At 47.3% G+C, this 71,915-nt stretch overlaps 1 protein-coding gene across 1 annotated transcript; it reads left to right on the top strand.

Annotated features, from left to right (window-relative positions):
• Positions 1-28,072: 28,072 nt before the first annotated feature.
• On the top strand, positions 28,073-45,240 carry Tmem114 (transmembrane protein 114). Its single transcript, XM_041676531.1, has 4 exons — positions 28,073-28,726; positions 29,031-29,111; positions 40,686-40,823; positions 44,701-45,240. Exons 1-4 carry the CDS (start codon positions 28,510-28,512, stop codon positions 44,931-44,933), a joined length of 669 nt encoding a protein of 222 aa, XP_041532465.1. The 5' UTR covers positions 28,073-28,509; the 3' UTR covers positions 44,934-45,240.
• The last annotated feature ends 26,675 nt before the right edge of the window (positions 45,241-71,915 follow it).

Here is a 71,915-nt window from a genome sequence, read left to right as displayed (position 1 = left end):
AAGATAAAAAACACTGATGACAACTTATGCTGGAGAGGTTGTGGGGAAAAGGGAACACTCCTCCATTGCTGGTGGGAGTGCAAACTGGTACAGTCACTTTGGATGTCAGTATGGCAATTTCTCAGAAAATTAGGAAACAACCTACCTCAAGACCCAGCAATACCACTCTTGGGTATATGTCCAAAGCTTGCTCAGTCGTACCACAAGGACATGTTCTCAGCTATGTTCATAGCAGCATTGTTTGCCATAGTCAGAACCTGGAAAGATCATAAATTCCCCTTGACTGAAGAATAGATAAGAAAAATGTGGTATATTCACACAATGGAATACTATACAACAGAAAAAATGACATCTTGAAATTTGTGGGCAAATGAATGGATCTAGAAAACATCATATTGAGTGAGGTAACCCAGACCAAGAAAGACAAATATCATGTGTAGTCACGCATGTGTGGCTTTTAGAAATAAATTAAGAAAAACCAGTCCACAATTCACAATCTCAGAGAACCTAGACAACAAATAGGACTCTAAGAGAGACATACATGGATCTAATGGGAAGTAGAAAAAGACAAGATCTCCTAAGTGAATTGGGAGCATGGGACCATGGGAGAGGGAAGAAGGGGAGGAGAGAGAGGAAGGGAGGGGAGTGAAGAAAAATATATAGCTTAATAAAACAATATGCTGAATGAAAGAAGCCAGGCACAATAGAAAGTGTCCAGAAGAGACAAAACTTCATAGAGATAATAAGCCAGCTAGTGGTTATGGGAGGCAGAGGAGAAAAAGAATGGGGACTGCGTAGTGGAGGCTGACCCTCCTTTGAGATATCAAGGTGGAAGGGACAGCTGCATTGTGTTTTGAATGTTTCAGCACCACACAGTGCCCACTTTCCAGTTCTGATGGGTATGCTGTGCAAGTTTTTCTTCAGTTAGAAGACATAACATACGGGTTCTTGGGATATAATAATGAAAAGGAAACTTGAAAACTGGAGGAAAGACGCAGTGAGTAGCTAGAAGAATGAGCAGAGACAGGGCTTTTTCACAGAGTGATGACAGGGGCTGGGGAGATGCTCAGTGGTGAAGTATTTGCATGAAGACCTGAGTTTCAACCCTAGAACCAACATAAAAAGCCAGACACTAGTGAGCCTGATTCCCATACTTGGGAGCTCATTGGCCAACCTGTACAGCTGAACAAGTGAGTTCCAGGTTCAGCGAGAGAGAGACCCTGTCTCAAAAAACAAGGGAGGAAGTAACTGGATGGCTCAGAAATTAAGAGCACTTGCTGATTTTTCAGAGGTCAGAGTTCAGTTCCCATCACCCATATTTTGTCTACGTACAACTGCTTGTAACTCTAGCTCTGGAGGAGTTGGCACCTTCTTCTTTCCTCTGTATACACCACTACCCACATGCCGTTGTGGTAACATACAGACGCACACACACACACACACACACACACACAGTGAAGAGTGATTGAGGACACCTAATGTAAACCTGTGCCTCCACATGCACATGCGTATGCACACACATGCTCTTCCTGTGTATGGTATGTGCTACATATACAAGTACCATGGTTTGCAGATTGAAAAGGACCTTGGAGGTACCACTGCATACCACTGGGGGCACTGATGCCTTGGAGGCCTCTGGGACAAGAGGGCTTCTGAGAACACTCTGGGACCAGCTTCCTGGGAAGGCAAAGTTTGAGGTTTTAGTCATTTATGGCCATCTGGATCAACTTGTTCCCTTGAGAAATGAGGAGAAGCCACCCTGTTCTTTCCAGAGTCTGACTTAGGGAGAATAATATTCAATTTCAACTGTTACCTGCCAGCTCCAATCACCTTCCTGGGTTACCCCAGGTCCCAGCGGGAACTTAAAAATGTTGGTGGAACATTGTGAGTAGTTTTGATCATTTTCAGCCATCTCTCTCTACCCTCCCCATTTCGTGTCAAAGCTCTGTGCAGTCTTGAGAGTTTCCAGGGCAGGGTTACATCACCGGTGGAGGCAGTGGTGGACTGGCAAATGCTCCAGCTTATCCAGCAGGCATTGCCAATAAAGATTAAGAGCGACTGTCCACTTGGTAGGATCTAGAATCGCCATGGAGACAAACCACTAGACATGTTGATTCTGGGTGTCGGATTCAGGTTCTCTGCTTCATGGCAAGAGCTTTACTCTAGGTTATTGAGCCGGTCTAATAAGCATCACTTTAAGGACAATTTTAGATTCATTGAGAAGCAGAAAAGATAGATATTCCCCTACTCCAGAGCTCCCACCTATCCCAGCAGTGATGCTCATACCAGCCTCGTTACAGTGAAGCTGCCTGACACACTGTTGTCACTCGAAGTCCATGGTTTACACTAGGATTCTCTCTTGGTGATGTGCATCTTAGGGTTTGGAACATGTGTGATGACTTGTGGCTACCATTATGGTGTCACATGGAATAGTGTCCCTGTTCTGAAAGTCCTCCTGGCTCTGCTTCACCCATGGACTTTTAACTCCAACGTTTTACTTTTTCCACATTACCCTTCTGTATTAGGATCCATACAGCATGCAGCCTTTGAAGGCTGTCTTCTTTCACTTAGCCGCATGTATTTTGAGTTTCTTCCATTTCTTCTCATGGCTTTGTAGCCCACCCTCTTCAGTACTGAATTATTTCCCATTATTTGGAAAACCATGCTTTTATTAATTTGCCACTGAAGAACATTTTGCTTTCTTTAAGTTTTCCAGTTAAGAAAAAGAGGATATAAGTATTACTGTGCTAACATTTGTGTAGAAATATTCAGATCTTTTGAGTGAAAATCAAGGAACACAACTGTAGGGTCACATGGAAAGGGTATGTTTAATTTTGTAAGAAATTAACTCATCTTCCAAAGTAACAATGATTGCCAGTTCCCAGTGTCTGTCATCCTTGTTTGTACCTGATGTTAACAGTGTTTTGGATTTTGACCACTCTAAAGGTAGGTAGCACTACTTCACTGATGTTTTAATTTGCAGTTACCCAATGATAGTCTGAACACATTTCTATCACGAAAGATAGAAAAGGTTCGTGAACCCCCAGGCCAGCCTAGCCTACACAGCAAATGCCAGGCCAGCCTGGGCTACACAAGATCCTGTCTCTGTAAAGCACAACACAACAACAACAACATTACAGACAACATTCATGTATGCTAGCTGTAAAATAAACACCCCTCTAATTGACAACACATTCAAGAGGCCTTTGTTTATTCCCAAGTCCTTTACAGAAGCCCAACAGCCTTCCTCCCGAGATCCTCAGTAGCTGACTGGTTTTTGTGGTATGATTGTGTATGTATTCACCTCACAGCATAGCTTAGCTTTGCTTATTTTTTTTAAATATTTATTTATTTATTAAGTATACAATATTCTGTCTGCATATATGCCTGCAGGCTAGAAGAGGGCACCAGATCTCATTACAGATGGTTGTGAGCCACCATGTGGTTGCTGGGAATTGAACTCAGGACCTTTGGAAGAGCAGGAAATGCTCTTAACCGCTGAGCCATCTCGCCAGCCCCAGCTTTGCTTATTTTAAACTTAAGAATTATACCTGGCATATTTTTTCATGTTTGGGGCTTTTTGTTTCACTTTTATGAAATTATCCTATCTCTGTGCTGTGCCCAGTGAATGTCATTCTTTTTTTTGTTACAGTATGGCATTTCATGGAAAGGTCATAGTGCAATTACTTACTCAGAAGAAATCTGATGGATGTTGGGCAGACTCCATGTGAGATGCTCTTTCTACTGACTCAGGCTGTGTTGACCTCTTGAAGAGCAAAAATAACGTAGATGTGTTCAAAGGACTGTAACTTCCTCCCTGTGAGCTATTGTTTTACAGACCTAGCAACATTGTAAACACTGTTCGGCTTATTCCAATGCAGCAGGGGTACAAAGCTGTTTCATTCCAAGAGTGTTGGGACACTCATGAGTCCAAGACTGGTTGACATTACAAAATTAGGCTAAGAGGCATGGTGTTCTTTGTGGTTTGGGCTGGTGCTAGTACCTGGAAAGTCCACACAACATTGCTGGGTAAGGTGCAGGCAGGAAATTCCACAGAGCAATGGGTCTAGTTAGTATGTAACTTATACAACCTGTCAGTCATCCTCCTCCCTCTGGACCTCAGCAGCAGTGAAGCTGGGTGTGTCCTTGCCCTGCATGCAGCCCTCTCCCTTTAGGGCTCTTCTACTTGCAAGACCTGTTTCTGGGAATTATAGACTCTCCATTTATATTACCTACAAAACAAATTTTATTTGTTTATTTTTCTGTTTACATTTATATGGTGGGCATTTGTGTATATGCATGTTTCATATGTGTGTGGGCCCATGTATGTGAGTGTGTTGAGACCTGAGTTTGATGCTGGCAATTTGCCTCCACCACCCTTCGACTTTATATACCGAGGCAGGATCTCTCAATCAAACCCAAAGACTTTGTGTGTGTCTAGTCTCATTACTTAGCTTGCTGTGGGGGTCTCCTGTCTTCTTCTGAGGTGTGGAATTCCAGGCAGGCCTCTATGCTCACCCAGCATTGATGTGCGCACTCTGGAGACTTGAACGTTGGTCCTGACACCTTTGGGGCAAGCACTGTAACTGTGGCACCATTGTCCCAGCACCATGAAGGTTTATTTAGTTTTGCTTGCCAGTTTCCAAGTCTACGATGCCATCTTTTGAGCCCCATGCTCGCTTTTTAGTGGCACTTTCAGATTCTGTGTGCAGCGTGCTCCTGTATCCAGTCAGATGGTGGCCAAGCAATGACCATTGTGTGGTGATGATAAGGGAGTTCCTAGAGATGCTTTCTCATTCCTTCTTTTTAATTTTTTTTAATTGTTTGAGAATTTCATATGTGCACACAATGGGCTTCATCAAATTTGTCTTCTGGTCCCTCCCTTCCAATTCTTCCTCTTGTCCTCCTCTTGTTTCCTTCACAACTTCATGGATACTCTTTGATATCTCTCTCTCTCCTTCTCTCTTCTCCAACCCTTCCAACCCACTGAACCTACTTCGTACTGACTGACACATGGGCTCAGCCATCCACCAGAATATGGATAGCCACTCAGTGTAGTATGGAGGGCTGCTTGTTGGTTCCCGGCCTCCCAGATATCTTAGCCCTGAAATAATCACACAGAAACTGTATTAATTAAATCACTGCTTGGCCCATTAGCTCTAGCTTCTTATTGGCTAACTCTTATATTAATTTAACCCATTTCTATTAATCTGTACACCACCATGAGGTTGTGGTCTACCAGCAGTTTCAGCATTTCTATCTCCAGCATTTCTAGCTCCACAGCATTTCTCTGACTCCGCCCTTCTTCTCCCAGCATTCAGCCTAGCTTTCCCTGACTACCTAAGTTCTGCCTTGCTGTAGGTCCAAAGCAGTTTCTTTACTCATTAATGGTAATCACAGCACACAGAGAGGACTCCCACATCATCTCAGGGGCTGAATCTTTGAAGAAACGGCAGCCCCTTCAGTTGCCAAGAGTACCTTAGATTCTACAGCTGCATATGTAGGCACAGGCTGGGGCAGGGGTAAAACTCTGACTGACTGGGTGTTTGGGAAGCAGACTTCAGGGTGGAGAAAGAAATGAAATACAGCCAGGAAAGACTCTGGGCAGCAGAAGGAAGCCGTGAGGAGGAGGTGTGAGATCTGAGACCTGGCTTTGGGCACACCTGGGAGTTATCCTTACCCTCACTGAGTGCCAGCTTCCCTGTGTGGGAGGGTTGAACAGGCTAATGTCATGCCTCCCCCTCCCCCATGTACAGCACTCAGAGAGTGGGAAGACGCTGTTGCTGAGGCTCACTCTGTTCTGCGGTCCTCTGTCGTTTCCTCCTCTCTCTCCACCTCTTATTTTCTCTTTTCTAGTCAGCCATAGGCTAGGAACTTCACGTCCCAAAAAAGCTTTGATTGTCTGTCTCCCTGACAGCTCCTTTCATCTCAGGAACATTTTGCAAGCCAAATCTAATCGGTGCAGGATGGCAGGCTTGCCAGGAGGGGCGCATCTTCCAGTGTTAGCTTCCAGAGCTCTCTCTGCTTAGGGAACCTGCTCTCACATCCCCTGGACACAAGGGCACCAGGCCCAAGGCTCAGACCTGCTGTGCTCTCCTCACTTCCTGAAGGCCTTTCCCCCCAAGATCAGGAATCCAAGGCTCACTTGGGGGTGGGGAAGCGGTTCTGGGGAGCTCCAATCCCCAGGTACCCAACCCTACCCCTTCTCATCCTTACTGTTCCTAGCCAGACCAAGGTCAGCTTCTGACCTTGCAGATTTGGTAAATGCTGAGCAGGGGAGGCCAAGCTCCTAGCTTGGTTTCTAAAGGCTTTGGATATTTTTGTTCTGTGTGAAGGTTTTAGCCATGGGTGAGAAGGGTAGCTAATGCAAAAACAAAATATTCGATTTTTTTCCTTTCTCATTTGGTAAAATGTGTTCCAGACAGCAGTGCTGAGTGCTATGGGGAAAGTAGAGGAGGCACTTGGGGGAAAGGGGGCAGACACGAAGACTTTGGAAAGTGGGGCTGTCAGGGAGCAGGACTCAGACAACCAGAACTCACGTTATAGACTCATCCTCACAGATAAAAGGGGCCAAATGAAGGAGGCTCGAGTGGCCGCATGGGAGCTGAGGTGCCATGAATGGACTTCTCACACACCTCGGAGACAGCGTGGTGGAAGCACAAAGTCCTGGGTTTTGCAGTCTGGGGTTCTTTTCTAAACACGGTTTGGGCAAGTTCCTAGTTCTCAGAGCCTCTGTTTCCTCATCCATAAAGCAAACAAACAGCACCCACCTGTGGAGGGCAGCAGTGGTGGTGGTGGTGGGGAGGCACTCTTTAGGAACTAAACAAAGTAGCAGAATGTATGATTTGTTCCCTTCAGGCCCTAAATCAACACTGCTGCTGAACTCAGGGGTCATCTTTGCTGCTCCAGGATCAGGGTGGAAAAGCGAGCCCCCCCCCCAGCCTGGGGTCTGTCTGAGGCTATGTGAATTATAGTCACATATTGGGTGTCACCCCAACTCTTAGCAGGCACCCTAGTCTTTAGAGTACAGATCATGTATTAACTTGGAGCCCACTTCCCATTTGGCACCGTCAAGGTCAGGAGTTTTCTTTGTCTGGCTGTTGGCTGGTTCCATTAAAGACTTTTTATCGAAATCCATCTCTGTATCTATCTCAAACAGGCTATCCATCCCAAACCCCAATCCCCACCCACTCCAGTACCTAACATTTTGCTATGGATACCTGGGCTCAAAACAGGGACCTTTAGATACCAAACAGGATTTGCTCAATCTGTGTATTTTCCTTTCTTTCCCTGGTATTCCCAAGCAGAATTCCCTGGGGAATTCACCATGCACAGGGTTGGAAAGGCAGAGAACCCGAGCCATCCTAAGTTTATGAATGAACGTCTCAAGGTGTCTTTGGAGCTCGACCAGACTTGTTTGTTTCTAGTTGCTGTGACACACATACGCTTATGTTAGTCACCTTTCCACTGCTGTGACAAAATGCCAGAGACAGATAACGTAAGGGGAGAAGAGGTTTATTTTGGCTTGTGGTTTTAGAGGTTTCATTTAAGTCCATTGCTTTGGGTCTCTGGCAGAGCAGACCATCATGGTGGGGAGTATGTGGTGATAGAGCCACTTCCCTTGTTGTGGCTGGGAGGAGGGAGGAAGAGAAAGAGAGAAGGGATGGACACATGCAGGCATGCATGGATGGAGGGAGGGAGAGAGAGGTTATAAAGATCACAATCTGGGGGCTGGAGAGATGACTCAGAGGTTAAGAGCACTGGCTGTTCTTCTAGAGGTCCTGAGTTCAATTCCCAGCAACCACATGGTGGCTCACAACCATCTGTAATGAGATCTGGTGCCCTCTTCTGGCGTGCAGGCAAACATGCAAGCAGAACACTGTGTGCATAATAAATAAATAAAATCCCAAAAAAAAAAAAAAAACCAAAACCAAACCAAACAACAACAACAAAAAATAAAGACCACAATCTCTACTCTTATCTCTATTAAAACTCTTCTTCTTTTACTAGGATCCACCATCTCCCGGTACTGCCACCTATAGGGGACCAAGTCCTGGGAGGCAGGTAACATCTCAATCTCAGTACAGCACTGCTAAGATGGACAAAGTCAGCTGTTAGGACAGAGATGCTGAAAAGTCTCATGTGTTTCCTGTCTGGCCCTTTAAGAAAAGTTGGATGGGGCTGGAGAGAAGGCTTAGCAGTTGGGAGCACTTGCTGCTCTTCCTGAGGACCTGATTCAATTGGCAGGACCCACAGGGCAGATTACAATGACCTGTAATTCCATTTCCAGGGGATATGATGCCCTCTCCTGGGCTGCAGGGCAATGCACACATGCAATGCACAGAAGTAAATGTAGGCAAAACACCCATACCCAAGCTAAAAATAAACACATCTTTAAAAAAAGAAAAAGGAAAAATTGGCAACTCCTTGATGGATAAGATATATCTTACTTGTGAGTTAGGGCTTCCAGTGTGATGCATCATTGGAGCCCTTCCTCTAATGCACACAGGGCCTGGCTAGTCTTGTTTATGCATGGTTTGCTGGCATCAACACTTTTGTAGATGCATATTCTGTCTGTCTGTCTCTCTGTATGTGTGTGTGTGTGTCTGTGTGTGTGCGTGCTGGAGGTTGGGTCTGGGGTTTGCATCTGCTAGGTAAGCATGTGCCTTGGGAGCTGTATCTTCACCTCTATTTATTTTGTTATTTATTTCGAGAGAGCCTCACTAAGTTCTCCTGGCTGCTCTTGACCTTGCCTCCTTCCTTAGTTGCTGGGACTACAAGCCCTGGTGTGCTATCAGGCTCAGCAGGACCCATTTCTCTGGAAACAAGACTTTCTATGCGTGATTGATATCTAGTAATTGATTTATTCACTGAACAAGCATTCACTGAATGTATTCTACTTGCAGTGGGAGCTACACTTAAATTTTAAAAATCACAATTAAGGTAACATTGAATATACAGTGTTGGGGGCTGTGGACCCCCAGACCCTGAATTTCCTGTAAACAACTTCTTATGCTTGCAGCTGCTCTGAGCAAAACAACTTGTTTTCTTGTGTTTGCAGCTGCTCCGAGCAAGAGACAGGGGAGTGGGTTCTGGTGGCTGCAGCTGAAACATCCCAAGACCTAGGGCATGGCTAGAGCATTATATAAGCTGCCCCTGCACACAATAAATTTGGCATTCTTGGCATTCTTGTTTCAAGGATGACCCGTGTCCCATGTCTCTGTCTCTGTGTGTATGTGTGCCAGTCTCCAGGCCCCTTTCCTGGCTCCTGTACCATCCAGTCTCATAGTAGCATGGATGCTACAATATAGAAGCCAGGCATGGTGGCATCTCACTTACTTTCGAGCTACTTAAGTCAGAGGACTTGTTTTGGCTCACAGTTCTGGGGGACAGAGTTCATCCTGGCAGGGGTCAATTGGTCACATTGTATCTACCCCAATAGGGTCCAGTTAGTTACATTGTATCTACCCCATTAGAGGCCAGTTGGTAACACTGTATCTAACCCCAGGAAGTACCCAGTAAAGAGGAAGTGGGACTGGGCTATAAAACCTCAATGCCCACTTTAGTGACCCAGTTCCTCTAGCAAAGCTCCACCTTCTAAAGGTCCATAGCCTTCAAAGATTGCCACTAGCTGGGGATCAAGTGTTCAGCACTGGGAGTCTTGGGGGGATAGTTTACAGTCAAACCACAGCAACAGCCCACTTAGGGAAACTGTCCACAAATGAGTGCAGGACAGGCATTTGTGTCTGGTTTTTTTTTTTTTTTTTGATTTTTCGAGACAGGGTTTCTCCGTAGCTTTTTGGTTCCTGTCCTGGAACTAGCTCTTGTAGACCAGGCTGGCCTCGAACTCACAGAGATCTGCCTGCCTCTGCCTCCCAAGTGCTGGGATTAAAGGCGTGTGCCACCACCGCCCGGCTACATTTGCGTCTGTTGTTCATGGTCCCGTTTCCCCTGCTCAGGGACCAACACACAACCTGGCACATGATGCTTTCTAAGCAATACTAATCATTATATACATGATGTGTCGTATGTGCCAAGCCCTGCCATCATAGTAGCTTATTCCATCCCCTTGGTAATCCTGTGGGATGAATTCATAGCAACAGCGCCTGTGAGCATAGGCATGTGGTTTTAATGAGAGCTTGCATGAAGGTGGTTGACCCAGTTCCTAGTACCAGGAAACAGTAGGTACCAAGAATATACAACCCAAGCTCATGATGTTTAAACTCAACGATCAACTCTACTGCATTAAAAAATACCTATCATATTTATGCATACTTCTGGCAGTGTCCATGAGTCTTACAGAAAGGATTAGACCACAAGGGCTCTGGAGGTGGGGTCAATCTGACTGAGACATTTGTTACCCCACTGATTACCAGGATCCATCTGTAGGTGTCCCCTTCCTCCCTCACCATCCTGCGTGCTCTACCAAGAGGTTGGCCTTTCTTGACAGAAGAGGACTAGGCTTAGTCATGGGCAGTTGAGAAGCTGCACTTCCCTTGTTGGAACTTCCAAATTAGCCTCCAAAGTCCATTTGTAGGAGGACAGAGTCAAGTCAGGCTTGCAAGACTCCAGACACACTAGATGAGGAGCTGCATGTGACTGTCAGAAAGAAAGAAAGAAAGAAAGAAAGAAAGACTCTGACCTGATCAATGAGTTCATCTCTTGCTGTCTCTATAATATGATGGCATTATTTGGAAGCAGAGAGAGGCAGGTGGGCCTGGTCAGATGAAGCAGATGACCAGGCGCATGTCCTTGGGGCCCATTTCCTGCCTTTAGTCTCCTTCTAGTTTCTGTTTGTTTCCAGTCAACTATGCTGTAAGCTGCTCTGCGCTGCCCTCCTCACTATAGTGAACTGATGGCCTCTATGTCACCGTGACCAGATCAGACCCAGCACTCACCTGGTGGAAGGGGGCTTGGCATGGGCATTGGGAGCATAGAATTCCTTCATAGAATTTCATCTCAATAGTACCCAGTCTGTGGGTTGGAGCTACAGTAAAACTCCAAAGGCTGCAACAGGCTGGTTTGTACTGGTTTCAGGACTCAGTCCCCTTGTCTCTAAGACAGGAAAGGGGCTGGAGAGATGGCAGAGTAAAAGTGATTGCCATACAAGCATGAGGATCTGAGTTCAAGTCTCAGAACCCATGTAAAAATCTAGGTGTGCAGTGGTGGCACACGCTTTTAATCCCGCCACTTGGGAGGCAGTGGCAGGCAGATCTCTGTGAGTTAGAGGCCAGTTTAGTCTACAAAGTAAATTCCAGGGCAACGAGAGCTGTAACACAGAAAAACCTTGTCTTAAAACAAAACAAAAGAAAAAATCTAGGTGTGGGTCAGTGAGATGGCTTAGTGGGTAAAGGCACTTGCTGCCAAGCTGAAATTACCTGAGTTTGATCCCAGGGACCCACACCAGGGAAGGAGAGAACTGATAATGCAAGTTGTTGTCTGATATCTACATACATGTGACATGCATGCGTATGTGTTCACACTCAAATAAACAAATAAATAAAACAAATAAATGAAATTATTAATTAAATTAAATAAAGGAAAGAATTAAAGTTTTGTTTTTATTGTATGTTCATGAGTGTTTTGCATGTATGTTTGTACATCATATGCACATGCCTGTCTGTTGAGACCAGAAGAGCCCATCAGATGCCCTGGATCTGGAGTTAGAGTTAGTTGTCAACCTCATGTGGATTCTGGGAACCAAACTGCGGTCCTCTATGAGAACAGCAAATGCTTTAAGCCCTGAGCCATCTCTCCAGGTCCCCAAGCCCCATCAAATTGTTTTTTGTTTTAAGCCAGGTATGGTGTTACTTTCCCCAGTGCTGGGGTGGCAGGGACAGGAAGATCCTTGGGGCTCACCTGCCAGCCCTCCTAACTTAATTGGTATTTCAGGTCAGTGAAAGACCATCACCAAAAAGCCTCCAGGTCAACAGCACCCCGAAGAATGATGCCTGAGGTGGTCTCTGACCTTTGTATGTATACAAACACATGATCCATCCCATCTCACAGAGGGCACTGCCATTGCGGTCTTCACGGGGTTAACGGAGTCAGCATGGCTGAAGAAGGGGCAGGACCTAGCAGGAAGAGCTCATTACTGGTCTCTTTGTCCTTTTAATAATCCTTACACTGTGCAGAGGAACGGGGAAGAAGATGCCACCCTCGGTTGCACAGCAACCTCCAGTTCTCAAGCACCAGTGCCCGAAGACATCAGGAAGACATGCTCTTGACAGGTTAATGGCATTCACCTGGTTGCGGGACACTAGCTTTTATTTCCCTTTTCTCCCAAGCTAAAAGAATGGCATACTGTTTTTATGATGCACCTCTCTGCTCATCCACAGCCCGGTGACCCAGGAGTCTCACTGCTAGTCCTCTGGGGGATTCTGTGTAGACTGCTTGTCTTGGCAGAGGACGGATGAGGCAGGCTTGTCTGGCCTGTGTCTAGACATTTTATTACCCTGGCCTGCTGTGGAAATTCTGAGAAATCGCTTCTCAACAAAACTTCAGGCTCTGGGCAATGGACATGAGTCAAGGGGGCTTACCAGTGTGACAAGTGAAGCCCTCCAATAGGCGATGTGGATAATGGGGGAGGTTAAACGTGGTGGCACAGGGCGTATGGGAAATGGTATGGTCCCCTCAGTTTTGCTATGACCCCTAAGTGCTGTAAAGAGATAGTCTAATAAGAAAACAAAACAAGTCCAGGGCTGGAGAGAAGCATGGAGGTGGATCGGGGAGAGGCTAGCTCAGTGTCACCAGTGGTCAGCCATTGTGTCCAATGGGGAGACCAGGGTTCACAGGGGCCTCAGACAGTCACATGACTGAGCTGGGGACAAGTGGCCTAGTTCTTGGAGCCTCGCTCACATGTGACTGTGTAAGGCCTGGAGTGCTTGGGGGACACTGACTGGCTGCTTAATCTTCTTCCTTGGCCTTGCATTCATAGACATACCTCTGGAAGATGGGAGTACAAAGAGGAGCCTGGCAAACTACAGCCCAGTCCCAGCATGCCTGATCCATCTTGCACAATTGGTCTTTCCTTAAAGCCTTCTTTCAATGACCTGCTTTTAGATTGTTCTGTCCTTGAGTCAGCACAGTGTTAGAGGAACAGCGTTGTGCTAGAGGAACAGAACCCACAAAACAAATGTATTTTCTCGAAGGGGGATTGGCTTACACAATAATAACTGAGTAGTCCAACAATGCTCTCTGCACATTGGAGAGGCTGAGAACCCAGTAATTGCTTAGTCCATGAGGCTGCATGCTTCAGCAACTCTAGTCTGGTACTGAAGGCCTGGAGGATTCCTGGAGATCTGCAGAGGTAGATGAACTTGCCAGCATGATTCAAAGGCAGACAGGCAAAAAACCAAACCTTTCTCTTATATATAGGCTTATATATAGGCTACCAGTGGAAGGTCCTACTCATATTCGGATGGGTCTCCCCATTTCAATTATCCTAAGAAATCCCTCACAAAGGTGTCCAGGGATGTGCCTTGTAGTTGATTCCTGATTGAGTCAAGCTGACAACAAAGGGTAGCCGTGCATACACGGAGATCAAACCATATGTATGGTTGAAGATCAGATAAACACGGTTAGAATCCCTGCTCTGCCTTTGAGATCGGATCTGGCCGTGCAGTCCAAGCCATCCTTGAACTTTCAATGTTCTTGACCCTGCCTCCCAAGTAGTTGTGATGGACAGGTCTGAGCTGCTATGTCTGGGAAGTCTCTGTTGTTTTGATGATTTTGTCTGAGTCACTCATCTCAGTGGAGGCTGCCTACTCTAGAGAGTAAGGCCATTTATTGAGCTAGCTGGTCTGGAGGGTATAGAGCATGCAGAAGATCAGTTCTGGAGAGGGCCCTTGGCTGCTCTGTATCACGGTGGGTGGTAGCAGCCAGAGCACTTGGGGAGAAAGCAGCCCCATCTCCAACAGGCATCTAGAATGGGGAGCATTCCTTGGCTTACTCCTGGTATGAAAACCCCTCTCAGAATTCTGGATTTGTGCTTTGATGCAGAAACACCTGCCTAGCTTTCATGAGGTCCTAGGTTCTATTTCTATCACCACAAAAGCAAAAGCATCAGAGGCTCCCAATTCCTGGGAGGGCACACCTTTGGGGACCTGAGACTTTCAACCTCTTAAAAGTTCACTTTCTGAACATTTCACATTGGAGATCAAACTTCCAACACAGAAACCCACCAAGACCCACCATCAAATCCCAAACCCTAGCACTTTCCAGAGTGTTCTTTATCTCTGAGACATGAGTCACTGTAAGTCCATACACAGGTTTTGTGGAGGACAGAACCATGACACAGAGGAGATGTCAGTAGATCAACCTCTAAAACTGCTAAAGTGAAGAAGACTTGGGAAGGAAAGCTAAATGAAGGCTTTTGAGATGGAGAGACTTATTGGATGATGTCGGGGGCCGAATGAGGTCGCAGAAACGTTAGAGTGAGGCCAGAAAATCAGGGAGATGTAGAGATGGACTAGATGTCAGAGAGGCAGTCTCAGAGTGAGGATGAGCTGCAGTTCAAAAGGAGGTGCTGGATGAGGTTGGTCCAGGGGTCAGAGAGGAGATACTGGGGAGAGTGAGCTGGAGGTCAGAGAGGAAGAGATGCTGGGTTATCTTTCTCTGCCCTTCCCCCGAACTTCTTAGAACTCTCCCATAGGAAGAAGGGCCAAATTCATTTCTTGACATCTGTCTTTGCAGAGCCTGGCTGAAGAAGGCAGGCAGTGTTCCTTGGGGCTGGCTGTGTCAAGGGAATGGGACCAGGCTGGGTTCTGATTCCAGTCCTCCACCAGCCGTCCCTGCAGTGTGCAGAATCTTGATCAGTGAATTTCTGGCATGGCCTTCTTTGTCCTGGCCTAAGAGGGCCTTGGGGATCTGGTGGGAGGCAGTGCTGGGTACTAATATAGCACTTCCGACATTAGCACTGTGCAGAGGAACAGGCTTCCTCTAGCATTGTAAAGGCTTCCAGCAGGGAATGGCTCTGGCTGGCTGCTGTCCAAGGTTCCCGGGTAGGAGCCAATGTCAGACCTAATCGACCTGGACTCTTGCAATGGCTTTGAGCTCTGAGCCAGCCCTGGGTTTGAATGTCAGCTTATATTTCAGTAGCTGTGTGAACTTGTTAGGTCACACTCCAAGCTCATAACTGGAGTTATTCATTGGTCATCTGCTCCCACGGGCCACCTGGGACTCAGTCAGCTCTTTAAAACTATTTCCAGGTCATGGCCTTGCAATCCTGAGGTCAGGAGCACCTTCATACTGATGGAGGAACTGAGGCTCCATGTGGTTCCTGACTTGCTGGAAACCCAAGGCCAAGGAAGACAGCAGGTCCCATGGACAGGCAATCAGCCTCCTGAGGCCACTGCTAAGTGTGGACACTGCAGACCTAACAGTGACCATAGCCGCTTCCTAGACTGTTGTGCTGACTACAATCGGTGCTGCAGTGGGTATCTGAGATAGAGCACGCATTTTCTTTTGCATCCTTTCTCCCGTCCCTTTTCTTATTCTTTTCCTCTTTCAGTAGGGTCTCCTGTAGTCCAGATTGTCCTCCAGTTCTGTGGATGACCTTGAACTCTTTCTTGCTCCTTCTGCCTTCACATCCTGAGTGTTGGGATCACAGGTGTGTCTCACCTGTGATTTTGGGGATGGAAGCCAGGCTTTGAGCATGCTAAGCAAGTCCTCTAGTCATGGAGCCCACATCTGCCATCTGGCATTTTCCCTGTATAGTGTGGGTCCTCCAGTCGCTTCTGTTGTCGTTACTTCAGCCACTGCTGTCTTCCCAGCTTCGGCATCTTTGCTGTTCCCAAACATCCCTCTCCTTCCTTCGCCTCACTTGGGCCCAGGTAAGGCAGCACTGAGGCTGAAATGTGCATATACTCAAGTGACTCAATGATTTATCCATATGACCATAATTTATTTAAATTAAATTCGTGCTGCTGGGTGGCAGTGGCACACACTTTTAATCCCAGGACCTGGGAGGCAGATCTCTGTGAGTCTGAGGTCAGTCTGGTCTACAAAGTGAGTTCCAGGACAGCCAGGACTGTTACACAGAGAAACCCTGTCTTGAAAAATTGAAAGAAAGAAAAAAAAACCCTCCAAAGAAAAAAAACAAAACCAAAGCATTGTGTCACTTCCCAGATGACCTTCAAGTTCACCTGCAGTCATTCTTCCTCTTCTCTTTGTCCCTGTGCAACTGTTAATTAGCCTGTCTCTTCTGGGCCATTTAAAAAACACAACTTATTTTAATTTTATGTGTATGGGTGTTTTGCCTGCATGCATGTCTGTGCACCTTGTGCAAGCCTGGTACCCGGGAAGTCAGAAGGCATCAGATATCCTGGAACTGGAGTGACAGACAGTTGTGATGTGGCTATTGGGAACTAAACCTGGGCCCTCTGCAAAGAGCGGCAACGGCTATTAACCATTGAGTCATCTCAATTGGCTTAGGATGTCTTTGGACATTGTCTTCTTCTTTTTTTTTTTTTTTTGGTTTTTCGAGACAGGGTTTCTCTGTAGCTTTGGTGCTTGTCCTGGAACTAGCTCTTGTAGACCAGGCTGGCCTCGAACTCCCATAAATCCGCCTGCCTCTGCCTCCCGAGTGCTGGGATTAAAGGCGTGCGCCACCACCGCCCGGCTGGACATTGTCTTCTTGCACTTGGAAAGACGGTGCTGTACCATGTGTCAGCATTTACTTTATTTCTCTTATTGTAGGCTGTTCCGTGGCTCAGGCAGACAACAGTTTCTTTTTGGATCACTCAGGTAAGGCTTTTGAGTTGCTTATACTTCACAATCCCCCAAGCATCATATCCACTGTATCCATATCTACTGACTGAAGAGGAAGCACCATGGTCGGGTGAGACCATTTTCTAGTGCCACTCAGCTACTATGTGATGGAGATGTCTGAACGAGGAAGGTTCTCTAGCATTCTTAAATCCTGCCCAATTTGTCTCTCATATTAAACTCCTGGCCAGTGAATGAATATTAATCTGTGTTGACTGATTGATCATCTCTGAGTCAGGCTTCATGCTTCTGCAATCCAAAGGCATGGAGTCAGCTGCACATCCAAGTGTGTCACTAGGTTTAAACAAATTCATGCTCGCATTCTGACCCCTTTACCTGAGAGCTGTGTGATGCTCATCCTCTTCTAAAAATTCATGGCAGCAACATCTGTATGTGTATATGTGCGTGCTTGTGTTTGTGTGTGTATGCCAGTGTTCATGAGTATAGGTGTACCTGTGTCACAGTACATGGGAGAAAAGCAGAAGACCACCCCAAACATCAGTCCACCTTGCACCTTATCTGAGATAGGGTCTCCTGCCGTCCGTCTTTGCATAGGCCAGACGAGCTGGCCCTGTAGATTCTGAGATTCTCATCTCTGCCCCGCATTTCTCCATGATAACACTGGAATTACAGATGGTGTTAGTACATCCGCTTTCCCTGGCTTCTGGGGAATCTGAACTCTGGTGCTTCTGTTTGTACATCGAGTAGCTTATCCATTGTGCTTATCCCAGCTCCACAGCAGCTGGTCAAGGTGCAGAAGCATTACAAATGGGATGAATCCTTCATGAATCCTTATGTCAATCTTCTGAAAAAAGTCACTAACACAGTACATCACAGATGAGAACACCGCGGCTCAGAGAGGTTGACAAGAGGATGAGCATCACACAGCTCTCAGGTAAAGGGGTCAGAATGCGAGCATGAATTTGTTTAAACCTAGTGACACACTTGGATGTGCAGCTGACACCATGCCTTTGGATTGCAGAAGCATGAAGCCTGACTCAGAGATGATCAATCAGTCAACACAGATTAATATTCACTCACTGGCCAGGAGTTTAATATGAGAGACAAATTGGGCAGGATTTAAGAATGCTAGAGAACCTTCCTCGTTCAGACATCTCCATCACATAGTAGCTGAGTGATTGCTCCGCCTCAGGTTCCCTGTGCTAGGATTTCAGGTGTGTGGCACCGTGCCTGCCTCTTCCTGGGAACGTGTAGGCTGCTGTGAATGGCTCTCTGTCCACTCTGTTCCTTGGCTTGAGAATTATTCTTATCATCCAAAGTTCCCACTCCAGTTTCTCTTACACATATTTTTTAAATAGTAAACATAAAATACATTGTTTATATTATATATTTATATGTTTGTATGTGTGTGTGTGTATTTGAAATAGTTAAATCCTGATAGTCTTCCATGGTTGCCCAGCTCGCCTTCTGTTCTTTCATCCTCCTTCCCTCCATCCCTCTCTTCCTCCCTCCCTTCCTTTCTCCCATCCTTCCTTTAGATTGGACCTAGAACCTTACCAGGCAAATGCTCTACCACTGAATTATATTCCAACACTCTCATTATCTTAAAATTTATTTATTTATTTATTTGTGTGCATCTTAATCTGATTTTTATTGCTGTGGTAAACACTGTGGCCAAAAGAAACTTGGGAGAATAGAAGGCTTATTTCAGTTCCCATTTCCACATCACAGTCCATCCCTGAGGAAAGTCAGGGCAGGAAGTCAAGGCAGGAACCTGGAGTTGGTGATGGACCCAGTCTGATGCCATTTTAATATTAAAAGCTTTCTTATTACAAGGTCAAAATAGGTTCATTCTTGTTGCCTGTAAAACTTAAATTTGACCAGGTCTTGACTTATTTTCTTGAATTTGCCATATTCCACACCCTGTACCCTCACCTACACCCTGATAAGATAATATGTTCTAAATAATTTTGAAATGTTCTTTGAAGTTTCTGTGTAACACTTGCAAAACCCCCAGTCATGGAGTTTGGGGGCTAATACAAACCTCACCTTCTCCTGTGTTCCAGACTATTTTCTCAAACCCCGTTTTAGGGAGAGAGCCCCGCTTGACAGAAAATAAAGCTGGATTCATTTGACCAAAGAGTTTGGGTAATGGCCTTTCCTCTCATTTGATGGGATTAACAGCAGGAATTGAAGTGGAAGCCAAGGAGGAGTGCTGCTTACTGACTGGCTCAGCCTACTTTCTGAAGCCACCGGGGACAGTGAGCTGAGCCTGCCCACATCAATCGTTAACCAAGAAACACACTACAGACCTGCCAATAGGCCAAACTTTTCTCCCTTGACAATCCCTCTTCTTAAATGGCTAGCTTGTTAGAAGTTTACAAAATACTAAACAGGACAGTGTGTGTGTGTGTGTGTGTGTGTGTGTGTGTGTGTGTGTGTGTGTGTGAGAGAGAGAGAGAGAGAGAGAGAGAGAGAGAGAGAGAGAGAGAGAGAGACGGACACAGACAGACACATAGAGAAACAGAGAGAGACAGAGAACATGCCTGTGGAGGTCAGGGGACAACTTTCAGGGTCTGTTCTCTCCTCCTTTTGTTTCTGATGGTTGAACTCAGTTTCTCAGTCCTGTGTACTAAGTATTCCTACTGGTCCTCGCTTTTCTTTTATTTTGAGATAGTCTCACTAAGTTGCCCAGGTTAGCCTTGAGTCTAAAGTCATGGCAGGCCTTGAACTCTCAGTGTTCCTGCTTCTGTCTTCTTAGCAGCTGTCATGATGGCAGCCGCTGTCACCAGACCAGGCTCTCCTGGTGTTCAATGCTGAGTAGGCTGCTGCTGTGGGCATAGGGCACTCACTTGACTCCCCCAAAGTTGGATTGGATCATAGCTTCAGAACCTCACCACCCGCTTGAGACGATGGGGCTGTTTATTCTCCAGTCCACTCCTGTGAGGCTGAGAGCTGTTTCTGCATTGTGACTCTGCACTGATCTCTGCCCTCCCACCTCAGCAGTGAGGAACCAGGTGTGTCCTAGGATGCTATTAGTACAAACAGAAAGAGGAGGCCTTCAGGAGGTTGGATGGGCATCGATGCCATTTTAACATCTTAGCAAGACTTGGTGAGACCATTGGCCTAGGTTTACAATTTCAGATTGATTGATTAATTGATTATGTTTTATGAGGCAGGATATCATTCAAACTAGGCCATCCTCAAGCTCACTGTAGCTGATGATGACCTTGAACTCCTGATCCAACGAACTAGTTAGCTGAACAACGAGAACCAAACCCTTACCCGCTCTGTGTCCCATAGAGAGCCAGAGCAAGCTTTTTCCCTCAGCTCCTTGGTCTTCCAGGGAAAAGCAGCTGCTCCTCTTCATTTGTCCTCTGGGGAAAGGTGCCTCAGTTTCCTAAGAATTAAAATCAGAATCAGCTGTTCCTGGAAAAACAAGCCCTAAAAATACAGGAGTCATGGTTTTCTAATTAATAACTTTCATCTTCTTTCCTTCCTTTTTATTTTTTATTTTTACAGTGTTAACTGTACTTTACAGTGTTAGTTGACCTAGGGTTCCACACAAGCTAGGTAAATGTTTACTTCACAACTTCCTGAAGCATTATTAATAAAAACTTAGAGACCGAAGTTGGGGTTCAACCTAAAGATCCAAAAAATGAAACAGCCAGCCACTGGTTCCTACCTCAAACTCTGACAGAATTGGAGATCCTGCCTCCAGGAATCTCAGAATGAGACTGTGTCTGAGAACTGTCCCCTTCTGCCTTATAATCCTCTCTAGGGCTGGAATTAAAGGTGTGCACCACTGGGTTTAAAGGCATGTACCGCCCAGTTTCTATAGCAACTAGTGTGTCTATTGGGATTAGAGGTGTGTGTGTGTGTTGCCACTGCCTGGTCTATAAGGCTGACCAGTGGGGCTGTTTTACTCTCTGATCTTCAAGCAAGCTTTATTTTTAAAATACAAATGAAATGCCACTACAACTACCTCTACTTTAAAAGAGAGAGAGAGAGAGAGAGAGAGAGAGAGAGAGAGAGAGAGAGAGAGACTGACTCTTGCTTAGTTACCCAGGCTGGCCTTAGACTTACTATCTTGGCTCAGCCTCCAGCACAACTTAGAAGACAGGCCTGCATCACCAGATTGGCATTAGTTACTTTTCTTTATATTTATAGGAGTCACGTCAGAGGAACAGACAATCCAGGATGAATAATCTCCCTGGCATGTGCCTATCTGGCCTACCCTGCCCCCCAAATGCCTATAAGGGCCTTACACCTGCAAACCCAAGACAAGTGGCTTTTTTTTTCATTTTATGTGCTTGCAGGTGTGTGTGTGAAGATGCATGTGCACCTATGTGTACTTATGTTTGGTGACTAGAGGACAATGTTGGGTGTCTTCTCAGGCACTATCTTCTCTTTGGACAGGGTCTCTCATTAGCCTGGAGCTGGCAGAATAGGCCACGGAGACCCAGGATCTACTTGTTTCTGTCTCCCCAGCACCGGGATTACAAGCATACACCTCCATTTTTGTTTGTTTTGGGTTTTTTCCTTGTTCGTTCTGGGCATTGAGGCAAGCACTTGCTCAGCCACACTGTATCTCCGTCTTTTTTAAAAAAGTTTTTATTTAAGGAAGAGCCTTATGTGGTCTCCTCCTTGCTATATAGCTGAGGATAACCTTGAACTCCTCATCCTTTTGCTTCCTCCTCTTTAATCTTGGGATTACAGGCATGCACTCTCATGCTTGGCTGTAAGATAAACAGAGATCTGAAGAGTCTCACTTCCCAACCCCCCACATTACACCACCTCCAGAATGTTTGGCTCCACCAGGTGATAATGGAGCCAGACATTTCAAGAACACTGCAGTCTAAGGAGCAGGTGATTGAAAGGCCCAGGAGAAAGAATTTCATACGTCCAGGAAACTGAAAGACCATGCATGTGATGCTGGAGGAACCAGCCGGGATTTGGAGCTGTCCAGCTGCACTAGTACTGTGCCCCACCCTTAGATGAGAGGCCATCCAAGGTTGTACTAGGAGACAGCACTGGGCAGGGAGACTTTGTCAATCACGCCCAAGAGTTTGGTTGTGGTTAGAGATGCATGCCTGTGTGCATCTCCTTACAAACATGCACACTTTCCAGATGGAGGAAACACAAAGCAGGCCTTCTTACTCTGGATGAGGACTCAGCAAGCTGTGGACTCACAGGGTGGGACAAAGGCACAGACAGCGGCCATTTCTGTCTCAGTGGCGCCGTGGATCCAGAGAAGAAGAAAGGGGATGGTGATGGCTATAGCTGGCTTAAGCCTCTGCAGATCCGATCTGGCATGTGTGTTTGGCGGACGAGTATTCTCCCCAGATTGATAGGCCCCAGAACCCCAGAATATGACCCTGAATAAACAACATTTTCTGCTCCAATGGGTTCAGGTGAGGTCACAAGGATCAAGGTGGCCAGTGACTAGCACCTGCATACAAAGGCTGGACACCAGGGAGAGGGCCCTGCGACCAGAAGGATGCTGCCAACCAGAGTGTTACAGATAGGTAAATCGAAGTCACAAGGAAGAGTGACCTACCCAAGTTCACATGCTGGTAAGCAAGGAGAAGAGCCAAGCCTGAGTCCCCTTGACTCAAACATGTATGCTGTTTCTGTGGTGCTCCAGGTTTCATGGTGAAAGACAAACTTCGCTGGGTGTTAGGGTTCTCTAGAGGGAAGAACCAACAGAAGGAATGCGTGAGAAGACTTATTAAACTGTTACTTGATACAGGCTGGGTAGATCAACAATCCCATCTTTCACCAGAAAGACTGAGAACCTAGTAGCAGCTGGGTCGCTGAAGCTGCATGTCTTCACAGCCCAGTCTAGCACTGAGGGGCTGGGAGATTCTTTGAAGCTGGCTTCTGACATCAGTGAAGAATGATAATAGCAGAAAAGGGGGGAGGCGGAGGAAAGTGAGCCAGGCAGGCAAGGGCACTGGTGTTTGCTCAGATCTCTTTTCCTCTTTACGTGGCTCTCACAGCTGGGCAGGGCTACCCGCTCCCCCACCTCCAGCTATGCCTCCCCTTATGTGCCCTCACAGACCCACTCAGAAGTGTTTCTTAGCCAAATCCAGACGTAACAAAGTAGATAATCATGATTAGCCACCACCAGTGTCTGTCCTGACATCCTCCCTTTGCTCCTTCCTTTTAAAACATTTCCCCGGTAGACTGGGAGTGGCACCCCATGTACTGTGATGGCACTGGTCAGAAGGGCTTTTGCCCACAGCAGTCCCCTTCATCCTTCTGGGGTTGGTAAGGAAACCAGGGCTCAGGGAAGCAAGTTCTCGGCACTCACACAACCTGTTGGATGCTGCTTTAAGACAGAGACCAACCTCTGGAATCCATGCTGGGCGCTGTTCTCCACTGCTCTGGATCTGCCCCTGGCTAGCAGGGTGCCTAATAACACTTTCTGCCTCCAGTGCGCTGGTGTTCGGTGCCTGTGTTAGGAGTCAGTGTGTTTGATCAGGGCTCTGTGGCTGACTGGCTGAGTCATGGTGCTATACAGGGTTTGACATGGCCCTCCTCCCCACACCCCGACACGCACCTCAGCTTTGCTAAGAACAGCACCGACTGTTCCTTTCAGGGTGACTGGGCACAGTGCGGCTAGACTATGTTAAATTCCTCAGGGGGAAAGGAACTTTTTTTTAAAGCCTACAAAGATCTAAGACTATCTTCTGCAGGTGAGGAATGCGAACGTCCACCAGGGGACATGTCCCTGCTAGACCTGCGGACCAGATCTAGTGGCTTGACCCATGACTGTCCGTGCTGCTGGTTCTGGTCTATGTATCTTGGTTTTCCTACGGAAGCCAACTATGTGTGTGTGTGTATGTGTGTGTGTGTGTATATACGTGTATATATACATATGTATATCAGAATAACTGATTAAATTTAAGCTTCAAACAACACAACATATTTTTAAAAGTATATTTCAAATATATCCCTTTGTGAATAATGGGGAGTTGAGATAGGGTTTCATACCATCAAGGCCAGCTTTGAACGCCCTTTATGCTGGAAGCTGCCTTGAATTCCTGATCCTCCTGCCTCAGTCTTCTAAGTGCTGGGACTATAAGCATGCACCGTCATGTCTGGCTTTGGAGATCCTTATGTGAATAAATGTTCACTATGAATCTGAAGTTCTAATTTAATTGGGCATCTCATCTTCTTATTGCCTATTCCTGCAACTGTGACCCCTCACCTCGATCAAATGGTTATAGTGGGACTCTGCAGGTGTCCCAAGTGTGGTCAGCTAGCTCTTCATATCTTTCAGAGCCATGGGGATGATTCGTGTAAACAGAGAAGATGCGCATTCTATCAAAAATGGGTAATGAGCTTTCTATTCTTGAAAATTCAGTTGGCACCATTTAAAAAGAGATTCCTTCTGTTGGGCTGCTGCCTGTGTTAAAGATTGTCTCCCAGGCCACAAGTAAGAGTCAAACTGAAGAATGGAGTCTGAAGTCAAGAGAAAGGGAGAGAAGGAAGAGGGTGAAGGAGAGGGAGAGGGGGAGGGGAGAGGGAGAGGGGAAGAGAGAGAGGGGGAGGAAGAGGGAGAGGGAGAGAGAGAGGGGGAGGAAGAGGGAGAGGGAGAAAGAGGGGGGAGGAAGAGGGAGAGGGAGAGAGAGAGGGGGGAGGGAGAGAGAGAGAGAGAGAGAGAGAGAGAGAGAGAGAGAGAGAGAGAGAGAGAGAGAGAGGAACAAATCTGTTAGATATCATTAGGCCTTCTGGGATGCAGTCAAGTTTTACCTTTGTCTGTAAAGTTCATGATGTGAATCTTTTTTTTTAAATATTTATTTATTTGTTATGTATACAATAGTCTATGTATGCCTGCAGGCCCGAAGAGGGCACCAGACCTTATTACAGATGGTTGTGAGCCACCATGTGGTTGCTGGGAATTGAACTCAGGACCTTTGGAAGAGCAGGCAATGCTCTTAACCGCTGAGCCATCTCTCCAGCCCCCATGATGTGAATCTTTTAGTGATGTTTCTAATGAAAATGATGGTAAAAGTGTGGCTAAGTTTAGAAGCAGACAAAGCTGGCGTGTGGATATGGCTCAGTGTGTAAAGTGCTGTTGTATAAGCTCAGGGTCTATTTTCACACCCATGTAAAGGCTAAGCATGGCGGAGCACACCTGTGACCCCAGTGCTAGCTGAAGAGCAGAGACAGGTGGATCTCTGGGACTCGTTGGTCAGGCAGTCCAGCTTCAAATGGCAATGTTCGGATTCACTGAGAGACTTCGTCTCAGCAAATGCGGTGGAAAGTGCTGGAGGGAGACACCCAGCTGACCTCTGGCTTCCACATGTACATTCATGGGTGAGCATATCTGTATACACACACACACACACACACACACACACACACACACACACACACACACACACATCAATCATCAATAATGACAGAGAGGGGAAAGAAGGATCTTATGGAGGATGGTGGATGAAGATGAGGGGCAGAATGGTGTGCAGAATAGGGAGATGCCATTTTGCAGTTGATAACTCTGTTAGCTTGCAACTATGTATCTAAGTTCACAAGGACAAACTGCTGTCCCAGGAATTAGGATCCATGCAACTAAGACCTTTTTTTCTAGGGTAGGGGCTGCGAGCATGAGGCTTGTGAAGGGAGTGCTGGGGAGACATGTCAGAGAGGCAGGCAATGGTCTCATTACAAACGACAAGGTGGTTACAAATTTCAGGGAAGGTGCCTATTTTTCTGATTCGTGGGCTGCTGTTATCTACAAGCCAAGTTCTGGGTTCCGTAAATCTGAAAAAAAGTAACTGATTAAAAGGTCCCATGACTGACGTCCTTCCAAGGACAGCTTATTCTGCTGTGATAACCTGGGGTACAAAAGGTGTCTTTGATTCAGGGGACAGAAAAAGATAGAAAGAGCATACTTTCCCAGGAGGATCAGGGAATGCAGAGAAAAGCAGCTTGCCTCAGAGGATGGGAGAGGTAGCATTTATTGAGGAACAATGTTCAACTTAGTAGGTCTGAGGTGTCATTTACAGAAAAGCCAGTGGGAGACTAAAAATGAATTGCAGTTGTGTGACTTCCACAATTAGTGACTTTTAGAAAGTCAGCCAAGAGAAAGTGAAGCTGAAGGTTTAATTACAATTTAAGTCTGCTGCTGCTGCTGAGGATGAAGATGACAGTGAGAAGGATGAAGATTAAGGTGTCTTTGGGACTGAGAAAAATAACGAGAAAAGCATAATTTTCTATGCTAGTGTATTGCTGTCCTTATCAATTCTAACCTTTCAATTAAAAACACTGCACACACTTCCTCCCCTGTTCACTATGCTTCTGGCCGAGCCCAACTTTCAGAATCCCTTGCTTCTCCTGTTAGGTCTTCCCAACTCCTCTTAAAAAGTTCTTTTTGTGTTGTTGTATGTGCATATGTATGTGTGTGTGTACATTCTCATACATGCCATGGAGACTGGGGTAGGGATGTCAGGTGAGCATTGCTTTGTTGCTTTCAGGCTGGGTTTCTCTCTGAATTTGGAGTTGGGCTGGCAATCAACAAGCCCCGGCAATCCTCTTGTCTCTGTCCTTCCCACCCAAAGCTGGGGTTACAAGTGCATGTGACCATGTCTGGCATTTTATGTGCATTCTGGGGATTTGAACTCAGATCCTCACGCTTGTGCAGCAAGGGTTCTGACTTCTAAGCCATCGTCCCAGTCCCTCACCTTCTCAGCTCTTCTAGCTTCTTGCCATTTGGTGGTATACGGTGACAGCACAGAGACCGAGGGGTTTTTCCTCCCCCTCTCCATAAGAGTCCCCTGCTTTAAACTGTCCAGTGATTTAAACTTTCAGTCCTGGGGGCTCCGAAATCCCAAGTGCCCCTCATGAGTCTGCAGACTGGTACACCATTGCCCTCGAACATACCCTTCTCACCTTTTCCTTCAGCTTCTCTGGGATGCACCAAAACTTTCACACTTCTATAGCATGATAGGCTGGCGTGTCTCCCATGTCTGAGGATCACTATCACTTCCTCAGAGACGGACTGAGACCTCCCCTATGGTTTCTCACCCCACTACCATCTCTTGAGATGTTCTAAGCACACTTTAATGATCTGGGCTTGACCATGAAGTCCGTTCACCTTTGGACTTTGGCGTGACAGTTCTTTAAGATCATCTCACAGCAGTGCCAAGGGTCTGACCCCTCAGCCATGAAGGCTGTCGATAGTTGCAGCCCCCAAGGCAGGCTATGTCTATCTCTTAGACTCTGCATCCTTCACTTCCATGTGAAATACACACATGAGTATTTTCTCTGGCTGACTTGCTTGAGAAGGACCGGGAAGTCTAGGTTGTGTTTGGGCTGCTCATGCCTTCCTTCTCAACATGGACCCTGTGTCAGACATGCTGGCTTTGCAAGTATTTCGTGAAGAAATGGGAGGCTTTGTGGTGATTAAGAAGATGGTAGGGTTTATAAGAATACTGATGATGGTAAGGAGAATGATAATGATGTTTCTGCTGCTGCTGGTAACAGTGGTGATGATGGTTGTTGGTGATGGTGGGGATGGTTGGTGATGGTGGGGGTGATGGTGGGGATGGTTGTTGTTGTTGGTGGGGATGGTTGTTGGTGATGGAGAAGTGATGATGGGGTGAGGCTGGGGATGGTTGATGATGGTGGGAGTGAGGTTGGGATGGTTGTTATTGGTGACGGTGGGGATGGTTGGTGGTGATGGTGGGAATGGTTGTTATTGGTGATGGTGGGGATGGTTGGTGGTGATGGTGGGGATGGTTGTTGGTGATATGATAGTGGGGCGAGGGGGGATGGTAGTGGTAATGGTTGTGGGATGGGAGCAATGGTAGAGATGGTGAAGGTGATGGTAGTGATGGTGGTAGTGGTGATGGAGATGGTGGGGTGGGGTAAGGGTAGTGCTGGTAGTGGTAATGGAGGTGGTGGGAATGGGAGTGGGGTGAGGAAGGTGGGGGCTAGCTGTGATGATGAAGACTTTGGTGACAAAGAAAATAGACTCACAGAACCTAGCCTTATTACTTCTTCAAAGAATTTTTATACAAAAAGCCAAATCCTACGTTTTCCTTTGTAGCCAGCCCAGAAAAATTACTTGAAGGTGGATTTTGGAATCAAAATCGCTTCAGGAGAAGGAACTGCAGGAGAATCTGTCCCCTTAGACTACAGAGTGTCACCCCTTCTCTGATTCCAGTGTGTCTGATGTCCGCCCTCCCTCCAGCACCGCCCCCTTGGCCCCTCCCTCAGTCCAGCCTGCTTGCACTGGGAGCCAGTCTCCCCGAGGTTTCAGGGCACTCGTCCTGAACCAGAGCCCTGGGGAGCGAAGGTAGCCCCGGGCTGCAGTGTGTGTGGGGGTCAAAGCAAAAGTGTGGGTGGGAAGATCAGGAGGACTGAGACCAACCGAGGCAGGGAGCGGTTGAGGGGGTTCATGGAGAGTGAGGCAAGGGAGTGGAGGCGGTGGTAGGGTTCTGGGTAGGAAAGTCTGAGCTAGAAGGAAGAAGGCGCTGGGACTGGGCACAGGGCACAGGGAGGAGCTGAGTGAGGAGGCAGCCACAGTGTTGGTCTGGGACCCGTGCTCCGGGGCGGGTCGGAAGTCACCAGGGAGGAGGACTGAGAGGACAGGGAGCCCCGAGATCTTGGGTCCGACCTGGAGCACTTGTGAGTGTGATAGCTCAGGTGAGGGTGGTGGAGCCAGAGTTTGAGCTGGGTTCCAGATCCACGCTGGAGAATCTGGGGTGCAGTGAACAGCAGGGGAGTGTGGGCAGGAACCGGCGCCTAGGGGCCCTACGCTGGGAGATGCGGGTGCGTCTGGGCGCTCTGGCTGGCGCGGCGGCACTGAGCGGGGCGCTCAGTTTTGTGCTGCTGGCTGCCGCCATCGGAACGGACTTCTGGTACATCATCGACACCGAGAGGCTGGAGAGGAACAGCCATGGAGCGCAGGACCGGGGACCCGCCAACCGCAGCCAGCTGGAGCCTCTGAGCTCCCACTCGGGGCTCTGGCGGACTTGCCGGGGTAAGGGTCCTCCCTAAGTGTCCGTGTTCGCACTGCACCCGGGCACCATACCTTCAAGCCTGGGACCTGTTGCTTGGCGCACACTCCTCCCTTAGCCTCCAAACTCACAGTGCCAAGCATTTAGGGGTGCGGGGAGGGTGGACAGAGAGGCGGGCTTGCGAAAGTGCGCCCGGCGGTGCCCAGCTAGGCTCACAAATGCACAATGCCCCGTTTGCTTTTTTGGGTGGGAGACATCTAGGGAGGCTTGGGGAGGGGGGGGGGAAGAATGCCAGTGTCCTGCCCGTGAACTCCTTTCTTCCATCAGTCCAGAGCTCCTGCACGCCGCTGATGAACCCCTTCTGGCAGGAGAATGTGACCGTCAGCGACTCGAGCAGACAGCTTCTCAGTAAGTCTGAGGATAGTGGGTGGATGGAGGGAACAGCCCCTTTCCGTCTCTCAGTTTTGATGCTCTTCTTCATACATGAGTTCCTGAACTGCGGTGGTTCTGAATGGCCGTGGGTGGCCTTTGACAAGAGCAGGGCCACACCAGGGATTGGGGCCACTCTTGGGCTACCTAGAATATGTGTAGAATTCGTCCAACCTACCAGTATTCCTGTGCGCCAAGCAACGTGGAGACTGAGATCTCAAGTTCAGTCAATGCGCTCTAGGATCTCATAGACTCGAGTCGTAAAGAGGTCCTCACTACAGGAGCAATTGCATTTGAGTGGCAATCAGCATGGAGTTCACACCCCATCCGTATCTGAGCATCTTTGGATGCTGAAGTCCCAATGACAGGTCTTGTCTGGCAGACCAAGGGCCAGCTTGTCAGTAGCAAGGATGTGGGATGATTCAAGGCAGGTAATTTGGAGGTGGAGAACAGCCTCTTGTCTGAAGGGCCATTGCGCGTGCCTTGCTGGTGTCTGGCTTCCCCAGCACCTCCTACAGGGCCTGATGCTCCTTAGAGAAGAGAGGCTCAACACAAGAGAGGTAAAGGAGTGAACGGCACTTGCAGAAGGAAGGAAGGAAACAAAGGGAGTAATTTCAGGTACTGAAATTTTGAGTTGCCCAGACACGGAGCCAAGAGCTTTTCGTTGCTGTCTTTAGTTGATTCTCACACCCACCCCTGAAGTTGGTTCTTCCAGCTCTCTTCACTTCCACCCCCATCCAGTATACTGGGTACTAATCCAAGGCCATCCTCTTACTAGGCAAAGACTCTACCACCCAACTCTATCCTATTCCTCCTCCTTCTTTTTAGGGTTTATTTATTTATTTTTATTTTTTTTATTTTATTTTTGAGACAGGGTTTCTCTGTAGCTTTTGGTTCCTGTCCTGGAACTAGCTCTTCTAGACCAGGCTGGCCTCGAACTCACAGAGATATGGCTGCCTCTGCCTCCTGAGTGCTGGGATTAAAGGCGTGCACCACCACCGCCTGGCTTCCTTCTTTTTAGTTTTTATTTTGAACAGTCTCATTGTTCTCTAGCCTGACCTTAAACATATTTTGCAGCTCTGCCAGGCCTTGGACTTGCAATTCTCCTGCCCTCAATCTGAGTAGCTGGGATTATAGACTTGTAGCACTAGGCCTGGGTATCATCTCCATTTTTGGCTCTCACTTGGAAACTGAGTCCGGGAAAGGTCCCAGAGAGAGGACCTGAGGAGGAAATGAGGGTGGAAACCCGTAGACTTTGGATGTGTGTGGCCTTGGGCAGACCGCCTGAGGCTTAGGAAGGGACCCTAGCCTGCCTTTCTGTTGTGTTTCTTCCCAAGCCTTTCCCTCCACTCCCCAGGCTTCCTCCTGATGTAGGACTTTGCATGTGCTGTTTCCTCTTCCTGGTGCCTCTCTGCCCCCACCTACCAGCTTAGTTTGGTTAATTTCCTTCTCATTGTAAAGGTCATTTTGCTTTTTGGGGTATAGAATCTGACTCTCTTATTAGTCTGTAAAGTCCACGAAGGCAGAGGATTATCTCTGTCTTGCCCCACTGTTGAATTGTCAGTCTTAGCACAGAACATGGCAGACAGCAGATCACAAAGCAAACATCTGTTGAACAAGTATGAGAGGGAATGAAAGCTACATTATGGGTCAAAATTATATGTTACATATTATATATATACATATATATACATCCCCATACACACACACACACACACACACACACACACACACACACATATATATATATATATATATATATATATATATATATATATATGTATGTTATGGATGAGTGGCTGGGCCTGTGAATGGATGGGTGTGAGTGAATGGGTGGATGGATTAGTGAGTGAAGGAATGAGTGAATGGTTGGATGAGTGGATGGATGAACAAATAGATGAATGGATCAGAACCATTTCTCCCAAGTCCAGTAGCATGCTGGGAAATATTTAACAAATAACTCTCTTGGAAAAACATTTAAAAGCCCTTGATCTATATTAGCCCATTTCTGTGGTGTCAATATTTCTACTGTGACCAGCTTTAACTTATCAGCATAACATTACCTGGTTCACAAAATTCCCCAGATCTTACCTGGTTCTTGTGAGCTGCTCCTCAGTCAGCCCAGCATACCTCTGTGCATATTCCCAGTACCAGCGTCTTTCTGTGGTCGCCCCTGTGTGGGGGCGGAGGGTGGGGGTAATCTGTACTGTTGGGTTCTCTGGCTGCATTGGGAGGTACTTTGGCTGCTGAGTACTGCTTCAAGAATAATCTAGAATCCTGTGTTTGAAGAATGGGAGAGAACCGTCCATCCTAACTCAGTTCTTCTCTGGCCCTCTTGATCCCTTGAACTTTCACTTGTTTCCCAGTGACCAAAAGGAGTTGTCCAAAGCACGAAGGGTCCCGTCAGGATCCACAAAATATGGAAACAAAACCACAGGAAACACTGGGGGACTGAGGCCAGAAGACCAAAGACTGCTGAGCTCCAATGTGAGTTCAGCGCCGCCTGGGCAGCTTAACTCAATTAATAATTTAGAACTCTGGATGCATAGCTCAATGACTTGCCTGAGCAAAGTCTCTATCCCCAGCTAGGAGAAGAAAATACTAACAACCCTGATGAACCAAGACATAGCATGGGCAAAATGAACATCACTTAGGACCTCACCTTGCTTTTTAGTTGTGTTTGTGTAGGGCAACATGTTGCCTCAAAGAAGGCTTGGCAGACTCATGGCACGCTCTCAGAAATCATTCACTTCCCCCTTCTATGCTTTCTTATCTTTCTTATCTTTAGACACATGGGTGACCATTTGCCAAGGCTGCATGCAATCATTTAGCTGCCTTGTCCTGCTTATAGATGAATCCAACAGCTAGAGGTAGTTGATGGTTGGCTAGTGCGCCTTTGACCCTGTTACAGCAACAGCCCTGACTTTGAGAAACAGGCAGAAGCCCCACTCAGCAGTTTCCCTAGCAGTGCTCCTGGTGCTTGACGTCGATGTGAGCCTGACCACAGCTGCACTACCAGCTGTGCATGTGACCTTGGGCATTTCCTCCACCTGTCAGGGCTTCAGGTCCCTCGTGTTGAGGGCTCCAGTCTTCTTTCTAATTTTTTTGGTTTAACCTCCTTTTTACACAGAGAGCTTTTAAAATTGTTTATTATTACTGTGTGTGATATCTGTAGATCAGAGGACAGCTTCATGAATTGGTTCTCTTTTTCCACCTCTATGTGGATTCTGGGGTTGTACTCAGGTTTGCCTGGCAAGCACTTCACCCGCTGAACCAACTTGATGGCCTCTTTCTAATCTTACAGGGAGGACAGAATTTGAGAGTTGCCTTTAATAAGCCCAGGGTGGCGAGTGCTTGGTTCCATAGACAGTCAGACATGGAACTGCTGTTGTTTCCCTGTGTTATCAGGGAATGAGGACAAGCTGCCCCTTCGGACTGCACACTCATCTCAAACCACCCCAGAGAGAGCTTTTTCTCAGAATTGGTTTTCTCGTATAAATGAATTTTGTGCTTAGTCCAAGCTCTTTATGATGTAAAGATGTCCCAGTCATCTGAAGATCTGCCGTATTGGCCAGAGAGTCAGGTTGACAACAGACTTGCTCTGAGTCAGCCCCCTAAGCTGATCCTGGTGGGCACGGATGGGCAGAGTACTCAGGCCTGCCGAAGGACCACTTTAGAGTATTCTGACCCTAGCAGGCAGAGTGGTCAGGCAAACCCTTCACCACCACCTCATGATTCCAGTGGCCATCTGGGGAGGAGCGAACATGAGCAGATGGCCCAGCTCCTTACCTCATCCAGCCAGGGACAGAGACAGCCATCTGTTCCAGGTCCATTTCTGTTGTGTGACGGACACCCTGACAAAAAGCAGCTTAGGGGAGAAAGGGTTTGTTTGGCTCATACTTCCAGGTTAAAGAGTCCTTATTGTGAGGAGGTCAAGGCAGCAACTTAGAGCCTTGCGTCCACAGTCGAGAGCAAAGAGGGATGGATGGATTTTTGCTTGCTTGCTTGCTAGTACTCAGCCAGCTCAACGCGAGGGTCTAATAACTAAGGGGACTAATAACTCACAAAGGTCACCTAAAACCATTGGAAAACACAGATACTTACATTACAATTCATAATAGTAGCAAAATTACACTTATGAAGTGGCAACAAAAATAATTTTATGGTTGGGGGTCACTGCAACATGAGGAAGTGTGTTAAAGGGTCGCAGCATTAGGAAGGTTGAGAACCACTGTTTTATAGAGCCCAGTACCTTTCCCATTTAGGATGGGTCTTCCTACCTCAACACCCCACCCCAGACATGTCCACAGGTTAATGAGGTTGAGATAGACTTTCTTCTTAGATGAAAACAAACCAGTTCAGCATCCAGGGGACATGTCCCTTAGTAGCTGAGTCTTGATACCAGGGCTTGAGTATTTACTTGGTTTCCAGATCTGCTCTGGGAATGTGCATCTGAAGGCAAGGAGGTTTTCACTTAGCTTTCTTCAAGAGCTACAGAGGACAACAGGGGACTAGGGGTGTCGCCAAGAATCTTTCAGTGGCAAATGACAAAAACACCAATTATGCCAATTTAAAGAGGAGGGGGAAGGCTGACCCATATATTTGCAGAGGTCCAGTGTGCTGGGATCTCTGGGGCTCCATCTCCCTTTCTTCCTCTGAGAGCTTTGCTTTAGATGGTCATGTGTTTAGGCTGAATCCTGCAGCCCAGAAGGGAGGGGCTATCCCATTGGACCTATGCCTTTGTGTTGAGCCAATTGACTGAAGCTAAAAAGATGCTGTGTGTTGACTGACCAGGTTGAACCATGTAGCTATTTCCTTTCTTTTTTCTCTTTTCCCTCTCCTCTCCTCTCCTCTCCTCTCCTCTCCTCTCATCTTCTCTTCTCCTGCAAGTTTGAGGATTTGAGTTTTGTCCTTGTAACTGATTTCATGTCCACAGCAGCCCACGAGGCAGTCAGTATTATTCATATTATCACAGCCAACTTTGTAGGTGAGGGGATATATGGCACAGAGAGGGTATGTGAGTTACTTAAGTTTGCACAGTAGCTGGTGGATCTGGGACTCTAACACTAGTATTTACACTGTTGGAATGATGCTGCGTTGAGTCACATTCCAGTGCAATGTGTGTACAAGACCAGAGGACCTGGGGACTGGCTCAGTGGGTAAAGTGCTTGCCATGAAAGCATGAGGACCCAAGTTTGATACCCAGAACCTACAAAACCCAATCAAACAACAACCAAAACCAAAACAAAATTTATGACTCCCTTCAAACCCTTCACCAGGTGGGGCGCCCCGGTCCTAGTAGGCATGTTTATCACCCAATCCTAGGAGGCATGCCTGTCACTGGTTCTCTGTCCAGCCAGCAGAGCTGAATCCATGAGTTCCAGGCCAACGAGAGACTCTCTCAAAAACCAAACTGAATGATTCTTTAGAAATAACATCTCAGGTTGACCTCTGGCCTCTACATGCACATCACGCAGGTACACTCAGACCTGAACATACAGGGACATGTAAACATACACAGGCACTTGCATGCACTGACATGCATGTGTGTGAGATCAGAGTTTAAGGCTCTTCTGCCTCAGACAACAGACAGAGGAGGAAGAGCAAATGAAAACAGGGTTGGGCCAGTATGTTCTGAAAACATCCAGAGGGCCTGCAGTTCTAGAAAGTGCTTCTCAGAGGGCGTGCCTGATCCGTCCAGGCCGGCCTTCAACTGTGTCTCTTCAGAGTAGGTGACCATGATCAGACACACTCAGGGGGTCAAATGCTTTTTCCAACAAAACAAGACGGCGGCAGAGGCTGACTAAGGGCTAGAGCCTGGCCTCTGAGAGGTGGTGAGGTTAGGGAGAAACTCACCCGACTGGGTTTCCTGGCATTCTGGGTGCAGAGCCGCTGCAGCAGTGTGGAAAATTAAAATGAAGCTAGGTGCAAAATGAAAATGGAAGTGCGGGGGTGGAAACAGAGCAGAGGGCATAAAACACTCAATGTCGAGCGGCTCCGGGCACAGGAGGGAGATAATGGAGGATTTCCTCAGAGTGGTGCTGCGGGCAAGGTGGCGCGCAGAGAGGGAGCGAGGCCAGAGCAAGCAATCTGTCATGGCTTAGATACGGGGTCTCCTCTCACGGTCTCACACGCCAAAGTGTTGGTCTGTGGAGAGGTCACTGGACGGCGAAGGCAGAGAGGTCACCTGGTGTCGAGGGTAGAGAGGTCCCCGGATGGTGAGGGAGAGAGGTCCCCGGATGGCGAGGGTAGAGAGGTCCCCGGATGCCCAGGTCACCAGATGGCAAGGGCAGAGAGGGCACCGGATGGCAAGGCACTAGCTATACCCATGGACTAATCTGTGGGTGAGTTTGAGCCAGATGAGCTTTAGTATGTGGAGTTGGTTGGAGGAAGTGACTGAGGAGTGCATTGTATTGGCTTCTTCCTTCTCTTTCTGCTTCCTGGCTACCCAGAGATGAGCAGCTCCTCCCTGCTACATTTCTTCCCTGTCACCAGCTTGAAAGCCAAGGAGCCAGGTGACCATGAGCTGACACCTTGGAAACTCTAAGCCCAAACCAACCTTCGTTCTTTGTAATCTTTTCCTCTCAGATGTTTGACCACAGCAGTGGAAAGCTGACGAATGCAGGGCTCAGTCCTTGGGAGTATAGTAGGGGGAAGCGGCGGCTGCGTCCCCTGCACCTGGCTGCCCGCATCCCTAGCTTATGCCCCAAAATAATTACACGGAAACTGTATTCTTTTAAACACTGTCTGGCCCATTAGTTCCAGCCTCTTATTGGCTAGCTCTTACATATTGATCTAAACCATTTTTAATAATCTGTGTAACACCACGAGATGATGTCTTAACAGGAAAGATCTTAACCTGCGTCTGTCTGGAGTTGGAAAATCATGGCTACTCACTGACTCAGCTTCTTTTTTTAGCATGTTGTTCTGTCTACTCCGCCTACCTAATTTTCTGTCCTATCAGAGGCCAAGCAGTTTCTTTATTACTTAACCAATGAAACAATAGCTAGAAAGATGACCCTCCTCCATCACGGGAGATGGGTGTGATGGCAGCCGTTTGGGTCCCCAGGGAAAGCCAATTCCATGTTCAGAACATTTAAAAAGTTGATTCTGCTTCTAGAATCTGTGCTCTGTGTGATGTTTCTAGGAAGAGACATGTCGTGCTTGTTTGAAGCAGAAAATAAGAAGAGAGGAGAAAAGCCTCAGCGCGTAGGCGCAGGACAACTAGATATTTATGTGTACACATATAAAGTTGAGAAAATTATGCAGCCTATAAGAAAGCTCGATGTGCCCAGAACACAAAGCTGCACCGAGGAACGAACATGCAGTTACAGGATGTTGTGGGCAGCGTGAGGCTGTCTGCTGCGCTTCTTCAGTGGGATTAGCCACCGCCCCCTTGTCAGTCACCTGATGTCATCAGCTCGCGAGGTCGAAAGTTTATGCTCATGGTTTCGAGGGTCACACTGTACTCTCAGCTGGGTCCCTCACTTTGGGGCTGTGGTGTCACATTGGTGGGACACATGACTCGCTAAAAAAGCCAGAATGTATGAATGGGACAGAGGCCAGGGTCCTGCAATGTCCTTGGAAGGCACACCCCAACCGGCTTCACACCTCACTCCAGGCCTCAGTTTCTACTGCTCCTATCACTGATCAATAGAGCTAAGGGGGTGGGGGTAAGAGGGGCTAGCTTTGGAGACACTTATCTCGATCATGACCGGTATAGTACTTAGTTCTATAGAAATACTACAACCATGTATACTGTAATGACACTGCCATCTACTGAGCGCCTACTCTAGGCATATAGGATGCTTCTACTGTATATCCCTGAAGGGACGGTAGTGTGGTAAGTGATGCCCCTAACCAAAAACATGCCTGGGAAGGGCACTTGCCTCACAAACCTTGTGACCTGAGTTTCATTCCTAGAACCCATGTGTTAGTCATTTCTGTTGCTGGGACAGGGTACCCATGGCATAGACAACTGGGGACAGAAAAGGCTTGTTTGTTCCACCGTTCCAGAGGGATAGAGGGCATTATGCTGAGGAAGACATGGCAGCAGGCAGGAAGGCAATGGTGGCAGGAGCAGGAGGCCAGCTGGTCACCCTACATCCACGCCGAGGAAGCAAAAGCCGAGTGGGAAATGGGTCAGGCTGTAAAACCTCCAAGCCCACCAGACCTCTGTGACAAACTGCTTCTAGCTGGGCTCTACATTCCAAAGGTTCCACAGCCTTCCCACACAAGCCAGGGACAAAGTTCAAACCCATTAGCCGACAGGGGACAGTTCATATTCAGAGCACACTGCCATGTACAGGTAAAGAGAACAGACTCCACAAAGCACACTGCCATGTACAGGCAAAGAGAACAGACTCCACAAAGCACACTGCCATGCACAGGTAGAGAACAGACTCCACAAAGCACACTGCCATGTACAGGTAGAGAACAGACTCCACAAAGCACACTGCCATGCACAGGTAGAGAACAGACTCCACAAAGCACACTGCCATGCACAGGTAGAGAACAGACTCCACAAAGCACACTGCCATGCACAGGTAAAGAGAACAGACTCCACAAAGCACACTGCCATGCACAGGTAAAGAGAACAGACTCCACAAAGCACACTGCCATGCACAGGTAAAGAGAACAGACTCCACAAAGCACACTGCCATGCACAGGTAGAGAACAGACTCCACAAAGTTGTCCTGTGACTCCACACATGCCACGGCGTGTCCCTATGTTAAAGAAATACATTTAAAAAGGTTGGCCCGTGTCCTCCGCTCCCCAACTGGAGAGTGACTTTATTTGGGAAAAACAACGCTACAGATGTAGTTGAGGATCTCAAGGTGAGGTCCTCTTGGGTTCATGTGATGGACTGTGAAGCCCATGATGATACACATGGATGAGTGTGTGTCCTCAGAAGAGGAGAATCAAAGAGAAGAGGCAGGCGTGGAGGTGGAGCCTGCAGTGAGGCTAAGGCGAGGGATGCCGGTCGTTGCTTCCTGCCCGCTGAGGGGTGGTGAGGAAGGGCTGCCCCCTGTGGTAGGGCAGGAACCTTGACCTGGAACACCTTGACTCCACAACTTAGCAAATAAATGCCTGGTGTTTTTTGTTTTGGCAGGTTCTTAGGTAGCCCAGGCTGGCCATGAATGAACTACTTAGCTGAGGATGACCTTGAATTTCGGATCCTTCTGCCCCTACCTCCCAACTGCTGGGATTATAGGCACGTGCCACAATGGCCGGTTTAACGTTTTGTTTTTAGGATTATTATTTTTTAAATTTTATGCGGATGGGTGTTTTGTCAATGGACCACCTGTGTGCAGCACCTGCGGGGGCACGAAGAGGTTGTTGGACCCGCTTAAAACTGGAGTTACAAATGCTTGTTAGCCCGTGTAACAGGGTGCTTGGGACTGAACCCGGCTAGAACAGTCAATGCTCTGAACTGCTGAGTCATCGCTTCACTCGGGGTGGGAGGGAGGTAAAGTTTTTTGCTTTTTGAAAACCATGCCTGGTTTTATTTTGTTCCAGGGATGGAACACAGGGCTTCCGGAATGATAGGCAAGCCACACCCCCAGAACCTATGAAGGGACACCCCCAGAGCTGTCCCTTGAGCATTCCGCTATGCAGCTGGTGGACATTAGATCTGGAAGCTGCAGAAATGTAGGCAGTAACCAAAGAGTAGGTTTTGACTTGGGTCCCTAGTTGCTCATTTCCTCTGAGACACGTCTCCCGGCTCCACGACTGTCCCCTACTCCTGTTGCTGCTGAAGTCTCTCTTGCACTGGGTTGAAATCTGTAGGGCTGCAAACTGGAGGTTGATATCTGGTGGTGTCTTCCTCTATTGCTTTCTATCTTATTTTATTTTATTGTTTGTTTTGAGTGTAGCCCTGGCTGTCCTGGAACTTACTTTGTAGACCAGGCTGGCCTTGAACTCACAGAGCTCCACTAGGATTAAAGGCCTTTCTACCTTGTTTTTAGAGACAGTGTTTCTCAATTACTCGAGCTCCCCAGTCCAGTTACGTTGACTGTCCAACAGCGGCAAGAATCCATCTTTCCACATCCCAGCACTGGGGTTACAGATGTGTGCCGCTGCACCCCACTTTTTCTAAATGCTAAGGTTCCAGACTCAGGTCCTTGCATTTGTACAGCAGGCACCTAATAGATGGAACCATCTTCCCAACCCTTTGATGGTTGGTTTTATTTTTTCTATTTACTGAGTCCTCAACACAGAGGCTTAGAGGATGGGATATTTGCTGTCTCTCCATTGAGCAGATGACAAAACTGATGTTTGCAAAGCCGTTCTCCAGCTTGCCGCGGCCCCTGGACTTGCAGATGATGGTGTAGACCCCGGTGTGTCAGCCTGTGCTAGCAGAGCCTGGGACAATGAGGGACACACACGCATCCCAGCTGTCTCAGTGCTGGCGTGTGCCTGTGGTCGGGGTGTGTGATTTAACGGCTTTCGATGATTGTGGGCCTCCTAGAAGCACTGTGACGCGCAGTCTATCAGTTCATCCGCAGGGGGTACTGTCTGGGAATTGTTTATCTTTGTCTCCGAACCCTGGAGCTGGGCTCATAATTCAAGACATCCTGGCAGGCTAGTCAGGTGCAGACTGCACCAGTCTGAGGACCTGAGTTTGACTCTAGCGCTCACACGAAAGGGCAAAGCGCAAAAGCTGAAAGGGCGGATTCCAGCCAGTCCACTATTGTCAGTTCAGTCAATGCCCAGATCATGATCAGAGACTGCCCATATGACAGGGTCTCAAAATCTTGTTATTGTGTGTGTGTTGTGTGTGAGCAAGCACGTGTGCACGTGTGTGTTTGTGTATGTGAGCGTGTGTGTGTATGTGTGCATGGTGTGTGGGTATGTGTACCACAGCCTTCACAGGGGGGCCTGAGGACAACTTTGTAGAACTGGTGTTCTCCTCCCACCTTTATGTGAGATCCAAAATTCAGGCTGATGTGACAAGTGCTTTTACCACTGAGCCATCTCTCGTCTCTGTGTGATTTGTTATCAGTATTTTATTATTACAATCACAAAGGCTTTTGATGTGTAGTTTCTTCTGGGGTGTGGGATGAGATTAGATCCACACCCCTACCCAGGATAAAATGAGTCACGTGCCTTGAATTTATCACGCACCTGTAATTTGAGGGTGGGGTCAGAAACAGAGATAGAATTTGGGGATATAAAGATTTTATAAAACGGCCTTTCTCCACCTCCTCTGCCCTCTCACCCGCTCCCCCACTCGCAACTGTCCTCAGCCTAGAAGGAAACTAGATTTCCCAGGAGCCCTGGTGCGTATCTCATAGGCTCAGTTTTCCGTTTGCATGCTCATGTCAGTCCCTTGATGCTGCACGGAGAGAATAATAATGCACCACTGCCCTCTAGGGGTCACCGCGAGTAAGTGCAATGCTGCTCGCAGCACCGAACATGCATCCAGGAGTCTCCACTGTTTTTTTTTTTTTATCAATAGAAGTCACTATTGTGGGTACATGGTAAATGTACATAAACGATTGAATCCTGGATGTTAATAACCCCCTGTACATGGTCCCCCCTTCTCTCTAGCTATGCATGGGACATTTGTGATCTTGTTGCCTCTTAGCCTGATTGTGATGGTGTTTGGGGGAATGACCGGATTCCTGAGCTTCCTCCTCCGAGCCCACCTCCTCCTGCTGCTCACAGGGACCTTATTTCTCTTTGGAGGTAGGTTTTCCCCTGCCCGGGGTCCAGGCCCTACAGTCACATGGGTACCAAGGGCTATGCGCTCTTTAGGAGCAGGGTGTCAGCTCCTGTAATTCCCCACGGGATGTCAGAGGGAAGGGGCAGTGCTTTCCAGCCTTGAGGTTCCAAGGAAGGAGGAGGAGGAGAGCACAGCCTTGGGAGCCACCCCCAGCATCTTGCTGAAAAGTGGTGTCTGTCACCTCTGTCTGGTCTCGCATTGGTGGCCTTGGCTTCCGGCTTAGGGCTGTGGGTGGACAAGAGACCCAGACATCCACTGCTTTGCCGCCTTCTGCCGAGTAGCGGTTCTGACGTGGGAAATCAGACTGGACAGGCGCTGCAGGACACACATGATTACACTTCACGGCAGCTTCCCAATGAGCAGAGCTCACAGCGACAGAATAAAATGATGAGCAGAAGCTTTGGGTGTGGACTGGGGACTCTCGGCTTCAAGTAGCAGGAGTGATAAGTTCATTTTGGCAATTACAGTTGGCATCCATATATCACCCACCCATATATCATACACCCATATATTGTGCACCCATATATTGTGCACCCATATATCACATACCCGTATATCACACACCCATATATCACACACTTATATATCACTCACCCATATGTTGTGCACCCATATATCACACACCCATATATCACACACCCATATGTTGTGCACTTATATATCACACACCCATATATCACACACCCATATGTTGTGCACTTATATATCACACACCCATATATCACTCACCCATATGTTATACACCCATGTCATGCACACATATACACTGCACTTACATGTGGCTGAGAAGGTAGATGTGTGTGTGTTTCACCATAAAGAGAGGCTATGTGAATCAATGCGTGTATTCTGTAGTTTCTTAAGTTTCTCTACCATATGCTGACATGTTGCAGCCATATTCATCAGATTGTAGATACATACAAGGGCTACCTGTCAGGAGGTGACACACAGGTGTCCACACCCGTCATCCCAGCATTCAGGAGGCTGAGGCCAGAAGGTCTCAAGATGAAATCCAGATAATACTATACAGTGTAACTCTTAAAAACATAAAACCATAACCCCCAAACCCAGATCCAAACCACACCCCACCCCCAAATCCTCAAGCCATACTTGAAGCAAACCTAACCAAACCAGACTAAATCAATCAAATCAAAACCAGGCAGACATTGGCTAAGTCAGTAAGTCAGTTCTGTTTACATGGATGGCCAGAGACTTGGGAAAATGGGACCTAAGGCCCAGATAGTTGCTCTCTGGCTTCTTGCATTGAGAGAGAGAGAGAGAGAGAGAGAGAGAGAGAGAGAGAGAGAGAACACAGGGACATGGCTCAGTGCATAAGAGCATTTGGAACAAATCTGGCATATTTGTAGGATTACATGTAGCCCCAGTTTGGCTCTAGGTTCAGTGAGAGACCTTGTCTCAAGAGAATTAGGTGGGGAGTGACTGACAGATCCTCTTCCAGCTTCCGAATTGTGTAAAGAGGTTTCCTTGGGAACCTTGGAGGAAGAAAATAAAGGAAGGAACAGATAGTATGAAGCATTTTCTACCCATGGTTATCCATGGTCTTGGCTATGGTGTCACTCAGTGGCTAATTCTCCTATCAGTACCCTCAGGCAAGACGCTGATGGCGTCTCTGATCTGGAGGCAGACCAGCTTGTATAGCTGGTACCGTGAAGGGACTGAGTTACTCCTTTAAGGATACTTTCAAAGTAAAACGCCACGCAGAGGCTGGACTGGAATGGGCTCAGTAAGAGCATTTGTCTAGCATTTGTAAGGCCCTGACTTCCATCCCCACCACTACAAAACCAAAGCAAATAAAACCCAGATGTGGCCAGTGGTCACCATCCTGGACCATGTAGCACTGAATTGATATCTTATGGAGACCTACTGTGTGCCAGGGGAAAGAAAAGCAGACTTGGAGGTCACTCCGCAGGATTCACAGCCTGAAGAGAGACTCAAAGGGAAACTGCAGCTGTGACCCGGGCTGTGGGGACGGGGAGTGGTGGAGTCCCAGGGGCATAGTGTGCTCAGGCTCACCCCAAAGCAGCTAGCAGAGCTGAGCGGGAGGGGGAAGGGGCAGCTGCAGCAGGCTGAGCAGGATGGGGAGGGGGGCAGCTGCAGCAGGCTGAACAGGAGGGGCAGCGGGGCAGCTGCAGCAGAGCTGAGCAGGAGGGGGAGGGGGCAGCTGCAGCAGGCTGAGCAGAAGGGGCAGCGGGGCAGCTGTAGCAGGCTGAGCAGGATGGGGAGAGGGGCAGCTGCAGCAGAGCTGAGCAGGAGGGGGAGGGGGCAGCTGCAGCAGGCTGAGCAGGAGGGGGAGGGGGCAGCTGCAGCAGGCTGAGCAGGATGGGGAGGGGGGCAGCAGCAGCAGAGCTGAGCAGGAGGGGGAGGGGGGCTGCTGCAGCAAGCTGAGCAGGATGGGGAGGGGGGCAGCTGCAGCAGAGCTGAGCAGGACGGGGAGGGGGGCAGCTGCAGCAGGCTGAGCAGGAGGGGCAGCGGGGCAGCTGCAGCAGGCAGGGACCCAGCTCAGCAAAGGCTCTGAAGACAGTGCTGTGGAGACCCCTGGCTGGGTTGGGAGAAGAGGAGTTGGTGAGGGAAGCAGAGGCAGGGAGGGAGGAAAAGATAAGGGAGTAAAGGTGTGTGTGTTGTGTGCAGAGAATGTGGCTGGGGTGGGTGCGTGTAGACAGGAGGGTGCTGCTAACGTTCCTCCCTGGGAGAGGTGTAACCACATCTACCCCTCCTTTTCATGACCCAATGAGGTAGGATTGCACCAAAGCTCACCATGGGAACGAATGGCTTTCTGAGCAGCGGGTGAGGGGTTACAGGTAGGAGCATGGGTGGCCTTGAAGCAGGCACACTGGAAAGTTTGCCCACAGCATGGGTGGTGACTCCCTATGGCTGTGTAGATGATGCCCTCCAGTCCTTCCCTCCTCCCTAGATGCTCTTGCTCTTCCCCCAAGACCACAAGTAATTAGAGTAGAGTTGCCTGTGACAGTGGTGGCTGCATACTCAAGTGAGGCCCTGTGACCGCCACTACCCTCAAGCCCAGCCGTGCTGACCTGTGGGGAGCAGCCCAGAATGCCTGAAGATGGCAGCAGTCTGACCGGAAGGACAGTCCTGAACAACCGAGGGAGATGGGGAGGAGGAGGGAAGAAAGGAGAGGGAGGAGGAAGTGAGGGAGAAAAAGGAGGGAGATGAAGGTAGAGGGGAGGAAGGTGAGGGAGGAGGAGGGAGAGGAAAAGGAAAAAAAGCTGTCGGGACACAACAGCTCTTTTGTCAAAAGGGAAGAAGATGCGTGTGGCTTTTCTTTCTAGAACTGAATATAGGGAACATAGATTTAGGTCTCCACGAATTCCATGTTCCAAGTAGCAGTGAAGAAGCAATTCCAGGAACATTTTATAGCAACAGAGTAAAGAAAGCTGTAAATCAAGACACTCTGCAAACACACTGATAGGAACACGGTAGGTGAGTTACAGTGAGGTGTGGGCCTTGGGTGCTCATTGACAACACTCGAGGCCCTTTGGTTGATCCAGCCCTCCACATCACTGAAGGTTCAATCAGCCAGCCCTTGTTGACATAGCTTCTTTCCAGGAGGCTGCCATTCACAAAGGTGACAGAAGGAAGCAGGGGAGGAGGGAGGAGAAAGAAGGGAGGAGGAGTTAAAAGAGGAGAGAAGGAAGCTGAGGGGTGGAGGAGGGGGGCTGAGAGGGAGGAGGGGAGTGAAGGGGAAGAGGTGGAGGGATAGAAGAGGAAAGGGTGGAGGAGGGACCCGGGTGGATTTGGAGAAGTAGGGAGGAGGGGCAGGTTAGAAGGCTCTAACTGTCTGTCCCGATCTGTCTGTCCCTGCAGCCACGGTGACCCTCGCTGGAATTAGCATCTACATAGCATACTCAGCTGCCGCCTTCCGGGAGGCAGCTTGCCTCCTGGAGGAGAGGGCCCTGCTGGACCAGGTGGACATCCGCTTCGGCTGGTCCCTGGCCCTCGGCTGGATTAGCTTTGTCTCTGAGCTGCTCACAGGGGTGGCTTTCCTGGCAGCTGCGCGGGTGCTCAGCCTGAGACAGAGGCAGAACCAGGCTATCTGAGCTTGGCCAGCCCAGGAGGCCCGGAGTCTTTTGGGCTCATCTCCGTGAATGGCAGGCTTTTCTTCCTCAAACGCCCTTCACAGAGGCCAGCCGGCGGGCCCGTGGTGCCCACGGTGGGTGAGCCCCGCCTGACTGTTGTCCTTGTGCTATCTGGAATGCTCACTTTGCTGTGTTGTGTGCATGTGTGTGTGTCTGGTGGACTGTAAGAGAAGAGGGGGTGTGGAACCCATATCACCAGAAATAAACGCCAATCCTAATCACCTGGGAGCTTTGCGGCTCGGCCCATTTTGCGCCTTTTCTGGCTCTGTTTTCTCCTCAACCCTGACCTTTGTTGGATCAGCTTCTCTTTGTGAGAAAATGGGTGGACCAGAGAGGTTAGTTAACTTCTGCAAAGGTGCACAGAGACGCTGGCATACTTTGCTCTCAAGAGCAACCCTGCTTCCTACACAGCTTCTCTAAGCAAGCTCAAGGGTCTGTGGGGCCCCCCTGCCTCAGATGATGCCTTGGGGGTCATACAACCTGGACACAGACCAAGGGAGGGCACTGTGGGTAGCATCAGGGAGAAGTCAGACTCTGGCCTTCCAGTACCAAGGAGGAAAGGTTTTGGGAGTGGATCATTCCGGTTAGTGTGTGTGTGGAGGGGCTGGGGGAGGAGTGGAGTGGAGGAGGAAGTGAAGTGGGGGTGGTGAAAGGAGGGAGTGAGGAGGAAGTGGAGGGGTGGAGGAGGGGAGTGGAGTGGGGGTGGAGGAGAGGAGTGGAGGAGACAAATGGAGGGAGGGGAGGAACTGAGTGCTTATGTCTTTATCCCAAAGTAGGAGGCATAGAGACTGACTGGAAATGGGGCGGGCTTTTGAAAACTCAAAGCCCACATCCGGTGCGGCAGCTCCTCCCCCAAGGCCACGCCTCCTAATCCTTCCCAAAGCAGCCCCACCATCTGAGGACCAGTTATTCTAACATTAGAACCTATGGGGGACATTCTCATCCAAACCACCACAATGACACCACCAACGGCACGATGTCACTGTCTCTGACCATGACATCATCAGCTTTGTCAGAGCCATGACAGCATCATCCTCTACATGATACCTTCATTTTTACATCCTGTTCAACACATCATCTTCACAGCTGATTCCCAGTGAGGACTTACTACATAGTCTACACATCAGTCAGTCAGTCAACAAACACTTGACAGACTGAGGGGCAATGATTATAGGACCAGCCAGGACTGCTGAGCTGACATGTCGAGGAGAGAGGCATGGGAAACATGTAGTACAGCGGAGATCAATCAAGCAGGATATAGGTGGGGAAACTGAGGCATAGGCAGGCATTATCAACCACCCCAGAGGCACAAGGAGGCAAAGGGTTACAGTGGGAATGAAACACAGAACTGGGGATTCCAAAATGTCAACAGTTGCACCTTCTCTGTCCATGGACCTTGGATATTGGACATCTGTTTATTCAGAAGTGTAAACATAGCAGCGAGGCAGCTCCCACCAGCGGAGTAATACTGCCAGAAGCTGCCTGCTGTTCATGTCCAGGGCCGGGAAATGGTTGCAGAGGCCGCATTACCAAAAGGACGGTCTTTGCTGCCATCTGCTGGTCAAATTGTAGAACTGTGCCGGAGGAACAGCAACTTGTTAAAACCTCTGCGTTTTCCCGGGAAGGGAGACAGTGCCAGACAAGTGTTCTCAGCTTGGGCGGTGCTCTCCATGCCAGGACTCTTGATTTTGTCTAGAGACAGTCTTGGCTCTCACAACTGGAGCCAGTGGTACTACCGACCTGTGGAGCGTCTTCCTGGTCTACATGTCAATGGAGCCGAGGCCAAGGAGCCTCCTGAGTAAACAGAAAGGAATGACGCCAAAGCCGTGTGCAGCCAAGGAGCAACAGCGAGCAGAAGAGAGCCTTTCATTTGTGCACTGAATATCTACGGATGTCGACTGTGTCAAGAAGGGGACCAAGCCTGGGGCACATTAGTGGGTGTGGTGGGTTCTCAGAATCACCTGAGAAGAGCGACTCCGTGAGGCATTGCCTGATCAGGAGGGTCTGTGACTGAACTGTTAATGCAGGTAGCCCCAAAGCGGGGTGCACGAGCTGAGCAGAAGCATGCGTGCCTTCCCTGCTCTCTGCTCGTGACTGGTTGTGGTGCGATGAGCTGCTTCCAGTTCCTTCTTTGCTTTCCCTGCAGGGATGGGCTGTCGCTTGGACTTGCTTTGTCTGTGCATTTTGTCACAGCAATGGAAACACAATGGGAAGAGTGGGATGGCGGGAAGCGTCCCCGCCCTTACCTTGTTACAGGGAGACAGATCATGAAGAAGAGCCAGGGGTACAGAGCAGTCAGGCCGTGGGTAATGGCAAGTCAGCAATGATGAGGTGAGCGCCTCCTCCAGCAGGCGACATGATAGTCAGACCCACACCGGAGACTGTGTGTAAGGAAGCAGCAGGCCAGGCAGGCGATGGCAGGAGACGGTCCTGCTGTGGGGACAAGGTGACATGCTTGAAGGCAGTGAGAGGGGCTGAGGGAGTGGTGTAGGGGTGAGGGAGAAGCGGGCAGGAGGCCATGGCTGTAGTCACGGCCAGAGGTGAAGACTGTCAGTGGGGCGAGCATTGCGCTGCGCTTTCATTCCGTCCTATTCTGATCTCATTTGCACGTGAGAGTCTCTGGATGCTCCTGGCCGCCAGATCCTTCCCACCTCTGTCACCTAGCATCTTCACAGAAAGACCCCACACTCATAATCCTCAAGCCTCAATGGTGCCCAGTGGAATAAAAGCTTTAAAACAAATTTTAAATTAAGCATCATCATTATTTTGTTCTATGTGTTTGAATGTCTTGCCTGCATATATGTCTGTGCAGCACATGTATACCTAGTACTCACGGAGACCAGAAGAGGGAATTGGATCTCTGGGGACTGGAGTCACAGATGGCTGGGAGCCACCACGTGGGCCCTGGGAGGTGAACCTCCATCGCCTGGAAGAGCAGCCAGTGATTGCTCTTGACTGCGGAGCCATCTCTCCAGCTCCTTGGAATAGAAGTTCTAAGACCAGGCCCAGATGTTGCCACTCCCCTTTTGTTCTTTCGCAGGTGAGAATGGTAGTTGTCAAGGTCCCTTGGTCCCTGTAGAGAGTGGATGGCAGGGAATAGAGGCTGCAGGGGCATCTGTGGGGAGACCAGGGAAGTGTGCTGTGGTGTGCCCTGCAGTCACTGGAGGGGTTTCTCTGCCCCAAGGGAAAGAAGGAGGAGCCAAGGCGAGGCCATCTGTTTTGGAAACCCGGGTGCACATTTGGGCGAAGTCCTGGCTGCGTGCGCCACAGGACAGCCCAGGCACCTGGCCCAAGTGAGACGCTCATGCACTGAATGTCTGTTCACTGGTTTATTATGGAGCTTCTGACAGAGCATGGATGGGGGCGGGGTCACTGAAAGTATATCGGGAGACCCCAAACAGCTACACTGGAAAGTCTTCACCCAGCATGGATGAGAGTTTGCCATTGACAGTTAGGGGAGGATGCACACAGCTGACTTGGAGGAGTGGTTAGAATCTCAGGTAAAAACCCACTGACCCTCCCCACCTTCTATAAGAGAATGTCAGCAGTCAGCAGACAAGACCCAGACGGACGCTACAGCTGACCTGCCAAGATGATCAGACCGGTGATCTACAGCTCACCCTGAGTAGAGGGCTCAGGGCTCACTGGGCCCTGCCATAGGGAAGGGGAGCCTCCCTGGGGACAGCAATCAGAGGCAGATGAATGTCCTGCCTGCATTTGATGTTGCCTTTGACTTCTCTGTATGCAAACTCAGGGTCGGCCAAGTCCCTGGCACAAAGAGGGGCCTTTCTCACACAGGAGGGACTAACCCTTGGCTGCCAGGAGCCTGAGACTGTGGGGGCCCTGCTTTGGGAAGCTCTTCAGTGCTGACTGAGTCAGGGCTCAGCACCATCTACACTGCTCCCCACTCCTGGGGCCAAGAGACTGGGTTTAATGTGTAGTGGTGTGTGTGTGTGTGTGTGTGTGTGTGTGTGTGTGTGTGGTGTGTGTGTGGTGTGTGTGGTGTGTGTGGTGTGTGTGGTGTGTGTGTATGTGTGTGTGGTGTGTGTGTATGTGTGTGTTGATCTATGGTGATTGCTGGTCCTCTCAGTGATTTTTATTTGCTGTTTCCTAGACACTGCACACCCACAGTTTGGCTGGGATATTAGGCCTCTTTGGCTAACAGAACGGAGTTGTCATCCCTGTTTTGTTCTAACAACAGCCCGAGCCTTTCCAAATATTTACAAGTGAAGGTCCCCTGGGAACATAAGGAGGGCTTGTGTGGCGAGGGAGAGGGAGGATGAGAGAGACGCAGGTACACACAGCGAAGCCAGAGAGACACAAAGACCCGGAGAGGCACAGTCAAGCACTCCTCTGGACAGGGACCTGCTGAGGAATGTGTCCCTGGGGAGCACCTGGTGTACAGATCAGGGTGTGCTTATGCCTGGGCTGCAGAACCCTCTGCAGGACAGGCTGTGTGGTGTGTGCATGCACTTCCAGATTCAGGGGAGCAGTGGGAGAAGGGTGCTCTGCGGAGTGCTGCTCGGGAGTCGCTGCAGATGGTCTTCCGGAAAACTGCTTTTTAATAAATAGGAATTGCACACTCTAAACTCCAGCTACTAGGATAGGCTGGGGACCTATCCTGAAGTAATGCAGATTATCACCTTAACATGAGGTAGAACAGATTTCTGGGAAGGTCTATGAGGGAATTTCCAGATTGGGTTGATTGAGATGAGGAGACCCACCCTGAATGGTGGGTTGTAGCCTGCCCCCCACAACAGAGGATCACCATACATGGACATACTCCTATTAGACTTTCACAGGTCTTGTGAAGCGGCTATCACACAAACATAAGGGCCTGAATTCAGATCCCAGGAATCCTTCTGTGGTCCCAGCCTTGGGAGGAGTGAACACAACCAGGAGCAAGTCAATGTATGTCGTGTTTAATGAGAGAACCTGTCTCAAACCATACAGGTGGAGTGATTGAGAAAAGTTACCACACACACACACACACACACACACACACACACAGAGAGAGAGAGAGAGAGAGAGAGAGAGAGAGAGAACAGATGTGTGGAGGACGAAGATTAAAGAATGAGATTCCGAAGCCCAGGCTACATTTAGGGTGCAGAAAAAGGCACCCAACCCAGCTCCTGTCTCCAGAAAGGCTTTTCCTTGCCCCCAAATAAATTCCTACTATCCCAGAGAGACTGCCCTGGCCTCCCTGTGAACTCTGAGTCACTGTGCGTAGGCAGTCAGGCACAGCTGTCTCATTAGCATGATGGGCTTTCATCGTGTGGCCTGAGGCAGGGTCACAGTTGAGGACCTGCTCTTGGCTGTGGGACTAGGATGCCCATCCTCTTAGCTTGGGTTTCTATTGCTGTGAAGAGACACCATGACCACGGCAACTCTTAAAACAGAAGGCATTTAGTTAGAGCTAGCATACAGTTTCAGAGGTTTAGTCCATTATCACCATGGTGAGGCATGGTGGCATACAGTGGCGATGGAGAAGGAGCTGAGAGTTCTACATCTTCATCAGCAGGCAACAGGATGTGAATGGTGTCACTGAGCATAGATTGAGCATAGGAGACTTCAAATCCCGCCTCCACACGGTGCACACTTCCTTCAACAAGGACACACCTACTTCAACAAGGTCACACATCCTAACAGTGCCACTTCTTTTGGGGGTTATTTTCTTTCAAACCACCATACCCATCATGCCTTTGAGCTGTGGACTGTGGCTTGCTCTTTGAACCTCCAGCATCTGGGTTTGTTAGGGCTGTAGTAATGAACTAGTCTTGGTGACAGAAAACCCTGGGTCAAGGCATCTGTTCAGAACGTTTGTCTAGTATGTATCAATTTCCTGAGGAAGCGCACTTTGTACCCTCAGAGACTGGCTGTAGACAAGACAGAAAGGGAAGCCTGGTGAATGGCTGCTTTGAGCTTGGATCTAAGCCCTGTCACTCAGTGAGACTAGCAGTTGTCGATGGTTGGCTGAGTGTATATCTCAGCTGCTCTGTCTTCAGAGGGCGTCGTTCTGGGAAAGGGTGAAACGGGAGTGTCTGTTTCTCAGGGTTGTTATAGAATGGGCATTTAAAGGGCTTGACTGTGTGTCTCCTTCACACAGCAGACTCAGGATTATGATGTAAATGTGAGTTCCAGACGGCGCTTCCGAGGTGACTGGTCTCCACTGTCACCTTGATTAGATTTAGAATCACCATGGGAATACACCCTGGGTGTCTATTGAGGTGTTTCCAGAAGGTTTGGCCGAGGAAGGGAAACCCACCCTCGATGTGAGCAACACGATTTTATGACCCAGGATTGCAGATGGAATAAAAAGGGAAAGGAGGGACCCACCTAAGGAGCGGAATCTGTCTCTTTCTGCTTCCCAACTGAATCCAGCATGGCCAGCTGCCTTCTGTCCCTGCCACTGTGCCTTCCCCATCATGATGGACTGTGTCCTCTCAAACCGTCACCCGCAATCATCCCGTCCTCCCTCAAGCTGCTTTTTGGATGGTATTTTGTCACAGTAACAGTAAAATGAACTAAACAGTTCTGTTTGCTGAGTCGTCCTCAAGTGCCAATTATTTAAGCCCAGGATATCATTTCTTTATAAAGATGTGCATGGTGGCAGATGTCTGCAGTCCCAGCACTTGAGAAGTAGAAGCAGGAGGATCAAGAGTTCAAGGTCACCGTTGGTTATACAATAGGTTGATGTCCTGGACTTTATTAAAAAAAAAAACAAATCCCAAAGCAAAACAAATGAAATTCTAAGGAGGGTGAAACTATATCAGAAATTACGAAACCACTGACAAAGTGATCAAAAACAGGATGAGTAGGATGGCGTAGATTGGCCGTGACCAAAATGTGGTCCTTGCCTAAGAAGCTTTGGGGGGACAGGGGAAGTTACCAACAATGCAAGTTCTCAGGCTTCCTGTTAGAAAGAGCCACTGCATTAGACACCCAAGAGATGCTGAAACACACCTGGGCTTCAGCTGACACTCTGAGTGATTCTAGTACACAGCAAGACTGAGGACCATCACACTAGATGGACATGCCGAGATTAAACTGGACCACAGTGGATTATCAGTGGAGGACACAGCAAAAAGAGGCACAGTGAGGAACCAAAGGAGGACGAAACAGTGTGGACTTAACAGAGAGGGAAGCTCTCAGAGCACCAGAGGGAATACGTGTTGCCAAGGCTACATTTCCACGCTGAACATCACAGGAGAAGATGCTGAAGAGAGAAAAACAAAACCCCAAGATGTTTGGGATCAGGGTAACCGTGCAGGAGAGACACACTCATATTTTATTCACATCTCGGAGGAGAACAGTAGATGTTTCCAGGGGAAGCTATTTTTCAAATGTCTGTAGACTTGATTAGGTTGAAAAAAAAGTACAAATTAATTTAAACGCATCGCTGAACTTCCCATAACTTTTGCTGTGATGTGTTTTCTCAGTCAGTTGGCACTAAAACAGCTGCCGCAGAACTTCTGAGTGTTGGAAAGAGGTCCCCTTATATAAGAGGATATGGACAGTGGCCTGGAGTGGACAATCTTCCCAGACATGTCTTTGGATGGGTTATAGGTCATTCATCTACAGACACACTAATCACACCTGTCCTCTTGCAATATCAAATCACTCAGCATCCTTGAAGTCCAGCATATGTTGCTTTTCTTTTTAAAGTGTGGTCTCCTGCAATCCCTGAAGCCCCCTCTCAATATTATCCCATATTCATTGCTTATTTTCTCACTGAGAGAGAGTTTGTGGCTTCAAGGTGTGAAAGGTGTGTTGATTGGCACACAGACAGGTGCTGGGCAGCTCCCATCTTGGCTGACCAGGAAGCACAGAAGACTGAGGGTGGGACCAGGCTTCACTGTGATCCACATCCCCCAGCAAGGCCCCGCCTCCTAAAGGGCTACAACCTATAGAGAAACCAATACCAGCTGGAGATGACGTATTCAAACCGAAGACTATGGAAGCCTCCCACATCGTTTCCCTAGAAGTCGAATGTTCTACTTTTCCTGCTCGATACACTGGAGGCACCTGATTCCCTGCGGCGGGTGTCTGCTCTGTGCTGCAATCACTCCCTGGTGGACAGTGAGGAGACCCTGAGTGGACGCGCCATGCCTTTTCTGCTGTGCATATGCAGGGCCTCACTGTGATGCCAGGTTCATAGCTCACACTCAGCAGATATCTGGTCAGTCCTCATTTGCTGCTCATTCTTGCTGTTTATCTGAGTGCTGTGTTCTCTGTGGAGTGAGAGGCAAAAACATGCCCTTGTTTATAAACTAGCCAGAACAATGAGGGCGGGTAAAGTAAGAGGAGAGGGCCAGAAAATTGGAGCTGGAGAACAACAACAGATAAAATCAGAGGGAGCAAAAAAGAAATTACCATCATCATCATCATCGTCATCGTCATCACCATTACAATCATCATCATCATCACCATCATCATCATCATCATCATCATCATCACCGTCATCGTCATCGTCATCACCATCACCACCATCATCATCATCATCATCACCATCATCATCATCATCATCATCGTCATCGTCATCACCATCACCACCACCATCATCATCATCATCATCATCATCACCATCATCGTCATCGTCATCATCATCACCATCACCATCATCATCATCATCATCACCATCATCATCATCATCACCATCATCGTCATCGTCATCATCATCACCATCACCATCATCATCATCATCATCACCATCATCATCATCATCACCATCATCGTCATCGTCATCATCATCACCATCATCATCATCATCATCACCATCATCATCATCAACGTCATCAACAACAGTATTGACGATGATGATGACAAAAATGATGGCCGTCTATGGGCTAATACTTTTGCAATGTTTTCACACCATGAGATTTAGCTTTGAGCTTACCGCATAAAAAAATCTAGGCAAAAAAAAAAAAAGAAGAAACCATTGGCTCATATATGACAATTTGACTAAAGAATTAGAGTAATTGACTAAGAAAGATAAGTGGTTTCAGCCAGAGGTTTACAATATAGGATCCTAGCAACTGGCGTCAACAAAGTGTCAGATTTGTATCTATGTGGTGTATTCTAGGGACAAACACTCTATGGTAAACAGACTGTAGCTGCTGGGATAATGCTCACCAATAAGGTCCTTTACAGCAGAGGGGATGGAGATCCACGTCCACATGCCATAGTCCAGTGCGGTTTGAGACAGAGGAGGAGCTTCAAAGCGTTGAGAGCCCAGGGCAGAAAATTTGTCCGTGGAAGGCTGTGGGGACACACTGGCACCTGAATGGTTGTGTTTAAAGAATAATATCATCATTCTGGGGGAGTTTGGAGGTGGGGGGGGGTCTGGAGAGGTGATTGACAGCCATGCAAATGCAAAGTTTTGGGAAAATAGTGCACCTGAGAAACAGCAGGAAATCCATGAAGTTTAGTGCAGGGTGGCGGAGGGACAACAGGGGGAATTGATAAAGTGTCGCTGGATGTGAACTGGCCATTGGGCTCAGGGACACTTTGTCCCCTGCTGGTGGTGCAGTTTGGAAGGCTTGGGGAACCTGTAGGGGGTAGCCTCACTGGGAGAAGAGGGTCACTCAGGGCAGGCTTGGAGGCTTTATAGTTATATAGACTGAAGATAATGCGGTCCGCCCTCTCATGCCTTCCTGCCACGATGGATTGTATCTTCACCAACCACGAGTCAAATAAACCTCCCTTCCTTACGTCAGCTGTTTGGCCGCACCAGACAGAAAGTTGGCTAACACACAAGGTGAGCCGGCCCTTGCACGGGTCTGCAGTCACACTGTGAGTTCCACAGGGCATGCTGAAAGGATAAAAACACGGAAGGTGGGTACCTGCAGTGGGTCCTGCCGAGGTATGTCCCTAAGAGAATGCGTCATGCACACCAGAGTTAGTACAGGGCCTGATTGGGGCTGGTGTGAGTGAAAGATTAAAAGGCTGACACTAGAGAGACAGGCAAACAGACAGATGGACAGAGGAAACAGGCAAGAGGGGAACAAGAGAAGCAAGAGAGACAAGTGAGAGGATTGACATTTTTAAGGGGTTTGCTTGTCGCATAGCTGAGGGCGGAGAGGGACTTTGTGCCAGGTGATGAGGCGACCCCTCGCTGGGGACTAACACAGGCAGTAGGGAACTAGGGAAGGGTTTTAGATGGACGGGTGGCACAGCCTAAGTTAGACATTTAAAGATGCAAAAATACTTTATTGCCTCTTTATTCATCCCTGACCCGGGGCCTAGCTTTCTCTGTAGGTGCCCATGCTGGTCCTAAATTTTTTTGCAACAAGGCCAAGGGCTCTGGAAACAGTGAAGTTTGAACTGACACCAATTGTGCTGCGAGGGTGAAAATTAATTAAAAGTTTTCAAAGGGCCGTGTTCAGTATTCTTTTCTCTTTTGTGTTATCAGCAAGGCTGCCTTTTCTCCGGGCCGGGAGTTACTGCAGCCCAACGTTTTCATGTTGCCTGTAGGGTAATTATGTCAGCTATATGAGCGATGATAAGCGGCAGTTTGTATTATTCTGTGATTAATCTCCATACATTCTGGCATTCCAATCTGCCCTCAGAAGACGAAGCTGCGATTCTCGGGTGCAGAGGGAGGACTCAGGAAAGAGCTGCACGGGCCGAGGCGTTGAAACAGAGGTGACTCTAGACTGAGCTTTCCCTGTTCCTCCCAAGCACCTGCAGACTCCAGGCCTGATTCCCACATGCCCCATGAGAGACCATCCAACACCCATGGAACACAGTTCAAACCCTGTCCTCCTTCACTGTCACACTGCTGTGACCAGATACCCGGCAAGAAGCCGTTGAGAAGAGGAAGAGTTTCTGTGGCTAACAGTTAGAGGGCATGCTGCCCGTCAGGACAGGAGTGGCAACGGGGCACACAGTCAGGAAGCAGAGAGCAGCGAACGCTGGCGCTCAGCTCGCTTCCTCCTTTGTAGACCTTCTAAGGGCCCCATTGGGGAATGATGCTGCTAACATTTGGGGTGTGTCTTCTCACACTAATCCAACTAATTAGACAGTCCATCATAGATGTGCCCAGAGGTTTGTTTCCAAGAATTCTAGATCCTGTTATACTGATAGTCAGTATTCACCACCACCCTCCCCAACCCCATTCAGAGACAGACAAAGACGATGCGGGAGAAGAAATTTCCAGTTTCAATGCTGCACCCCTGAGGAGTTCTTACATAATGAACAATTTCGCTCATTTTATCCAGCTCACCGGGAGGGAACCCGGCCCTTTGTGAACCCCAGACCAAAGATGAACTTTTCCCAAGATGGCGTCAGAGGAGCAGCGGTTGTCTTTACAACAACCTCAGATGATAGTGTTCTACAGAACAGAGGGTGGATGTAGCTGGGAACTCATTACAGAGATTATATAGACAACTGGAAGACAGGAGTTTGGAACTTACAGCAAATAAAGAGAGATCCAATGTGAGTGACTCCAGTTTGATCATTTATCTCGTGTGCATCAAGCTATCACATTCACACTATAACCCGTAAATGTGCATAGCTATTGTAAATTCTGTAAAAATAAAGTAAAAAACTTTGCCTGGTAGTCTAAGCCTCTTACCATCTCCTCCTGCTCCCCCTTCCTCCTCCTCCTTTTCTTACCTTTCTTCCTCTTCCTTTTCTGTTGCCTCCTCCCTCCTCTTTCCCCTCTCCTGCTTTCTTCTTATGTGTTTGAGACAAGGCAGCCAGACTTCTTGGAAGACTTAGGCAGTAAGACACAAGTTCAAAGACTGTCTGGGTTACAGAGTGGATTCATGAGAAGCCTGAGCAACTTAGCAAGACACTATCTAAAAGTAAGTAGCAAAAAGCAGGGCTGGAAAAGGCAGCTGGGGACAAATCTCTTGTCTGGCTTTCATGATGCTCCAGGATAGAACCACAGTACTGTCCTGTCACCCTGTGGGTCACCAAGGTCTACCACAGCGTTCTCAGATTGTTCCTTTTGCTTTTTGATACAGGGTCTCATGTAGCCAGGCTAGTCTTGACTCTCTATGTAGATGAAGCTGACCTTGAACTTCTGATCCTCCTGCACCCAGTTTTCCAGTGCTAGGGTTACAGATTTGGTCTCCCAGGGCTGCTTATGTAGTATGGAAGACTGAATCCAGGGCTTTGCATGCGGCAGGCAAGCTTTCTGCCAACTAAGCTACGTCTCCAGAGTCTGGATTGTTCTTTCCAGACAGGGCTTGCTATACAGTTCAGGTTTGTGTTCTTCCTGCCTCAGTCACCCAAGGACTGGGACTACAGGAAGACACTAAACCCATCTTCTTGAGCTCTGCACGAAACTGGAACAGTTGAGAACTGGTTTGTTTCTAGCCAGGAGATGGATGGACCATCTCTTGCAAAGGGTCAAAAGAAAGTGAACAAGCGAACTCCATGGTGGCCCATCCCACTGCAGTCCGAGTCTGCCTTCTTGAGTCCTGCAGACTTCCAGAATCTTTCCCATCCCCTGTGTTAGAGGACTTTCAAAGCACACAGACAGGAAGAGGGTCTTGTGACCCACGTAGGGCTCTTTCTAATCTCTGATTTATTGATGGCGGGAGGGAAATTTCATTAAAAGAGACTGCCGTTTCCCGCTCGTTTGTCACGTTTTAAATTTATATTTTAAAACATTAATAAAACCAACACTGTTAATTATTTTCTGAAATGTCAGATGCATTTAAGATGTGGCGATGCTGGACGGTAGCTTCATCTCACACTAGGAGGGAACTGTATTAAAAAGCCCTTCGGGAAGTAGAGAAAGACAAGATCTCCTAAGTGAATTGGGAGCACGGGGACCTTGGGGGAGGGCTGAAGGGAAGAGGGAGAGGCAGGGAGGGGAGAAGAGAAAAAATGTAGAGCTCAATAAAAATCAATTAAAAAATGTAAAAACAAAGCCATTTCCTGGCTATATAGAGACATCTTCTTTGCCTGAAACGTATCATCCACTAAATTGTGTCTTATCTCCTGCTCCTCTAGATTCTTTCGTCCTCTCTCCTCCTCATTCTTCTATCTCTCCCTCGCAACTTTTCTTTTCTGCCTTCTCCTCCTCCTTTTCTCCTCCTTTTTATTATTTGAGATACAGTCTCAGGTAGCACAGGCTGGGTTTGAACCTGCTATAGCTGAGGCTGGTCTTGAATGCTTAATGACCCTCCTGTACCTCCTGGCTATTGGGATTCTGGGTATGCACGATCTCATCCAGCTGGAATTTAATTAGTCACTCCCATCTCTTCTTCACTCAGTACCACCTTGAGGGGGTTCTGTCTTAAGGCTGTAATCTTAGCTCCATTTATGAAATCTGCCTTCAGTATAGCTGTCCCACTCTCCAGCCCCAGATAGTCCTGCTGCTGTTGATGAGATGGAGACCACGCACAGAGTCCCCACTCAAGATCTGCTTACCATGTCTTCAGGGCGTCTGCTGTCTCTACCTGGTCCCACTTGGTGAGGCATCTGTTCAGATTCCTCCCAGCCTCTCCTCCAATCCTGCCACTCCACACCTCCTTCCGGTGTCCTGCAGATTTGCCCTGGACTGCTGGCTCAGGTTGGTGAAGACGCCTGAAGACAGTCTTCCTGTGATGGTTGGTTCTGGTTAAAAACTAGATTGAATCTGAAATTAGCTTAAAGGTAGACCTCTGGGACAGGTCTATGGGGACATTCCAGAGAAGACTGAGGGGAGAAGACCCTCCCTTAGGGTATGATGAACCTTCTTTTGGCCCAGACAGAAAGAGCTCCCAGTTTGAAAATCAGTGGCCTTTGCCTGCCCGCCTTCCCTTTTAGTTGGTGAGTGCATCTATTCTGTTGTTGTTGCTGCTGCCGATGCCATCCTTGCTGATGAATTCCAGCTTCTTCAGCCTTCCAATGTGGACTGAAGGCAAGCAGCTCCCCAGGAAATGCTCAGGCATTCAGCATCCAGTTGGGGCTACTGAGGCATCCAGCCTCATGGACTGAGCAGTTTCCAGGTTCTCAGTCTCTCAGTGTGCAGACGGCTATTGTTAGGCTACTCAGCACCTATCATGTAAGACACTCATAGATTTCCCTTGGAATATAAATTTATTCCATGTGTTCTCTTCCTTCAGGGAACCCCGAGTAATGTATCCCCCAAGGGATCTCAAGCATTTATTTGCCACCATGTACAATGGGAACTTTGTTCATGCATCTGATGTGTCCCTGCGATATTCAGAATGTAACAGAAAACTCAAATTGAAAAAGAGTGGAAGAGACCATGAGAAATGCAACCCACGAATATAATGTAGTAAAATAATCTGCTTATTAATTCAATCATCAAGTTCTTTGATAAATGTTTACAATGTTCTTCTTTACAAACCAGACATTAAACTTGGAACTGGAGACACATGATTAGCTGGTTTTAAAGAGGTAAAACATATATGTTAATAAATTATATAATTCAAATATAACTTCAATTCTTGCACTTTAATAAAACTACACACACACACACACATATATATATATATATACACACATACATACAATGACACTTGTAAAACAATACAATGCACACACACTTATATTTCTTGAGATGGTGTCCTGTAGCTCAGGGTGACCTGAAACTTAGTCCACAGCCAAAGATGACCTTGAAATCTGGTTCCACTTCTTGAGTGTTCTTGTTAACACATGTCCTACCACAGCCAGTATATGAGGTGGTGTGGCTCAAACCAAGAGCTCTGTAAGTACTAAATAAACACTCTAGACACCTAGCCTGATACACTCATGAGTGCTATGCTTGTACACACACACACACACACACACACACACACACACACACACACACAAGGGCAGAGAGGTGTGGAGGAACCTCAATGGAAGAAGTGTCTTGATAAGATTGGCCTGTGGGTGTATCTGCAGGCCGATTTGAGATTGCTGGTTGATGTGGGAAGGCCCAGTCCACTGTGGGCGGTGCCATCCTTAGGCAGGTGGTCCTGGGCTGTATAAGAAAGCTGGCTGAGCATGAGAGAGAGTGAGCCAGTAAGCAGAGTTCCTCTGTGGACTCTGCCTCACTTCCTGCTTGAGTTCCTGCCCTGGCTATCCTGGAGATGGACTCTACCTGTAATCAGAAACAGACCCTTTCCTAAGTTGCTTTTGGCCATAGCGTTTATCACAGCAACAAAAGGCAAACCAGAAGATCTTCAGAACAACTGTTTGACCTGACGCCTTTTGTTGGCACTTTGCTTTGCTCTCCTCCCCCATCCCTTCCTTATTCCCTTTCTCTCTCTCCTTCTCTTTCTTACCTCCACTTGCCATCAGAAACCGGAGTGAAGACACAGCAGTTTAACCCTTCTTTTATCCATGGCCTGTCTTGGTGTTTGTGCCATAACGGTACATGGAGACTTTATTTCCTTTTCTGTTTTGTGTAGCTGCTGTGGGATAGAGCTTTGACGTCTGTGGGGTGACTAACAGGAAACCAGCACAGCAGAGTCATTCTGTAAGGCTCTGTGGTCCTGGAAAGAACTTCCCAATGTTGAACAACATGAAGGAAAGCAGTCTATAGTCTAGCTGGGCATGATGTCAGAGTTTGATGTCAAATAGAATCCTCTTCTCTGTGTAGGATCTGTGTCTTTATGGGAAGGCATTTACGAAAATGTCAGCATCAGTTACATCCAGGTGCTGTTTATTATGATGCTGATTTTATATTTAAAGGAAAAATGAAAATGCATAATTCTTACCACCAGAGTGAAGAAGGCCCCTGGTGCTCACCACGTCTGCTCTGCTCCTGACTACCAGCTGGAGATGGTGACCCAGCCCATGACCAGTGATGATATTCATGCCCCAGCTCTAGGTCCACGTCCTCTTTAACCCCCATTTCCTTAGCCGAGTGCCCAAAAGACCACATGTGCTTAAGATATGGCATCAGGCTGGAAGAAAAGTATGTAAAAAGGTGAACAAGAGAGGCTTTGCCAGGGGACCTTAGTGTCCCTGTGAATAGGACACACTCCAGACCCCAGTGCTGTCACCAGTCTTACTAACAGATTCTCTACCACTCTTTCCATTGTGTGGCCTGGGCCCCTGGTGCTGAGAGACAAGAGTGCAGCAGTTCATCCAGGTCAGTGTTCCCTGAGCAGCGGGCAGGACTGTGATAAGTCTGTCTGTCTGTCTGTCTGCCTGTCTCCGCCCCAGACACACACACACACAATGCACACACACGCACACATATGCACACACACGCACACACACACGCACGCACACACACACGCACACAGGCACACACATACACACACATGCACACACACACGCACACACACTTATATGCATGTACACACACAATGCACACACACGCACACACACACGCACACAGGCACACACATACACACACATGCACACAGGCACACTTATATGCATGTACACACACAATGCACACACATGCACACATACACACACACGCACACACACACGCACACAGGCACACACATACACACACATGCACACGCACACAGGCACACACATACACACACATGCACACGCACACAGGCACACACATACACACACATGCACACGCACACACGCACACAGGCACACACACATGCACATGCACACACGCACACACACACTTATATGCACGTACACACACGCACATGCACACACACAAATGAGCAGTGGCTTAGCACCCTTTTTGATTTCCTCATATTCTTCTCATTTTTTGCATCTATTTTACTTCATCCGTTTATTTTTGAGAAATTTTCATACTATGTAGCCCACCTTGACTTTGAATCTGCTACAACCTAGCCTAGGCTGGCCTTGAACTTGTGACCCTCCTGTCTAGGCCTCTCCAATGCTGTTATTACAGGCATGTGCCATCACATAAATACATCTAATTTTTCATTTTGTGGTGAGGACGAAGAAGACTTGAGAGCAGCAAGGTCTTTAGCAAAGATTCCTGGATGTCTTCTTAGTCACGTCCAGATCTGGAACCCACGTTTTTTGCTTGGCAAATCCTCCCCAGCTCCCTCTCTATCTGACTGCATGAGAATTATACAGAGACCCCAGCTTCCAGGGGGCTCCCTGTGCTGAAGGATTCAGGGCGAGGCTGCATTCATCACTAGGCTCATAAGCACAGTGCCTACTGCTTGGAAATTCTTTTTTCTTGACAAATGATATATTTCATTTATTCCCCATGATCTTCTTGCATTATTTCAATATTATTAATACTTGGCAAATATATTAAAAAAGTAATAAACTGGCAATTATGATTGTGCTATGGACCCTAAACTGCAGTTATTCATTACATTTCAATTATTAACTTCACTTCAAATGTCTTTCAGCAAAGATTGCCAAAAGAAGAGAGGGAGAGAGGGAGAGAGAGAGAGAGAGAGAGAGAGAGAGAGAGAGAGAATATGAAACAAAGCTCCATACCCTGGTTTCTGGAGGCTCGTGTTTCACTCCAGCTTGATGGTTTCCTGATTTATCCACTATCTCAGGGCTAGATGAATCAAAATAATAAAAATAAAATATAGTCCGTCTCACTTAATAAACAATAATGATCTATACTTTGTATTGATATAGCACTTTTAATCCTTTCTAGTGTATTCGTTTCCATGACTACATTCAATTTCAGCACCATGCTAATGAAATGCCCTCTGTATCCCTCCTCATTTATTGACGGGGACTCAGGGCCTGGGCACGGCCAGCACCCAGATCAGGACGCTTCTACCTCCTACATTCCCTCCAATGCCACCTCCTCAGAGCATCTTGGCACTAGCTTCAGTTTTAAGGCAAACCCTGATCTACAGAGAAAGTCATCACTTAGCCTGGTGAAGATGCTGACCACAAAGGAGTACCTACCTGTCTGATGGCCTTGACCATGGCTCTAAGTAGTGAGAATGTGTTACTTTGTCAAATTTCCCTGAGAGCCCAATGCGGAAGACACACAATAATACAGTAATCCCACTTTATGGAAACCTTAGAGATCTCTCCAAATCCCAAAGACCGATAGCTAGGTGTGCAGCCATAACTCCAGCAACAATAACAATGGTGATGATGATGATGATGCTAGTGACATAAATCCAAGGTTGACCATGTGCTGAAACAGTCATAGATTTCAAGATGAGGATTTTGAAGACTGAGCAAAGTGCTTCAAGTTGGAAACAGCAGTCATCTTGCCCATTATCACCTAGTCCCCCAGCACCCCACAAATGCGCTGATGCATGCCATCCCATTTTTAATCCCAAAGGAAGCATAGTGGATGGAAGCCAGGCAGATGCAGGAGGAGCCTTGGGGAGTCCCTCCTTTGGGAATCTGGCTCAAGCTTCACCTTCTAAGGAAATCTTCCACATGTGACCTTTCCCATGTCCCCTGCAGGAGCAGGATGAATGATGGCTTGGAAGAACACGAGGAATCCTGTTTCTTTAAAATAAGCAAATTGTGTTAAATTTTAATGGTGGTTGTTATGGACCGGGCTGTCTGTGGTCTGAAGCGAGTCCTCGCGTTTCCTTGGAAGAACCCCATTTGCACAGATTAATTGCCTGCAATTTTGTCCCGCACATCCTCATCTCAGTCATCGGCACTGGGAAACTTGTCCCCATCTGGGCAGAGCTCCATGATGTAGCACTTTGGCCTTTAAAATATGCACAATAAATATTTTAGATTTGCTGATGAATGACTTGCTCTCACGGCAAGGCTGCCGAGTTTGCAGGGACAGGGGGAGGAAGAAGTTGCACAAATTTCAAAGTGAGAGTCACCTTCAGGCTTCCCAGGAGGTGCTGGGTGTGAGGCCTGTGTGGCGGCTTTTCCTTGAGAACCCTGTGGTAGGGGCCTTGTTAGAGACTTTTGTTAAGCCTTTCTTGTGGACAGGGACATTTCTTTCCAAGGAACACTTAATAGTTACTTTATAGTTCATTTAAGAATTTGATTCCATGAGGTGAGAATCCTTTTTTTAGTTTTTGGTTTTTTTGAGAGACAGGGTGTCCTGGAACTTACTGTGTAGACTGGGCTAACCTCCAACTCACCGAGTCCCACCTGCCTTTGTCTCAGAGTGCTGGGATTAAAGGTGTGAGCCACCGTTGCCAGGTCCCAGTGAGAATCTTAAAGCCACAGACTAGGTCATGCCTCTTATCTCTTGTGATGGTGTGTGAATTGTCAGCTTGCTAGAAATTAGAGTCACCTGGGAGACAGAGCGGGGCACATATATGGGGGATTATCTTGATTACATTAGCTGATTTGGAACTACCCATCTTGGTTGTGGGTGAGACCATTCCATTTCAGAATTGTATAAAATGGAGTGAAAGAGCTGATCACTTTACACATCCATTCCTGTTTCCTGATTGAGGATACCACGTGGCCAGTGGCTTTAAGCTCCTGCTGGCTTGGTTTTCCCCAGCATGGATGGCACCTTGAAGTGTGAGCTAAAACATGCACCCATCTTCCCTTAGCTGCTTTAATCCAGGGTATTTCATTACAGCAAGGAGAAAGGAACTGAGACACCTGCTTAAGATGCTCTATTATTTCCTGTCATTGTGTACATGAGGTCCCATGTGATCCTGCAGTGGTTTGAAAGAAAATGGCCACAGAAGGGAGTGGCACTATTAGGGGGTGTGGCCTTGTTGGAGTAGGTGTGGCCTTGTTGGAAGAAGTGTGTCTCTGTTGGAGGTGGGCTTTGAGGTCAAGACACTCCCAGTGAGACAGTTCACTTCCTGTTGCCTGTAAGATGTGGAGTTCTCAGCTACCTTTCCAGCACTGTGTCTGCCTACATGTTATCCTGTCCCACCATGATGATAATGGACTGAACCTCTGAAACTGTAAGCCACCCCAATGAAATGTTCTCCTCTATAAGAGATGCTGTGGTCATGGTGTCTCTTCCCAGCAATAAAAATTAAGTAAGACAGATCAGTTCCCTGTCTCCTCTGACTGCCTCACCTACTCATTAGTCCTCACTCATGTACGCCCACCCATGGGCTGTCAATTATGGTCTGTGAATGCACCCAATTCAGAACTTTTGCATTGCTCCTCCCTTCTCCCATCATGCACCACCTTGGGATCTTCTGATTTCTGACTTCTTTTGGTCGTTTAGGTCTATATTCATAGCTTCCTTCAAATGTCAGGGGAGATATCCTTTAGACATTTTTTAAAAGATTTGTTTACATTACGTGTATGGGTGTTTTGTTTGCATACGTCTGTGCACCGTGTGTGCAGTTGTTGGTGGAGACCAGTAGAGGCCAGCAGGTGACCTTGGAATTTAAGTGACAGACAATGATGAGCCACAGTGTTAGTGCTAGGATTTGAACTCTGGTTCTTTGGAAGAGCAGTTGGTGCTCTTAACCAGTCCTGCATCGTCTCTCCAGTCCTGATAGAGGATATCTTAATCAGCACATCAAGTGTCCTTCTTCTCAACTAGTCTCTACCCTGCTGGTCTGGGGTAGTAACTCTAATCACCGTTTTCACTTTTGTGTAATTTCTCTATGTGTGAATTCTCTGTTTATTATTGTTCTTCTTCATCTAATGCAGCTCCACTAAAACAGGGATTTTACTTCTATTGGTCATTACTGTACCCTGCTGCCTGGGATTATCAGTGCTCAGAAAACCCCTGTTGAATGAATGAGTGATGGTTTCCTGAGAAGAGGAGATTTGCTGGGAGCTGTGAGTTCAGAACCAGACTCTACCATCTAACAATGCATGTGCTTCTTGGCTTTCCAGAAACACGGACACTAGCTTAGTATCCAGACTCAGACAGTCACCAGTTTCCAATTCTGGCCACAGTGTTCAGTACTCTTTTAAATTTATTACATTTTTATTTTTAAAAATTTGAGATAGGGTTTCATTATATTGCTCAGGTGAACCCAGAACTTGCTATATAGCCCAGACTGGCCTTAAACTCTTTTTTTTAAAAGTAATTTTCTTTATTCTCGAGAATTTCATACACATAAACCATGAAATGTGGTCACATGCACACCCTCCATTTCCATCTTTCAACATCTCCTGTTTCCTTTCTAACAACGTCACTCTTCTCACTCCCTCCTCCTCCTCCCCCTCTTCCTTTTCCTCCTCTTTTTCTTCTTCTTGTTAACCCAATAAGACCAGTCAATATGCACATGGACCACCTACTAGAATATAAGAAACCTACCGGTGGCCACATCTTCAGAAAAGAGTGATTCTCCCCCCTGAAGCAGCCAGTAACTCCTCATGGGGAGTGGAACCTGAAGAGCACACCTCCTCCACCTATAATCCTGGACTCTAACCTTTTGTCTTAACCTCTTGAGTGCTGGCATTGACAGTGTGCACCCCCAAACCCACCTTGAGAGTTTTTAGAGATCACAACATCAAACTCCGTTCCTCACAAGTTCCAAAGCGATGTGACCCTTTGCACAATCCACACAGAGGTAGGAGGGAAAAGGGAGCCACAGGACATCCTCTCCAGGACCTGCCTTCTTTCAGGCTCAGAGTCCTGACCTTTAAATAGGAATCCTTGATCTTGAGGCCTATCCTCTGCTTCAAAACAAAAGATTTGAGCGGAACATTCTAGGACACACCTGAAATCTCACTATTTGACATCTGGGGCAAAAGAACTAAGAGTCCCAGGCTAGTCTTGGACATATAGTGATATCTTGTCTCAGAGTTAAAACACTCAAAGTGAAACAAGAAGAAAACAGAAACAGTGACAAAGGGTTTATGCTAGCACATGCTGAGGTGCTCTAAGGGGTCAAGGCATTTGTGTTGTGGCTGAACTCCAGGTGTTATCACGAGGGATCTGCTCCAAGGGGCACTTGAGCCACTAAGCAGACCCATAAAAGTCTGTCTCGCTGCTATTTTGTTCAACAAATCCTTAGTACCTATTTATTTATTTAATTTATTTATTCTTCTTACACGATACATCCTGACCTCAGTTTCTCCTCCCTCCACTTCTTCCAGCTCTTCCCCCCAAGCTCTCCTTTTCCCCAGATCCTGTCTTTCTCCATTTCTCTTCAGAGAAGAACAGGCTTCCCATTGATATCAATCAACATGGATAGCAAGATGCAGCAAGACCAGGTGCAAACCCTCATATAAGGGCTGGTTGAGGCAATCAGTAGAAGGAAAAGGGTCCCAAGCACAGATTAAAGACTCAGAGACACCCCTGCCCTGCTCACTGTTAGGAGTCTCACAAAACAACAAGCTAACAACTATAGCCTGTATGCAGAGGACCTAGCTCAGACCCATTAAGGCTTTTTGATTGCCCATTTGGTCTCTGTGAGCCCCTATGAGTCCTGCTTAGTTGAGTCTGTGGGCTGCATTCTTCTGGTCTTCTCAATCCCTTTGGCTTCTACAATTTTTCCTCCCCCTTTTCCATGAGTTTCCCTGAGCTTCAAAGGGAGTGACCCAATGGAGATCTCCAATTTGGCTCCTCTCTGCCTAATGTTTGGCTGTGGGCCTCTGCATCTGCTCCCATCAGCTGCGAGAGGAAGCCTCTTTGATGGTGATTGGGTTTGACACACACTGACCTATGAGTACAGCAGAATATTATCAGGAATCATGCCATTGATTTTTTTTCTATCCTAGCTCTCTGAGATATCCAGCCTCTGGTTCCTGATCATCCAGGCAGTATCAGGCACAGGGTGGTGTGGACCTCAAATTAGACCAGTTGTTGCTGGCCACTCCCACAGCTTCTCACCACCATTGCCCCAGCACATCTTTTAGGCAGAACAGATCAAAGGTTGAAGGTTTTGTGGCTGGGCTGGTGTCCCAGTTCTCCACTGGAAGCCTAGTCTGATTACAGTATATGGATGGTTTGGGCTCCATATCCTCCATCACCAGGAGTCCTCTCTAGGGTCACCCTCACAGACTCCTGGGAGTTTGCACTACCCCAGTTTCCACATTGCCTCCAAATGCCCTCTAGTTCCAGTCCTCTCTTCCGATACTCTTATCCCATCCCCCACCTGATCCCTCATAGTCCCAATCCTCCTGCAAAATCTATTCTATTTTCCCATCCTGGAGAGACCCATGTGTCCCTCTTAGAGCCTCCTTGTTACTCAGTTTCTCTGGGCCTGTGGGTCGTAGCATGATTATCATTTACTTAACAGCTAATATCCACTTATGAGTGAGCACACATCATGTTTGTTTTTCTGGGTCTGGGTTACCTCACTCAGGGTGATTTTTCTACTTCTACCCATTTGCCTGAAAATTTCATGAAGTCATTTTTTTTAACAGATGAGTAATACTCCATTATGTTAATGTACCACATTTTCTTTTTTTTTTTTTTTGGTTTTTTCGAGACAGGGTTTCTCTGTGTTTTTGGAGCCTGTCCTGGAACTAGCTCTTGTAGACCAGGCTGGCCTCGAACTCACAGAGATCCACCTGCCTCTGCCTCCCGAGTGCTGGGATTAAAGGCGTGCGCCACCACCGCCCGGCTGTACCACATTTTCTTTATCCATTCTTTGGTTGAGGGGCATCTGGTTGTTTCCAGGTTCTGACTATTATGAACAAAGTGGCCCTGAAAGGAGTTGAGCAAGGGTAGGATAGGGTGACCTTTGGCTGTGTGCCCAAGAGAGGTAAAGCTGTGTCTTGAGGTAGATTGGTTCCTAGTTTTCTGAGGAACCACGATATTGGTTTCCACAGTGGCTGTGCAAGTTTGCATTCCCAGCAGCAATGGAGGAGCACTCACCTTGCTCTACACCTTTGCCAGCAGAAGCTGTCATTTGTGTTATTGATCTTAGCCATTCTGACAAGTGTAAAATGGAATCACAAAGTAGTTTTGAGATTTGCATTTCCTGGTGGCTAAGGACGTTGAACATTTCTTAAGTGTTTATCAGCAATTTGAGATTCCTTTATTGAGAATTCTGTTTAGATCTGTACCCCATTTTAAAATGGGATTATTTAGTTTGTTGATGTCTAGTTTCTTGATTCTTTATATATTTTGGATATTATACCTCTATCAGATGTGGAGCTGGTGAAAATGTTTTCCCATTCTGTAGGGTGCCATTTTGTCATGTTGATCATGTCCTTGCCTTATGGAAGCTTTTCAGTTTCATGAGGTCCCATTTGTTAATTGTTGATCTTAGTGCCTGGGGTATCGATGTTCTTTCTCTTCAGGAAGTTGCCTCCTGTGACAATGCATTCAAGGCTATTCCCCATTTTCTCTTCTATCAGGTTCAGTGTATCTTGTTTTATGTTGAGGTCTTTGACTCACTTGCACTTGGGCTTTGTGCAGGATGGTAAATACAGATCTATTTGCATTCTTCTATAGACAGACATCCAGTGAGACCAGCACCATTTGTTGAAGATGCTGTCTTTTTTTCTGTTGTCTCTTTCTGGCCTCTTTATCAAAAATCAGGTGTCCATAGGTGTGTGAATTTACATCTGGGTTTTCAATTTGATTCCATTGATCAGTGTGTCTGTTTTTATACCAACACCATGCAGTTTTTTTATGACTACAACTCTGTAGTACAGCTTGGAATCAGGGATAATGATAGCTTGGGAAGTTCTTATATTGTTCAGGATTGTTTCAGCTATCCTGGGAATTTTGCTTTTTCCATATGGAACTGAGTATTGTCCTTTCAAGGTCTATAAAGGGTTGTGTTAGAATTTTGATGGAGATTAAATTAAATTTGTAGATTGCTTTTGGTAAGATGGACATTTTTACTATGTTAATCCTACTGATCCATGAGCATGGAAGATCTTTCTTCTGATATCTTCTCCAAGTTCTTTCTTTAAAAACTTAACGTTCTTATCATACAGGTTTTCCTCTTGTTGGTTAGTTGCTTGCGACTATTGTGAAAGGTGGTGTTTCCCTTATTTCTTTCTTAGTCCATTTTTAATTTGTAAATAGGAGGGCTACTTTTTTTTTTTGAGTTAATGTTGTATCCAATCACTTTGCTGAAGGTGTTTATCAGTTATAGGAGTTCCCTGGTAGGATTTTTGTGGTCACTTATGTAAACTATCATATTGTCTGCAATAGTGATACTTTGGTTTCTTCCTTTCCAATTTGTATTCCCTTGTCAGCTGTCTTACTGCTCTGTCTAGAACTTTAATTATTGTATTGACTAGATATGGAGAGAATAGACAGCCTTGTCTTATCCCTGATTTTAGTGGAATTGCTTTGAGTTTCCTCCACTTAATTGGATATTGGCTATAGGGTTTTTGTAAATAGCCTTTGTTATGTTTAAGGATGTCCCTTGTACCCCTACTCTACAAGACTTTTATCATGAAGTTGGATTTTTTTCTTAAAGTTTTTTCAGCATCTAATGAGATGATCATGTATTTTTTCTTTAAGTTTGTTTATATGGTAGATTACACTGTCTGACTTTTGTGCATTGAACCATCCCTGTATCTCTGGAATGAAGACTACTGATTGTGGTGGATGATCTTTTTCAGCTTGGATGATGTGTTTTCAATTTTCGAGTATTTCATTGAGTATTTTTGCATTTATGTTCATAAGGGAAAATAGTCTGTATATCTCTTTCTTTGTTGAATCTTTGTGTGGCTTAGGTATCAGGATGATTGTGGCTTCATAAAATGAAATTGCCAGTGGTCCTTCTGTTTCTATGCTGTGGAATAATTTTAGGAGTATTGGTATAAACTCTTCTTTGAAAGTCTGGTAGAATTCTATGCTAACACTTTTTTTTGGTTGAAAGACTTTTAATGACTACTTCTATTTCCTTGGGGGTTATATGTATATTTAAATTGTCTGATCTTTATTTAACTTTGGTAAATGTTATATAGTGAGAAAATTTTCCATTTCTTATATATTTTTCATTTTGTAGAGTATAGATTTGTTAAGAATATGACCTAACAACTATCTGGATTTGCTCCATGTCAGTTGTTGTATGTCCCTTTTTGTTTCTGATTTTGTTAATTTGTATGTTATCTCTCCATCTTTTGATTAGTTTGGATAAGAGTGTGTATCAGGTTCATTTTCTCAAAGAAACAACTCTTTGTTTCATTGATTCTTTGTATTGTTCTCTTTGTTTCTCTTTTATTGATTTCAGCCTTCAGTTTATTTCCTGCTGTCTGTTCCTCTTGGGTGTGCTTACTTCTTGTTGTTCTAGAACTTTCAGGTGTGCTGCTAAATTGCTAGAATGATATCGCTCCTTTTTTTAAATGTAGGCACTTAGAGCTGTGAACTTTCTGTTAGTACTGCTTTCATTGTTTCTCATAAATTTGGGTATGTTGTGCATTCATTTTTATTGAATTCTAGAAAGTTTTTAATTTCTTTCTGTCTTAACACAGTTCTCATTCAATAGAGAGTTGTTCTGTTTCTGTGAGTTTGTAGTCTTTCTGTTGTTGAAATCTAGCTTTAATCCATGTTGGTCTGATAGGCTTTAGGGGTTTATTTCTATTTTTTTTTGTATCTGTTGAGGCTTGCTTTGTGACTGAGTATGTGGTCAATTTTGGAGAAAGTTTTGAGAAGAAGGCATATTCTTTTGAGTTTGGGAAATTTTAAGCATAGCATGCATGCTTTGGCATGGTCGCTGCTTACTGTATTTCTCCAGATTCACAGTGAAAAGAGCAGAAATGTAAAACGTGTGCAGTATGGTGAAGAAAGGAGTATGAACTTGGTTGGATTTGTGGTTAACGTTGTGGATAGAGATGTAACCATTATAAAGATTAGCCCCATTATTGAACAAGCTCAGGTTTCACACTGAAGCAGTAGAAAAGGGCAAGACCCCACATACTCAGAGCTCCAGAATTTAACAGTACAAAGAGCGCCTCTGACCCCACATACTTAGAGTTCCAGAGTGTAAGGATACTAAGGGAGCCTCTGACCCCACATACTCAGAGCTCCAGAGTGTAAGGATACTAAGAGAGCTTCTGACCCTACATACTCAGAGTTCCAGAATTTAACAGTACAAAGAGAGCCTCAGAGCATCCTTCTCCATCAGGGATGCCCAGGGAAGTGTTTTCCAGGCTCATCTAGGATGATGCAAAGGCAACCCTGCAGCTGTGGAGCTGGCAGCAGACCTTAGTGTTTGAAGGTAAGCAAATGTAAGAGTGCAGGGGCTATGAAAGCTTGTCCCAAGGTTCCAGAAGGTTGCTGAGGCT

The sequence above is a fragment of the Microtus oregoni genome, unplaced genomic scaffold (assembly GCF_018167655.1).
Source record: "Microtus oregoni isolate MIOR12 unplaced genomic scaffold, Mior012 000027F_ref0000203, whole genome shotgun sequence".
NCBI classification, from domain to species: Eukaryota; Metazoa; Chordata; class Mammalia; order Rodentia; family Cricetidae; genus Microtus; species Microtus oregoni.
The sequence above is the reverse complement of the archived record's forward strand: the minus strand, read 5'-3'. Positions and strand labels throughout refer to the sequence as shown.

What these genes read in the sequence shown, in the direction of transcription:
- Tmem114 (XM_041676531.1), top strand. Translation starts at nt 28,510, where the DNA reads ATGCGGGTGCGTCTGGGCGCTCTGGCTGGCGCGGCGGCACTGAGCGGG. An exon ending in CTCGAGCAGACAGCTTCTCA is followed by an intron (nt 29,112 to 40,685) that starts GTAAGTCTGAGG and finishes CCTTCTCTCTAG; the next exon opens with CTATGCATGGGACATTTGTG. An exon ending in GACCTTATTTCTCTTTGGAG is followed by an intron (nt 40,824 to 44,700) that starts GTAGGTTTTCCC and finishes CTGTCCCTGCAG; the next exon opens with CCACGGTGACCCTCGCTGGA.